The following is a 72,089-nucleotide window of genomic DNA, read 5'->3' as shown; positions in this document are numbered from 1 at the left end:
CTAATCATGAGCATCGATTTGAGCACCAGAGATGACACAATCGACCTCAACACTATGAGCTAGCGGTAAGTGATCAATCGTAAGCCTCTTTATGTTCTCAATTTTGAATTTTTTTGTTGATTTTTCAATTTTTTGGCACGTTGGAAGTTGGCTTTCTCATTTTGTTGTGCGAGATAGGATCCTATCTCGTACGAAAAACTATGGAAGTTTGTTTTGTCATTTGAGGCCATTAGTTTTTTCATTCTAACCCCACCCTTCTATCGTACGACAATATTCATAAAAGACCATTTTGTCATCCGAGGTCTAATAATTTGTCGTATGGGGATGTTTTGTCATACTATGCCCAATCTTGACTCATACGAGTTGCTTCCCTTCTGTGTTTTGTCGTTTGGGAAATAGTGAGCATTTTTGAAGGTTGAAACTTGAAATTTTGATTTTGCAATTGACGTAGTTGGATTTGCATGATGTTTTACTATTCTTGTAGGCTTATGTGGAATGTTTTCTGATGCTTTGTTGGTTGATTTTTGTAGGTTAGATTACCTCATGTGCTCTTCAGATGCATCTATCCACCCACCATGACATTAGTTTGACAATTATCCAAGGTTGAGCAGGCTCATATTGATTTGTGTGATTTGATCCACCTTCTTGGTTTACCAGATATCTGTGTGAATCACAGTATGCTCACAACATTGGTTGAGAAATTTCATTCAGAGAATAATACCTTCCATTTTCCAGTTGGGGAGATGACTATCATTCTCGAGGACGTATATAGGATCCCTCATTTCCCTTTTGTTGGGGATAAGGTAGATTATGATGCAGCACTGCTGCCTAGATTACAGGCGATCAGGCATGTCTTCCGGGATCCTGATATATTGACACATTCCATCAGTTGGGACATCATGATTAGCAGGTATAGTGAGGAGTTTCCTCTAGCTTGTGTTCTAGTAGGGTTTATCAGTTGTTTTATGATATCAGATATGGGACAATAGGGATTCCAATGTGGATGGGGCAAGATGCTAGAGAGATTGATGGAGACACCTCAGAGGCTTGGCTAGGGTTCTTGCATATTAGCCCACATGTATTGCGAGATGCATGAGATTATGTATAGGGAGGGCAAGAGCATGGCGGCAAGTGTTTTGATTTTATAGGTTTGGGCTTGGGAGCACCTCCCAGTTTGTTGACCGATTGTAGATGATAGCAGAGAGCCTGGGCAGTCGATTGTATATAGGTATGCAGGTTATGTTATGCAGCTCCATTTGGGCAAGACCGATTTTTGGCTACGAGAGCTGGATGACCTGATAGCCGTGGTATGGAGACCTTATAGGGGCTTAGAGCCATGGGATGACTAGCAGATAGTATGCAAGGATATTTTTGTTACGCGCCCACTTATTGGCAGATCGCAGACTGTGGTGGAGCAATTTGTAGTATCTCAAGTGATGAGGCAGTATGGCAGGTCTCAGGGGATCTCGCATGAGTACACATTATACGCAAGATATGCTGATGAGGAGAGGTAGGGATGGTCATCGAGGTTATCCTATGCCTTGACTATGCAGGAGCTGACTGGTTTATAGCATCTTAGATGGGATTACATGGATGATGTTGCGGATGCGGGGGTATTGCCCTAGTACAGGGATTGGTTCCAGTAGCATCCATTCCATAGATTCACAGATCCAACTAAGTAGGCTCCTCATATTGAGGAGATTGAGGATGATGCCCCCGCACAGGGACAGGGATAGAGAGCCGAGGCTCCAAGGTGGGCAAGTGGCAATCCTAGTGCTAGTAGCAGCAGGGTTCCAGCTAGGGTTGGACAACAGAGGGGTGAGTGCAGATCCCTAGGGAGTATACGCGTGAGATTGGGTGGAGCTGAGGAGGAGTGAGTAGTGCCGAGATAGGTTTGACAGTGGCGAGAGGAGCACGGTGGAGCTGGAGGTGGAGATGGGGCAGAGAGTAGAGGACTGATGCGGGACAGTCGATGAGAGCACGTCTAGCAGAGTTGCAATCATAGTTGACAGTGGCTCAGACTTAGTTGGCAGAGCGAGACTAACAGCTAGTAGAGTTTAGGGCTGAGAGATATCATCAAGTCGCAGAGATGAGAGCAAAGAGGAGGGCAGAGACCGATGCTTTATGGCAGCAGGTTTTGCACCAGACCAGTTGGGCGGCTTACTACATTGAGAGTTACAGTGTAGTAGTTCCTTTAGCATAACAGGTTGTCCCCTAATCACAGTACATGGCACGGTTGGAGTGAGCTCGGGAACCTCGTTAGGATCCTAGTCAGCCTGCTCCTCCTCCACCTGGCAATGAGGAAGAGGCTGAGAGCTAGATATTAATTTTGTAGCTCTATATATTTTTTTGTAGACACACCCATTTTTTTGTAGCCATACAATTCTTGGTCTGATGGGAGTTTGTATATGTCATTTGACATCACTTTGTACTCTAAGACTTTATATGATATATATAGATATATATATGAGATCGATTTGACTTCATTGTACTTGTGTTGATTCGATTATGAGATGCTTTCTATATGCTTTATACTACATGTATGCATTTCTTTCAGTATGGATGTATGTATTGCAAATGAATATGGATGGCTATTTTTCTTTCTTTTCATATGCAAATAAATGAATGTGAATGAGTAATGAGTAATGAAATTTTTTCATTTTTGTATACAATAAGATGAATGCAAATGAGTAATAATGAAGTGTATGAATCTATATAAAATGCTTATGTATGCAGCCAACATCTCAATACACAAGTACTCGATCGGAGAAATGATGAAGAAAAGACCACTTAGCTTAGCAATGATGATACTTCAAACCCCCATTCAAAAGATAGAGAGATTATTGTTATCATGCCGAAATCACTTTAAATGCATAAAATTTAGAATGAATGCAACCTAAACCTAGTCACTGGATTTGGAAAGCTTAATTTTCACCATTGAGCATTTTACAACCACAACAAGAAGATTAGAGTTCCTTTCTTTTCATTGCAATATTAATTATCTTGTCTGCAATGAGCCTTTTTTCGTTCATATCCTTGGACAGATTACGCATGGACCTGGATTATACAATAAATAAATTCCCTCAAAATAGACAAATAAATGATGGGAACCTCCTTGTAGTATTTAAATAAGCAGAGTCAAGGTATGTGTGGTGATTTCACCTTAATGTGAAGGCACTTTTCATAGACACCCAACTGATTAGATGTTTTTAAATGATTAGAATCATTCCTACAAGTATAAAACAAAGAAAATATTATGCCCCCAATCCTTGCTCCTGTTAGTCAAGATAGACTTCCTCAAGTTACCCAGAGGGATAATAATAGAAAACCAATATAAAAGATAACACACAAAGAAAATTTCCATGCATAGCTCAAACTGTTTAGTGATTGTTTTCACTTTTGTTGTTTTGTTTGTGTACTCAGTGATAAAAATCTTCAGTAGTCAAGAGACAGGTGACTGACTCGGAGTGGACGACTAGGTTTCACTGACATAAAGTTGACTTGGTTGATACTGCTTAGGACATGTAAATTTCTTAGCTGATTACCCTAAGACTAGGACAGTGATCGGTTTCAAGTCATGAGGGTTCCAACGAACCGGGATGTCACAAAAGTGACTAAAATATGTACAGGCAAAAACAAAGATGCATGAAAGCGAGAATGCCAACGTTGCATTGATAGATGGAGTGCTTGAGTACAAGAGGCACTTGTTTGCTAGGTTTTCACCTGCTTGGAAGAGATTTTTTTTTTTACCAAGATGCTTGTTTACCAGGTTTTCACCAAGACATTTTCTCTCTTTTTCCCCATTTTTTTTTTTAGATTTCTTCATAACTTTTTTTTATTTTAAAGATTTCTTCAGGACTTTTTCTGATTTTTAGGATTTCTTCAAGACGTTTTCTAATTTTTAGGATTTCTTCAAGACTTTTCTGATTTTTAGGATTTCTTCAGGACATTTTCTGATTTTTAGGATTTCTTCAGGACATTTTTAGCTGTATAGGCCGCTGGAGTAGAGAATATTTAGGTGAAGAATTTCTTCAGATGGATGGTGTTGATTGGTTCACAGAGCTGTTCTCCTTCTGATGTTGAGAGTTGATAGGCACCAAAGCCAAAAGCTGCAGTAACAATATAGGGACCCAGCCAGTTGGGTGCAAACTTCCCTTTGTTGTCTCGAAACTGTTGATTTTTAGGATTTTCTCTTAGAACTAGGTCACCAACTTGAAATTCTCTTGGTCATACCTTCTTTTTATATCCTTTGGACATTCTCTTTTGATACACTCTGAGATGATCAAACGCCACTTGCCAAAGCTCATCTAGCAATTCGAGCTCTTGCAATCTAGATATTCTATAGTCTTGATTAGTAACAAGACCTTGCAAAGAAACTCTTAGAGATGGTATTTCCACTTCAATAGGTAATACTGCTTCGGACCCATACACTAAATAAAAAGGTGTAGCCCCAGTAGGTGTTCTGATACTTGTTCTATAAGCCCACAAGGCAGGATTGAGCTGCAGATGCCAGTCCTTTCTAGATTTATTGACTTTCCTGTGTAAGATAGTCAACAGATTATTATTAGATGCTTCGACTTGTCCATTACCTTAAGGGTAGTACACAAATGACTAGTGTTGTTTTATTTTGAATTTTTCACAGATTTCATTTAGATCTTTGTTCTTGAACTATCCTCCATTGTCACTTATAATGGATGAAGGTATACCATACCTACAAATGATATAATTAAGAATAAATAGAGCTACTTGTTTGTCAGTTGCTTTGATGAGCGAAACCACTTCTACCCACTTAGTGAAGTACTCAGTGGCAGTGATAATAAATTTGTGTCTATTAGATGATGCAAGATATATTTTGTCAATTAGATCAAATGCCCACTGTTGAAAGGGCCAGTGTGTCACAAAGGGTATGAGATCCCTTGCTGGACCATGGATAAGGTGCCCATGCAGTTGGCACTTTTCACAGGTTTTAGCAAATTTTATAGCTTCTTTCTCAATGTCTAGCCAGTAGTAGCTAGCCCTTAGTAGTTTTCATGCTAAAGTTAGACCATTCGAATGGGATCCACAAACACCTTCATGAACCTCAGATAATGCGCATTGGGACTCCTCAGTTTCTAGACATCTAAGCAAAGTATTATCTAAACCTCGCCTGAATAGGTCGTTAGCAATGATGACGCACCATGATGCATTTCAGATTAGGTTCCTTTTTTCATTTCGGGAAAGATTAGCAGGGACAACTTGGTCTCCCAGGTAAGAGTAAATGTGGCTATAATGTGATGAGTCATGTCCAATAATAGAACAAACCATCTGGGACTCAGGAGAATAATAGGCAGGATAATGTAACTCTTCCACCAAGAATTCAAAGTGAAAATTAGATTCCTGTAGCTGTGGTATAGATGCCAAAGTGGACATTGCATCCACTGCTCTATTTGTTGTTCTAGGGATCTACTGAAATGATACGAAGGTAAAGTATTTCTTGAGATCATCCACCATTCTCTTATAAGGAATCAGTTTCTCATCTCTTGTTTGGTGTAGATCATTAATTTGGTTGATAATGAGTTGAGAATCTCCATAGATGTGTAATTCAATAATCTTCCACTCGATGGCCAGCTTGATCTCATTTACCAAAGCTTCATATTCTGCAATGTTGTTTGTGCAAGGGAAGAGAATCTTGTAAGCTTTTGGGATTTGAATATTTTTGGGGAGTAATAAAAAGTATTCTAGCACCATAACCATGTTGAGTGAAAGACCCATCAAAGAACATTTTCCATGATTGTTAAGTAAGGTGCATGATTGATTCATCTAGAAATTCTATATGCAGAGGTTGACTGCCTTCAAGTAGAGCATAAACAAGTTGGTCTGCAATAACCTATCCTTTGATGGCTTTACATTCCACATATTCAATATCAAATTCTGTAAGAACCATGACCCATTTGGCCAGTCTTCCTGTAAGCATTCCTTTATTGAGAAGATATTTGAGCAGATCAATCTTGGCTACCAGCTTAATAGAGTGTGCTAACATATAGTGCCTTAATTTTTGTGATGCAAAGAACAATTCTAAACATGCTTTCTCTATTATAGTGTAGTTCATTTCATAAGACACTAATGTTCTGCTAATGTAATACATAGCTTGTTCCTTTTTATTGTCATCTTGTTGTGCTAGAAGTGCCCCCATTGAAGTATCTGAAGCTGATATGTATAGAATCAATGGCTTACCTTCAATTAGTGGCATTAATATGGGTGGATTAGAAAGATATTCTTTGATTTGTTTTAAATGTTGTTCACAATATTTATCCTAGATGTATTGCAATCCTTTCATTAATACCTTTGTCAAGGGTTGAGCTTTGTTTTCTAGCTGAGATATAATGACTTACAAAGATTGATTCAGTTGATTGATCATTTTCTAACAACTAAAAATTCTTCTAAGATGTTCAACATGCATTTTGACACAAAAAATAATAATAAACATCATCACATCACATGTTCATAATCATAATAAAGTTTTCATCAACCATTATGCATCACAACATCAAATCACTACATGATATCACATTCATATTGCATTCATCATCACAATAAGGAAACATTAGACCATTAATTTCACCATCAAAATCTCATCAAGAATGCATATCATATATATCATATAGAAATGTGTCAAAAAACATCATATCTACAACAATAAAATCAATATCCAATCTCTCAACCTATACTGCCTCTATCAGTAGGTGCATCTCAACTAGCTCCAACCTATCTCGACAATCCTCTAGATGGACCCATCACTCCCCCACTAGTAGTTTGTCAAGAGGTAGATCGACTCGATCTTCTCCTCATGAAAACACTAAAACTAGGTTCCCTCTAACCCTTAGGGATAGCTCTCTCATAAACCTACTGATAATAAATAGCCTCCTGTGCAGCAACAAAATATATATCTACCTAGCTACGTGCCTCCGTGACTGGCCCAAATAACTGATCATATGCATCCATAGTGATTTGAGTCCTCCTAACTACCTCATCCCTCTCCCTCTATAATTGATCTCTCTCTATAGATACTCGATCCCTCTCTATGGTCAACTCCTCCGTCGCATGTTGATACTGATCCCTATCCTCCATCCGCCACTGCCGCAAAGTAGCAACCAACTCCTCTAAACTCCTAACCTGATCTCTTAATCCTTCCTCATCTCCTCTCTCCACACCTACAAACTTTGTAGCCTGGGGCATGTCCACATCATAACCATGATCCTTGCCCTCATATCCATTGTTTCCTCGACAACCCAGATCCTGACTCATCACTCTCATTAGAACTGCTCATGGATGCAGTCTCTCCACAAATATCCACATCCTCCCTATCACTATCCACCTACCTTGCAACCATAGCTATCAAACCTCTACCTCCTCCATCCCTACCTCCTCTACCTATGCCTCCTCCATCCCTACCTCCTCCACCCCTATCCTCTCCACCTCTCCCTCTGGGACCCCTGCCATGTCTAATCTGGCGAGCACCAATCGGAACCGTTGGATCTATCAAAGGTATAGGCCTATGCTATATCCACCATACACTATATTGTGCTATGGACCCTAGATCTACAACACCAAGATGCCATCCCCACAAAACATGAGAAAGAGCATCAAAATCAGCAATAGAAACATGAGGCTGTATACAAGCACCCCAATCACCAACCTCTTGAGTAGTGTGAGCAAAATAAGTTGTCACGTCTGGAATACCCTATACTTCCCCGAACTATCTGAGCACATGAACAGGAAGATGCATATCAATAACCATGTGGCTACCAACATCTCGACCAATAAGATATATCTACTGTTGACAAAAGGAAGATTTTGAGCATCATCACTCCACCCAGGACAAGTAAGATAAGGTCTCCATGAGAAGCATTATAAGATATCAATCTGATGACGCTAATACAAGATGTTACCCAATGCCCTATGCCTCACACTAATAGTATATCCATAAGCATATGGCTGCTCTGGCTCTAAATCAATATGTAACGCAGGACGAAAGATAACTATGTCCTCCTAAGCCCATGTCTGAAGAAAAGTAATAGCACATCCAACTAATGTCTGCTGCAAGTAAACAACCCCATGCATCTGATGATACAAAGTGGCAAGAAGATAAGGACCCCAAGAAAACACACATATGTCAATAATTATATCATGTATGACACTTCCCCATCCAACAGAAAAACCATGGGTGTGTCTATCAGGAATCAATAGTCCAACAACAATACAAGCAAGCACAATAGTGAGATCATCATAATAAAAATCATCCCAATGAATATCATAATGACCACGGACATGTAGATCCTACTCCTCACACTCGAACAATGTACACAAAGAAGAAATACCATCATCATTATTAAAAGTAACTCGCCTAATAGATATCAGAATGTGTAAAATATGCCACATCCTCAAGTGTGATAGATGCATCACTAGTCGGCAGATGAAAAGAACATGTCTCTAAATGCCACCACTTAATCAAAGCGGTAATCATAGCCTTGTTGGCTATAACCTCAGGTAAATGCGCTATATAATATAACCAACATGGCGTAACAAAATGGTATCCTCTGCATCCAACTCATGACGTCGATCAAGACTATCTAGCCCTGTCTACCTAGCAAGAAGTACTGGATAATGCGCCTGCATTTGGAAAATATAAAAATGAATCAACTACATCATCAAAACTATCAGGATGCATAAATAAGAAGAAAAAAGGCCTTTATTTATTAATTGTGATTCAATATTACCAATTGCGAAGTAAAATAAAAAAATGCGACATACTTATGTCAAATGCAATCCAAAATGTCCAATTGCGATCCAATGTTAACAAATGCGATACAAAATTAACCAATGTGGCATAAAAATATCAAATGCGACATTATTAAATCAATTGCGACATGATTAAGTCAATTGCAGCAATATCGATACTCAATTGTGACATGATTGAAAAATGACACACCAAAAAATGGTTAATTTTTTTTGCAAAATACAGACAAAAACAAGCAAAAAATCAGGAAACTCACCATGCCACCAGTGTCAGGAGGTCTCTGATAAGATCAAACTCACTCAGATAAATGCAGCCTCACTCTATGACCTGCCATTTCGCTCCAGGGACGCTAGAAGCTCTAATATATTTAAGAAATTCTTTCAAAACAAAAAAATGCATATGAGCTCAAATTCATACCACTCCTCAATTTATAAGCTCAAAAATTAGGGTTTCTTAACATAAACACCCATGGAGCCCTCCAACTTGAAAGTATTTTTAGACATATCAGACGAGATTGAAACTCTTTCAAACTTCATATTATCACTACCGAGCATATTTCTTAAAAACTGGTCTTCGATCAAAAAATTTTCAACCACTTTTTCTGAGGGGGCATTATACCCTAGCGTCACCGAGGCATACTGGGGTAGTTTTTCTATTCATTTTCTTTGAAACAACATTGTTTTGACATTGTCTCAAAGAGGGGCAAATGTAGACACCTAAAAATGTCTCATTAACTCTACACTAATTATTCATCTATTTAATTAAGTAATTCTTGAACCATTTGATTAAACTACCTATTCCTTCTAATCATCTCCCTTCAACACTTCTAATTATTCTATTTCTATTCTCAAATCATTTTAATCCGTTTACCATATCTCAATTATTAATTAAATATCAATTATTTAATTAATTATGACCTATTCCTTAGTTAAATAATCTTTATTATTTAATTAATTCTATCTCCTAAGTTTAAATAATTTCATTTAAATTATTTAAATTAATTAGATTATTCCTCCAATTCCCCAAATTATAATTCCAATTAATTTCGTCTAATTTTATTTCACATTTCCCCAAATTCGAATTTCATATCATTTCATTTCTTCCAAATTCACATTTTCCCCAAATCTGAATTTTAGTTAATTTTACGTGCATTTCAGCATTCGAATGACCAAATTCAAATCCAAATTCAAAATACAAAAGAAATTCAATTTCAAATTCCTACAACACATGCTAAAATCAGAACTGATTGATCAAATCAGTTAACTCAGTTAACTCATCAGTCATCTTTTTAAACATAAAATCAATCCAGTCTTCTAATCAATCAATTTAGTCATCTCCCTAGTCTATTCAGAACTCACTAATCAATCAAGTGAGTTAACTAATCCATCTATTCAGTTCACTCTTTAATCAATCCAGTTGACTACTCAATCAAATGAGTTAACAAATCAATCAATTGAGTTCACTAATCAATCAATTTTAGTTGTCTATAAATCAACACTTGAGTTCTATTTCTCACCCGCTTTGTGTTGAAAATCTATAAATCAATCTCTCTTCTCAATTCAATCTAGAATCACAAAATTAGAGTCTTCAAAGTATTTGCATGCAAGAAATTGGTGCAATACCTGAGAGCCATCAACCACGCAAACTGGAGTAGAACAATGGAAGCAAAGATGCAGAATGAGGGAGTTTCTATTTTAATGCAATTCTCATTTTCTGTATTGATTTTCATTGATTAAGTTTGATGTTTGTTAATTAGTTGAGAATTGGTGATTCATTCTTATTTTCTAATTAGCTTAATACATTCATGAAATTTAGGCATAGAAACACTTACCATAACATTCAGACAACAATCCGGTTTAGATGAATTGAAAGAATAACATCTCTAAATGCTTGATGATAGTTTTGGTTAAACACAATTGTCTGCCCTGCAACACTCTCTACTCAACACTTCACACTAAAAGATAAATTTGTTTGTTTGCACATAAACTACTCTTTGATAATGCAGACACAAGACCCATATGCCAATTACATGAATATAACACCTATTTATACAAACCATCAACCTTGACTACAAGGTCGACTCAACCCTTAACACCTAATTACAAAATTACATCATATGATACATAGATCATCCATCAGACCAAGAAAATATCATGAAAAAATAGCATGGACACAAATCAACTCCACTGAACATGCAATACCATCAAAATTATCACCAAGATCATTTGCAACATGCTACACCACCAAAAATGTCGTATAACATGAAGAATATCACCGGACCCATAAGATCTTCAATAACATGCACAATGATCAATGCAAACCACCAAAAAAATTAGGACACAATTAAGAAACACCAACAAGCATATTCGAACCATCTGCAATAGCTATACCAACACCACTTAATCAAATCTCCATTGGTCAACACGTTGATGCTCAAGAACACTCAATAACAACAACTGGGACTAGAAAGATAACTTGCAGAGCATAAAATCACAAACCATCTAATTGAAGATACACACAAATATCCCAAACATTCACCCAAATCCACAACACAAGATATAATCATTCAAGAGCACAACGGATCAAACACCAGAACACTGCAACACTGAAAACTGAAAAACAATCCTCAAACTGGAATTCATAACCCGATCAAATCACAACATGTCATCATGAAACAAAAACCAAGTCAAGTATCTCTAGTTTATTTAGTATATCAAATAGATAAACCAACCAGAGCAATTCTCTACAATCACCGGGGCACCAAAATAACTCTTTGCAACACCGAAACACAGGAATATATTGACATATCCTAGCAGCAACAATATCCAACAATATCCCCCTTTGGTATTGAAGGAAACATATGAATATGGAAAATAATCAATGCAAAGAAAGAAATTAACACCAACAATCTCCCCCTAAGATCATACACACAAAGCTTCCAAGATAAGGTAGTTTTTCACATGCTTCTCTCCCCCTTTCACAACAATGCCAAAGACACAAAAATGATGCAGCTCTCCCTCTAAGAAGGACAATCTCTCCCCCTTAGGTAAAATCACACACTGACTACTCTAGTGGAGAAGTAGCACCAACTCATCAATCTAGATAAGAAGATAAGATTATGAAGTCCACCGAACTGATGCATCTCAATGCATCTAGTTCTCATCAAGAGGGGAACAGACCCATAACTTGTCTCTCAAATATACAAATTTATCAGTAGGAAAAGGCTTAGTAAAAATATCTGCAATCTAATCCTTTGTAGATACATAATCCAATTTGACTTCTTCCTCACTTTCTCCCTCAAGAAATGATAATTAATTGATATATGCTTTGTTTTAGAATGCAATACCAGATTCTTGGAAATATTAATGGCACTTGATTTATCACAATATGTAACAGTAGGCTCATCATACACAACTCTAATGTCCTTCAACATCTGCTTCATCCAAACTAAGTTTGAGTATAGTTGCTAGCAGTAGCAATGTATTCATCTTATTCATTAGATAGAGATTCCATCTAGCTTCTTACTCACCCATGAAACCAACTTCTTTCCCAAAAAGAATGCACCATTGAAGGTACTCTTCTGGTCATCTACATCACCTACCTAGTCAACATCAGTTTAAGCACATCAAATGAAATCATCTTTCTTCAGATACCACAAACCATAATCAACTATCCCCTTCAAGTATCTGTAAATCCTCTTCAGAGCAGTAACATGACTCTCTTTAGGATTAGCTTGAAATCTTGCACAAAGACAAACAACATGTAGAATATCTAGTCTAGTCTAAGTCAAGTATAATAGTCCACCAACCATAGATCTATACAAGGCCTGATTAACTTTTGGAGATTCATCTTGCTTAGTCAACTTGCATCTAGTCACCATAGGAGCTCCAATAGCTTTGGAGTCATCTAACCCAAACTTCTTCAATATTTCCTTCACATACTTAGATTGAGAAATGAAAACGCCTTTAATAGTTTGTGTAATCTGCAATCCTAAGAAGAATTTCATCTCACCTATCAGAGATATCTCAAACTCTTTTTGCATATCATCAGCAAACCTCATATTGAAATCATCATCTCCTCCAAAAATAATATCATTAACAAAAACTTCAACAATCAAGATGTTATCATTATCAACCTTAAAGTATAAATGACTGTTAGTAGTACCCTTATAAAATCTCAACTTCATGAAATACTTGTCCAATCTATCATACCGGGCTCTAGGGGCTTGTTTAAGTCCATACAATGCTTTCTTAAATTTGCATACCATGTCTCCTTCATCTGATAATGGTAACCCAACCAGTTGCTCAATGTAGACTTCCACTTCCAAATCTCCATTCAAAATGGCCTTGACTTCACATCCATCTAATATACTTGGAAATTCTTATAAGCAACATATACAAGAAGTAATCTAACAACTTCAATTCTATCTACTAGAGAAAAATTCTCCTCATAATCAATTCCTTTCATTTGTGAAGATTCTTTACATACCATTCTTGCTTTGTTTCTAACCACTTCACTGACTTCATTCAATTTATTTCTGAATACCTATTTTGTACCAATCACATTCTTATATTTTGGCCTCAAAACAAGTTCCCATGTTTTATTCTTCTCAATCTAATTAAACTCTTCTTCCATAGTTTTTATCAAATTCTCATCCTTACAAGATTAAACAACATATTCAGATTCAATCTTGGAAATCAGGCATATCTCATCAACAACAATTGTTCTCCTAGTCATCACACCTTTATTTTTATCACCAATAATCTAATTTTTTGAATGATTTAATTTCACATACCTCAGCGTCTTCTGATTATTTTGATTCTCGGGTTCTTGAAATTTTTCACTGATAGTAGCAATATCTAGATTAACTATCTCTACCAGAGCATTCTGCTTCAGGTTCTCAATCTACACTTTCTTTGAAATGATATATTTATCATCAAACTCATATCTGCATGCTTTGATCTACTTTCCATGACATTCATCAACCTTCACAGTTGCACTTTCCACTATCTTCTTCAATCTCTTATTGTAATACTGGTAGGCCTTTCTCTTGGTAGAATAGCCCAAGAAGATTCCTTCATCACATCTTGCATCAAACTTTCCTATATCCTCATCTCTTTTGACATAATATTTGCTTCCAAAAAATCTGAAATATCTAACTGTAGGAACATGACCAAACAATAACTCATTAGGAGTCTTACCAGAATCACCTTTTATATGCACCCAGTTGAATGAGTATACAATAGTGCTAATAGCTTCTCTCCAAAAGGTCTTTTCAACATCTCCTTCAATCAACATAGTCCTCACAACATCCAAAATAGTTATGTTATTCTTTTCAACAACTCCATTCTGTTGAGGGGTTCTAGGAGCAAATAAATATCTTCTATTTCCATTCCTTTCACAAAATGAATCAAACTCACCAGATGTGAATTATCCTCCTCTATCAGATATCAAATATTTCAGCTTCAATCTTGGCTTTGTCTCCACCTTAACTTTGAATATCTTGAATTTCTCTAGTGCTTCTGATTTATCCCTTAGAAAAGTAACCCACATCATTCTAGAGTAGTCATCAATCAACAACATGAAATACCCTATCACCCTACACACTTCTCACTTTTGTAGGACAACACAAATCGATATGCACAAGATCTAATAATCCATTAGATGTATACTGCTTACTCTTAAATAAAATGCTTGTTTTCTTTCCCAACTGACATTCTTTACGTACCAAATTAGAAGGTTTCACAATTTTAGGAAAATCTCTAATAGCTTGATTAGAACTTATCTTAATCATGCAATCAAAATTAACATCACACATCCTTCTATGCCACAACCAACTTTCATCTATGTGAGCAATCAAAAAAAATTTCTCACAGGCATTCAAGTGAAAGATATTACCTTTAGTCTTAGTTCCAGATGCAATCTCTATACCAGAGGCATTCAAAATCTTCCACTTACCATTCTTGAATTACAAATCATATCCCTTATCAACCATCTGTCCAACACTCAAAACATTATGCTTCAAACCTTCAACATATAAGACATCATCAACATTATGCTTACCATAAAATAGATAGAACCTCTACCACTAATTACATAATATTTATTATCACCAAATCTTTGTATTCCACCATCATACTTTTGCATATTCAAAAATTTACTTTTATCACCTATCATATGATGTGAACAATTGATGTCAATTATGCATTCATCTTTCTCTTCAATCTTAGTAGCCAAAGCTTTCTCTTCAACAATGCAGCTTGTAGAATACATTGGTACCAGATCATCTTCCTTGATAGCAATAAATATAAATTCATCTTCTGAATTTACTAATTCTTCATCTGTCACACTTGCATCAACAACATATAATATTTCTTCTGATATTTGTACTTTTGGTTAGGCTTATAGGGATTATCATACTTATCATTCCTCTCATATCTATCATTCTTATCAAATTTATCATGCTTATCATATCTTGACATTCTTTCAGGACACCTAGAGGAAAAATGTCCTATCTTATTACAAGAGAAAAATTTCAAAGGTAACTTTCCATCATACTTACCGACTCCCTTAGGCAATCTCTGAGCAATAAGTGCTTCAAGTTCTTCCAACTCTCTTTCTTGTTCTTTCACCTCTTTCATTTATTTTTCATATTTGGAAACCCTAGATGAACTTTCTCCTAGATCATACTTCTTCTTCCTGGATATAGAGGCTTTAAATGCATTCTCAGACTTACCATGTGATTCTCCAAATTCACTCAACTCAAAAGAAGCAAGTTTACCAACCAACATGTCTCTTGTCACAGTGGTCACAGTCTAGATCTCATGAATAGAAGAAACTTTAGACTTGTAAGTAGGAGGCAAAGATCTCAACACTTTAGCAACAATCTCATCTTCTTTAAGAGCCGCCAACATATTTGATGTTCATGACAATTTCATTTACTTTAGCCATAAAGGTTGATATGTTCTGATCATGTCCCATCTTCAGCATTTCATACTTTCCTTTCAAACTTTGCAGCTTAGCAACTTTGACATGTTTATCTCCCTCATACAAGGTCTCTACTCTCTAACATCTCCCAGATCTCATGTGGAGTCTAAAGTTCCATCACATTAGTCCTCTTTGAATCGGTCAGGTCACTCAATAATGCTTCCTTAGCTCTTAAGTTATGTTCAACATCTATGATCTCATTCTTTGTAATCTTCCAATAATCTTCTCCAAGACACTTCAAATGACACTCCATCTGATCCTTCCATACAATATAATTGCTTTCATCAAATCTTGGACTCTCTTTCTTGAAAACATAGGTTTCCATCTTGGATCTCGTCAAGTGGTCAAGCTTCTTCTAGAGGATCTAGCTTTGATACCAATTCTTGGCAACAACAATAAAGGAAAACTGAGAGGGGGGGTGAATCAGTTTTCACCGGATTAAACAATTTAAGCACAACTTCAAATTTGATTAATTGCAGCAAGAACAATAATAAGAACAATAACAACAACACACATAACACCAAGATTTTGATGTGGAAAACCGAGTTAAGGGGAAATCCATGGTGGGAACCTACCAACAATAAGATGATACTCTGTAGTAGTATGTGAAAATATTAAAATGGGGAATGCACACTGCTTAGAGCTCACTGCTAAAAAAATAATAACCCAGAAGGATACAACCCTCAGCGAAGGTTCACTACCTTACATAACATTCAGACAACAATCCAGTTTAGATGAACTAAATGAATAGCATCTCCAAATGCCTGATGATAGTTCCGGTTAAGCCCTACAACACACTCTGCTCAACAGTTCACACTAAAAGATAAATTCATTTATTTGTACATACACCACTCTCTAATATTGTAGACACAACACCCATACACCAATTAAATGAATATAACACCTATTTATACAAATTATCAACCTTAACTACAAGATCGACTCAACCCTTAACACCTAATTACAAAATTACATCACACGATACATAGATCAACCACCGGACCAATACAATGTCATGACAACATAGCATGGACCGAAATCAACTCCATCGAACATACAACACCACTAGAAATCTCACCAAGATCATCTGCAACATGGTACACCACTAAAAATGTCACATAACATGAAGAATATCACCAGACCCATAAAATATTCAACAACATGCACAATGATCAATGGAGACCACCAAAACAAATATGACACGATTAGGAAACACCAACAAGCATGTTAGAACCATCCATAATAGCTGCACCAATACCATTTAATCAAATCTCCAATGGTCAACACATTGATACTCAAGAACAAGTTCAACAACAATAACTAGGACAAGAAAGATAACTTGAGAAGCACCAAATCATGAACCATTTGAATTGAAGATACACACGAATGTCCCAAACATTTTCCCAAATCCATAACTCAAGATATAATCATTTCGAAGCACAATGGATCAAACACCAGAATACTGCAACATTGAACACTAAAAATTCAATCCTCATACCAGAATCCATAACCCAATCAAATAACCACATATCATCATGAAACCAACACTAAGTGAATTATCTCTAGTTGATTCAACATATCAAATAGATAAACCAAGCGGATCAACTCTCTGCAATCAGCAGGACACAAACATAACTCTCTGCAACATTGGAACACAGGAATATGATGACATCAATGACAACAACATATCCTAGTAGTAGCCATATCCAAGATGAGAGTTTCTTGAAAAGATTTTCTTTTTTTTTGTTCTTGGTATTGTTCTCGTTGCAAATCTTCTTTGAGATGTCATGCTTTATCTTCTTCCAAGATAGAGGTTGTTTGTCTAATCTTGTCCCAACAATTCGTTATTCTCTAAGATAAAACATGCAATTTAGAAATTATGTCTTCTTGCTCATCATGGAAACCTAAATCAATTTGAAGTATAGGGGCTTCTTCCTCTTCTTGACCAAGGAGAACCATCTTGATTCATTTTCAAGGACATGAATTATAAAATTTTCAAAAGATTATGATAGGTGTTGTTAGCTACATGTTGTACTTTTGTGTGTAGGCCAAAATATGCATGTCATATATCATAAGTGTGATGTACTTGTCGGGTTCATTGAATAGCTATTCTACTTGTTCGATATTTTGAAAGCATTTGTTTAATTTCTTACATTCCACTCTTTGATGATATCCTAAAAACCTAGACTTCACTCTATGAGGAATTGTGCTTTTTTATTAATTTTTCAAGATATGAGACAAACCATAAAATAAGGATGCAAGACACTTAAAACTATATAAAGAAAGGCTCAAATCCTATCAATGTTGTGGAGAAGGTGGTTGAAAGGCTTGGATTCTCTCTTGTTCTCTTTGTTGTTGTTGTTCTCTTTCTTGCTCTAAAAATTATCTTCTTATAGAATCTTCAAGATGTTGGGCTCTTTACTCTTCTTCTTCTATGAAAAAGATAGTACATATGTATTTAGCATAACTAGTTTTGGTTGTCCATGAAAGGTTGTTTAATCTAGTGAGAACATCCTATTGGTCATTTTCAAATCCTAGGTTGGGTTGGAGAATAGGGGTAACATTCTCACTAGGGAGAACCATCTTGGATCATATTTGAAATTGAAGCACTTATATTTAAGCTATGTGAGATTACAATTGTAATGAAAGAGTGAACTGACCTCCTAATTAGATCTAGATGAAGATTGTGAACTAAAATTGAAAGTTCATTAATCTCTAATTACATCTAAGATGAAGATTGTAACTAAAATTGGAACTCAATTAACCACTAATTAGGATCTAAGTGAATATTGTAATTGACATTGAAAGTTCATTAACCCCTAATTAGGATCTAAGTGAAGTTTGTAACTGAAATTGAAATTTCAATAACCCTTAATTAGGATCTAACTAAAGATTGTAATTGAAATTGAAATTTTATTGAACCCTAATTAGGATCTAAGTGAAGATTGTAACTAAAATTTAAACTCAATAAATATGCATGCACACATTAGGTCTATCAAATTTGCAAGTACAAACCTAGGTAATTAATGAAATTTTTTCATGTGATGCATCAGATTTTGCAAAACCTTGCATATCAAAAGTCAATGATGAAAATGGATAAATCTTACCAACCACACAATTTATTGGACCAAATACATAGGTTTAATGACCAACTCTGTAGTTCTATGAACCAACTGTGCAATTCTATATGCCAACTATGTAGAGCTATGAACTAACTGCACATTTCTAGACACCAAGTGTGCAAGTTGGACCTCCAAGAGTTCAAAAAGTACAAAATTTGATTTTTGATTGAAAATTTCTTATTGGGTACCTAGAATTGACCAGAAACTCAAAGAGATGTCAAATTAGATGCATGTTTCACATCGGGTTCACTAGATGTGGATCAGGAAAATGAGGTTAGATGAGAAAATCAAACCATGAAAGAACCAAACTATGCTAATCACAAACTTAAATTATCATGTTAATCTATCCTAATCTGACTAACAAAACTATGGAAAGAAAACATGAATTAAAATTAACACAAAGTATCATTTTTGATGTTTCTTTTATAAAGCTTCAATGCTTTTCCTTTCATCTACAATTTCGATATGTTGCTCTCATTGTGCTGATGCAAATACAAATTGAAATCAAGGACATGATAGTTGAGATTAACAGAAGTATGCGATTATGCAGATTAAATGGACAAAACATGCATGAATATTTCAATAAAAATAATGATGAAAAGGGTAGATTATGGGTAGAAAATTAAATTGAACAAGAGTGCCTAAAGTTAGTTTATTTGACAAAGAAAGAGCTCTGAATTTACAAAAATCTTAGAATTCAACAGACGGATAGGATTGGAAAGATTTTTGGTTAGATGGGTACACCTGATTAAGTGCACGATAGGGCTTCCATTCAAAGAAGGATGAAGATGTTGAAGATAAAGCAGGGGAAACGAAAAAAAGTCAATTTTTGAATGTGCATATCTCATTTTTCAATTAAAAAATTAAAATCAAAGAGATATTACCTAAAGGATTGATTTTTGAAAATCAAATAATATTATTCATTTCCAAATTCAAAAGTTAGGAGGATATTATGAGAAGATTTAATAATTTGAAATTATTAAAAATCTCTACATAAGAGGATGAAGCAAAAGAATAAAAAAGTAACAAAAAGTAGGAAATATCCTCACATGAGAAGATAAATAGAGATTAATTATCTCCTCATGAAAAGCATATAAAGATGAATTAATAAATTATTAATTATCTTTATTTGGGAGGAAGATAAATATGATAAATTAATAAATATGATCAAAAACAACAAACAACAAATTTTACCTATGCTTAAATTGATGTGACTGCTTAACAAGTTGTTCCAAACAAATTCTTAAATGAAATTAAAATGGGTTCCTAAAGTGAGCGATGAAATAAAAATTAACTAGAAACCTTATGGTTTCAATAAAATTCATAGGCGATAGAATAAGAATATTACTTACGTAAAAAATACAATAACACCTATTATCAAGCGGAACAATTAATTTAAAAATCAATATTAAATTCACTCAAATGTCCCTTTTATTTTAGTTGTGTTTTATAGTATTTAATTAGATCAACTTCTTCTAAAAAGACATTAATATAATTACTTGATTCAATATCAGTTATTTAACTAATATCAAGTTTCCTCCATCATGTTATTACACCCTTCCTTTAAAACTTAATTACATCTTGCATCTATTAATTCAACATTAATACAATTTCAATGTATTAATATTATCTAATTGAATAAATAAAATTAAAGTGCCGAGCATCATTATGATAATTAAATTATCTGATAAAAGACTCCACTTGGGTTAACAAGGTTTGCAAGATTTAATCCATTAAATTATTTTAGAGCAAATATATTAGGCCACTACAATATCCTCTTAAATTAAATATTTAATAACCTATATTAAATTCTTCCATTTAATTATAAATATCATTAAAATTTCTAAAAAATATTTATACAACTTAAATCAAGTAGTGATACGTTAATCCTCAAAACATTAATATAAATATTCAAGATATACATTACCTCTTATTTTAAAATAAATCATTAAACTTAGCAAAAATTTTCATCAATAAACCCTTTTAATTAAACTACTCGAAAAGAGTATATTACTTCTCTATAACTAAACAATTCCCAAATTAATAAATATTAATATTCAATGATAGACATTTAAAATTACCTCTTAGACTAAATTTTAATCTCCATACTATTTAAACTTTTCACTAAAAACATTTACCCAAATATAAAACAATTCATTACATTTTCCATTACATTTCCAAACTAGCCTACTAAACTAAATAATAACTTAAGTTAAATGAATAATTCCATTTCAAATTCTTAGAGGGACATTTTCCCTCCTCTTTTCTCATTATTTTATAATTTACCTTTTTAAAACCCTAACTAGAGTTGTTTCCTTTTACTTAACCCTTATCTCATTCCTTCCAATAACTAACCCTAACCCGTATTTGGGTTAGGGCTTCTTTTCTTATCAAACCTATATTTTTTTTGGTGCTTGACAAGTGTGTGTGTGTATGTGGTGGCTTCCATGGCGGAGGAGGTGAGCAAGGGGATAGTGCTATCGAAGGCCACAATGATTTAACAAAGGGACCGCAGCGAGGTTGGGGAGGGCAGCCGCTGTGGTACCCCACAGGGAGAGGCCACCGTCCATTGTGGCTCACCACAGTGGCGGCTGTCGGCCACTGTGGGTTACCATAGTGGTGGCCACCGCTACTGGGGTCACCCGTAGTGGCAGGTTCTACCCCGCCCACTACGGACGGCCCACAGCGAGTGGTGTCCACTCACCGTGGCACCCACAAGGGGGGTGACGATGGCCCCAATCCAGCGGGGTAGGGTTTCTTGGCCCTCCCCCATCAGTTTGAAAGTTAAATATTTTATTATTTTGTTATTTTATTTTTTTAAATATGTAAAAGGATATATATGTGTGTGTGTGTGTGTGTGTGTGTGTGTGTGTGTTCTTATTTTTATAAATGCAGGGATTTTATATTGATTGTCAAATAAATAAAAAGAAACAATAATATCTATTAACTATATAGTTCACTTTTCCAAAGTTTAAACTATTAAAAATATATATGCCTATGTTTGATTTTTTTTTTTTTTAAAATATAAAGGCATATACAACTTTATCCTTTTTTTTTTGAAAGGGCATAGGAACTAAATCTTTTCTTTTATATAGCAACGGATATATTTATTTTCTTCTTATTAAAACAGTCAGTTAGAATTAAAAAACAATAGTTAATTTGTTTATATATATAAATATATATAGATCTTCTTTTAAAAAAAAAATAAATCTAGAGCAGGTTTTAATCAATAATTCAGAATGGGATATATTTTATTTTCTTTCAATATCATGAAGTTATTCTCCTTTCGAAAAAAAAAAAAAACTAGATTTATTTTCTACGTTTACAAAATGGAAAGATAAGCAGAAATTAATTTATTACAGCTGCAACTAATAATGTCTAAATTCATTTAAACAATAAACAGATATGATGTATTTTCAAAAATAACTCTTAAAATATCTATTTATGCTTTCTTTGGGTTTAAATTATAAATGTAAATCAATATTTCATTTCTTATTTTAAAAGACTACTTTATTAACATTTAGATTTACACTTCTTTTTGCACAACAACACTACTAGCCTCTAACTATATCTATTTCCTTTCAAAAGCTTAATAAGGCATAGATAAATTTCTTCCCTAATCTAATGCAACAAGAAAGTATCAATAAAAACTATCTCAAAAACTATAAGGAAGTAACTCTATGTTTTTATTCCTTTCTTTGCAAGAATATGCTCAAATGAATTTGCATCTTTATTTCATCATAAAACTAAGATAAATAGTATATTCAATACATTTTATAACTTTTACAGTAGATAGATATCAAACTTAGCCTCTCGTTTCTACTAAATGAGGGCTTCCCAAAAATATACATTTTGCAACTAAATACAATGAAAGTAGGATAAACTCATAGCCTTATTTTCTTTCCTTCTCTTTCCAAGCAATCCTGCAATACAAACTTTATGGCTATGACCATGGAGAGCTCACCTCCCAGCCCAGGCTTACTAGAAGCCACCCTCGAGCTTGGAGAACCAAGCCCTAGATAGGTTACACTCAAGCAATCATAAACAAGAGAGGGAAACACTCAACAAACACTTTCCCAACCAAGGCTAAACTTTATCACAAAATGTGATGTTTTTTTACAAGGGTGGAAGTGGACCAAATACCTTGAGGAGACTGCAAGAAAGGTAGATCACAAGCCATCTCATGGCATCCAAAAATACAACATAAGTCCATTAACCTCACATCCTTATGCCCCCCAAAGGCATATGTGCCATACTTTCTCCCCTTATGACCCCCAAATGCATAAACAAGGCTATGCAACAAGGGTCACATAAACAAACCCTTGAGATCACTCTCATAATGAGAGCCTCTCACTCTAAGGCTGTCAAACTCCTTCCACCCTCAAGACCATCCTACTCTCCCAAGAGTAGAAGACCTTGGTTACTCCCAAATCACAAGAGAAATGCATAAAAGGAATAAAAGAAAGATCACATATTATTTTCACAAAGGAAGGAAAACAAGAAGACAACATTTACATACAACCAATCTTTTAAACATAAGTATGCAACATGAAAGGAAGAAGATGAACCAACCTTCAATCTACCCAAAGGTTTGCTAGATCTATATTGAGGATGAGCAATCCAATTCCACAATACTTTCTTTTCTTTCTAACACTTAGCCAAAATTCTCTTCAAACTATTCTTTTCAAAATTGCAAGATCTCCAAAGATGGAGAGTGGGTGATTAACTCAGTAAGTCCCTAATCCTTGCCTAAGAAGGTCTCTCTCACTCTTCCCAATCCCTTGGATAGAGTGAGGGTTCCCATTGGTTGGTCTTCCCAACCTCTTACAGGTTACTAAAACTAGAAAGAGAAAAGGCAAGAGAAAGTGGGGAAGAGAAACTGACACAAGAAATGAAGGTTATTTAACCTAGGAGGGACCTTCCAAGTTGGATTTTCGCTCATCTTGGGAAAACCAACTTTGGAGGTGACTAAACAGTCACATGGGAGTAGTCACATGCCTAAAAATACCCCTAACCCATAGGTATACCCTATGGACCTTAGGATTAACCCTTAAACTACCCCTAGGAGTCCATTTGACCCCTTAGAAATCCTTTTGAAGTTAACCTTCGGGTCAAACCTGAGTTGACCACTCCCAAGACTTTCTACCCAAGGAAAATTTGGGACCACACCCAAATATTTGAAAAAAAGGCTTTGGTTGAAACAATCTCCCTCCAAGAGCCAAGTCAAAATCAAAGCACTATTCAGCACATGTGTCAAGTGACACAATAAAATACATTACATAATTACACATGGAAATTGTTTCTTGTTGGATTTAAACAAATCAATAAATAAAATTTAACACACATGCATCATTTACTATTACGAATAAAATATGATACATATGGGGTGTTGTCTCTCCAAATAGACAACCCCTGGTTTTACGAACGTACATAGGTCTAGGTTTGGTTCTCCATAATGTTTCCATGGTCACATGGATAATTTTCCTGTGCATCTCGATTACACATTAGTAATTCCCAAATAATCACATATAAATTCAATCATATAGGAAGGAATACAAATCAATCACTCTGCATACAATTGCCATCATACAAATCAATTTACCATATATCCAATGCAATCCACATAAAGCAATTCACTGAATGACATTATCATGATCCCCATAAATTTCAACCATTCATAAGACATGCATCACTTTTCTATATTCATAATAAAATTCTGCAAATTCAGATATAGCTGCCATACATCAGATCAAGATTATCCAATCAACAGATCATTTAGGATTTCAAATTCAATCACATCAAAATGTACACCACAAGGTGAAATGATTATATAACTTGGTTCAATTACTTTTCTCACCAATCTATCTGTCTAACATAGCCCATCCTATTGAATTATAACATTTATTAATAGGGTCAACTATGGTCAACTAAGTTAATCAAAGCTTGATTGGGGAGGGGCCCTACAAATAAAATTTATTTATTTAATTAATGGACAAAGAGGACAAATAAATAAATTAAATTTATTTATTTAGGACTTAGAATAATTCTTAGTAAAAGGGAGTTTAATTAATTAGTTAATTAATTAAATAAATCTAAGAGGCTAAATTAGTCAAACTGAAGTCTAGAAAACTCCAATTTGGTCAAATTAAGTCAAATTAGGTCAAATTGGGTCAACTTAGGGAGGATTGGAAGGAATTGGGAAAATTGGGAAAATTAGGTCAGTAAAGACCATGCGAACAATATGTTAAAAATAGGATATAAACACTGACCATTTTTTAGTGTCTACGCTATCCATAATGGTATTTGGGATCCAAAAATTATTTCCATTGGACTCCTAGAAGAACTAATGTAATTCAACGAGAACAAAATATTTGTTGGTGTCCACGTTCATATCGCACCCAACAAACTTAATTAAACTTAGGTGAACATATTTATTTTTTTGGATGTCGGTAGCAACTTCAACCGTTTCCACCATTTCAATTGCTCCTGTGTGGATCCCATGTTGATCTCACACTCCATCCTATTTCACATGCTCACTCCTGGTATAAATACATGATGTTATGAGTTGTAAATATATCATCTCATTTTCCATCAATGTAATTCATTATTTGATATAGTTTCTTGTGCTTGTGAGGATTTGGTGTGTAGGTCAGGCTCCTATCTGACCCTACAACCTCTTTCAAGCACTAAATTTTTCATCAGTTTGAGATCAGTTTCTTTTATGGAGGCATATTGCTCTCTTGGTGATTGTAGCTAATATAACCATTTTTTATCCTTACTGCTTATGGCTTTATCGAACATTGCCTTTGGCGATTTGTTTACATCTATGCAGTCCTCTCCCACCCACGAACTTCTCACACCCTTTCTTGCAAACTCATTTCTCATTGGCTGGCTCAAAGCAGTGATTAGTGTCCTTGGAGAAGCTCTATGGAGAGGCTCGATCCCTCACAAAGATCATGGTTCTCTATCCTATGAATAGTTGAAAGAGAGATTTCAAGAAAAGGGGAGATTCTTGAAATGGTTTCATGCCTAAGGAGATGTGTTCAAAGACCTGACATTTGAGGTGACACTTTGTTATTGCTTCTGCTCTAACAATTTTTATTTTATTTCTAACCACATCTCGTTGGCTGATTTGTTTTGTGCAGAATCAATTTATATTGTAATATGCAAATATTTTACCCTAAAATGATAAAGTTTCCCCAACAAATCAACACTACGGTTCACTAATTGGACAACAAGAATCATGGATGCAAATTGGTGGGACCGGTCGAATTGTCAGTTGAAGAAGGAATCGGGACTTTATTCCCACATTGCAAATGTGCATTGATCTTTGAATCTTTTCAAATAATTTTCTTATCGCTATTAATGTTGTTAATGATATTCATGTGGGTATAGTCAACCAACATTTATGCAGTGTTGTATGTCTTTCTTGCCATTTTAATGCCCTCATGAAGTTCGCTTGGTGATATGTTATATAGGTTAGTCTTTGACAAGACCAATGCAACTTCATGGATCTCTTGCTCCTTCTTGTTGTGCTCTCATGATTAGTGCATCTTGTGATATGGCAGACTTGTTGACTTAGCTATGGCCGATTGGTTTGGCGTTCTCACTTGGCAAAGAGTAGTGATGTGGAATAGCCGATTGGTTTGGCTTTCTCACCTGGCAAAGAGTGGTGATGTGGCACATCCTGCAACACCATGTTCAGTATACAGTTCCACTTAGAGTGGTGATGTGGTAGATTCCCCACCATGAAATGCTTTTTAGCCATTACAGATCATGTTATTTTTTTTTCATCATGCTTTAGTGGTCACATGGATCAATGAGGAGCTTGCAACAATTTTGAAAGTGCCTAAAATAGGCCCTTTTTCCACTCTTGCATAAATTTTGCATACAAATTCTTTCTTCAATGAAAAAGATATCCTCAAAAGGTTTCCTCGACAAGCTACTTTGTAAACAAGGTATTTTCTAAAATTTTTGCCATTTTATGAAAAATTTAGTAGCTTAAAGTTGCTAGTTGCCTTTGTTGTTTCTCTTGGCAAAGTTAGTGTTTGGGAATTGTAAAATTAGTTTGTATCGATTTTGGGGGTGTATCTAGCATATTAGTCCTTTGTGTACCCTTGTATAATATATCAGACCCTAGGATTGAATTGCTCACCTCGCACAACTATCAGACATGGAAGCTCAAGATGTTGTAATTGTTACAATCTCAAGGTATTTGGGAGTTGTTGGATGCTAACCAACCAAAATTCACAAAGCCATTTGAGGAGTTTTTTCATAGAAACAAAATAGATGAGGCAAAAGGACTCATTGGTCTTCATGTGTCAAATAATTTGTTGTTTCACATTGCTGAGTGTACACCATCTAAAAAAGTATGGGATAAGCTCACTGAGTTGTATGGTAAGGTCAACCAATTTGGGATCATGCAACTTGAAGCCAATATTACTTCTCTTATTCTAGATACATTTCCCTCTATTCAAGATTTCCTTGCACAATTCAAGTAAATTTTCTCTTAGTTGAAAGGTTGTGGTCACACTAAACAAGATAATGAATGTATTTTCTTGATCTTGTCTAAACCTAGAGGTCATTTCCAAGTGTTTTCCTCTACCTTCTATTCTACTATGAATGATATGGAGAAGACAATAAGATGCCTTATTTTGAGGTATTTTGTGATCGTTTGACTAGGGATTATCAGGGCATGTTAATTTAGATGGATCCTCATGTTAAGAGTCTTGCATTGATGGCTCAATCTCCTAAGGGTAAGAGTAAGTATAAGAAGAATCTCAAGGCAAATGTTTCTTCAAGTGGTGAGACTCCCTCCACACTTAAGGTGATGAATGATCGATAGAATAAACCTCCTCCTCCTCCTCCTCCTCCTTCTAAATCATTAGGGTCATCTTATAAGTAGAAGAAGAAAATGAAGAATTATTTCTTTCGTGGAAAGCCTAGGTATAATGATGCACAATATTTTGTGAGTCTAGTAGCATTGGAGAAAGCTATGAGGAAGCACAATCTTGCCATGCCTAAGTATTCTTCCTTGGGAAAACGGAAAGCTCTCTCAGCCAAGGCTTTGTCCTCTACAAGTTCTAGTTGGATTCTTAATTCTTGTGCTTCTCACCACATGACTTATACTGTGGATATTCTTGATACTATTTCTAATAGTCTTCACATATTATTATTGGGAACTCTTACCAAATTCTAGTTTTGGGGACATGATTAGTTCAGATGCAAGATGGTAGCATTTATGATGTTCTTCTTGTTCATAATATTTCAAAGAATCTCCTTTCCATATGACCAAATTTGAAATCATGGTGAGGAAGGCTCATTGAGTTCTCTCCTATTGAAGTGAATATTCAAGAGATGCAATATTCCGACAAGGTTATTGCTACAAGCATAGTTGATCACGCATCTCATTTGTATAGGTTTTGATGGATATGAGTCTTCATTAGGATCATCCCTTATTGCTCATGAGAATTTTGTGAGAAATCTTTGGCATGAACATTTTTGGTATCTGAGTCATAGATATCTTCAATAGATGAGCACACAAAATTTGGTGATTGGTTTACCTCACATCTCTTGTTTAGATGGATTTTTTCAAGGTTGTGTCCCTAGAAAACATCACACATATCCCTTTCCTTAAAGGGTATGGCCAAACATGCTTCAAGACCCCTTGAGTATCTGCATAGTGATCTCATCTCATTACCCACTCTTTCATTTTCAGGGGCTAAGTATGTGCTCACCTTTATTGATGACTTGTGTAGGTGCACATGGGTGTACTTTTTGAGGTACAAGGATGAGGTTCTACAATACTTCATGACCTTCCTTGCATTTGTGAAGAAGTGGTTAGGACATTCCCTTCAAAAGATTCACACAAATAACAAGGGAGAATATATCAATCTGGCATTCCAAAAATTCTTCTGTGCTCAAGAAATTCTTCATCAACACACAATGCCATACACTCCTTAATAGAATGGTGTGGCAGAGTGGAAGAATAGAATAGGTTATGGGAGCTGTCCAATTGTATGATTTAGTCTAGATACATGGGTCCAACATTTTGGGTAGAGGCCGTCAATTGTGCCAACTACATTTAAAATCATATGCCTCACAAGGCAATGCAGAATATGAATCCCAAGGTTTCTTTTTTCTGTCTTTGACAATGATGCATGAACATTCATTCCAAATGTTCAACACAAATAAATGGAGAAGAAGAGTCATTAGTTCATCTTTGTTGGTTATTGTGAGGATGTGAAGGGTTATCAATTGTTTGATCTTGTCACTTGAGAGGTACATTTTTCTCGTGATGTTTACTTTGATGAATCCTTCACTTCAAAGGATTCTCCATCACAGGCTTCTCCCTCTCTTCTTCCAAGTTCTTCTTCAGGAGATATTTTGCTTCCATAGGATGATGATGATGCTCCTAATGATGTTGTTCTAAAAGATGGTATTTCAATCTAGTTGTTGACAATACTTCATCTTCTCCTTCTCCTCCACCTACACCCAGTTGTCCTTTATGGGTTCATATGGTTGTCAAGGATGATAAATATTTCTCTTGCAAGTGATCCCATAACTAATCACTATACTTATTCTCAGACTTCAGGTATCAATCTTTTGAGTCATGCACTTTCTACCAATCCTTACAAGTTTTTAGAGGCTTCTTGTATTCCAGAATGGGATAGTGTTATGGCTAAGAAGTATTATTCTTTAATGAAGAATCATACTTGAAATTTGGTTCCTCTTTTAAAGGGAAGAAAGTTTGTTTGGTGCAAATGGGTGTATTGTACCAAATTTGGAGTTGATGGCTCTATTGATAAGTATAAGCTAATCTAGTGGTTAAGGGATTTTCTCAAGTTGGGGATATTGACCATTCTAAGACCTTTTCCCTCGTAGATAAGATGGATTCCATTTTCTATATACTTTCTATTATTGCATCTAAGATTTGGTTAGTGTATCAAATTGATGTGGAGAGTGCATTCTTCCATGATGATCTTCAAGAGGAGATATATATGGAGTAGCCACTAGGCTTTGTGTAGGACCCTTCACTTGTTTGTAGGCTTGGGAATTCATTGTATGATCTGAAATAAGCTCCTAGAACTTGATATGAGAAGATGGACATTTTTTAGCTTGCCTCTAGATTCACAAGATGTCACTCTAATCTTATAGTTTATACTCAAAGGCATGAGGATATCTTCTCGTTATTTTTCTTTATGCACATGACTTGATTCTTATAGGGATTTCTCCATCCATGATTGAGAATACTCAAAAATCTTTGATGGAGTATTTTGATATGACTGATCTTGGTTTGTTGCACTATTTTCTTGGTGTTCAATTCATAAATCTTTTGTTGGTATTTCTATTCTCTAGTAGAAGTATTGTCTTGATTTGCTTCAAAGATTTGGGATGGCTGATTGCAAGCCAACCCCTACTCCTTTTCAATCAAGTTTTGTGTTTTCTACCAATTGTACTACTCCATCAGTTAATGCCACCTCATTTCATCAATTGATTGACAATAGTTTGTACTTGACACATAGTCATCCTAATATTTCCTTTGTAGTTGGTCTTGTCTCTCATTCTCTCAAGATCTTCATGAGATTCATTAGAAAGAAGCAAAGCATATTTCACAGTACATTCAGGACACTACATAGTTTTGCATTCAATACACATCAAGTTCTACTGAGATTATGGGTTTCACTATCTCATTATGGGCTATTGATGTTGATGATTGAAGGTCTACCTTTGGCTTTGTTTTTGTCTTGGTCTTGCAAGAAGCAAACTACTATTGCATTATCATCAACTAAGGCTGAGTATCAACGAGCTGTCTTGTCTAGTTAGAAGGTTCTTTAACTTTGATGGTTGATGGTTGAGTATGGTTTTCCTACTGATCATATTGCTACTCTTTGGTGTGATAATCAGAGTGCCATACAAATGTCTCATAATCTAGTGGAATGTCAATGCACTTAGCATATTAGAATCCACATGCAGTTCATTCAACAACTCATTTAGGATGGTATCTTGTCATTGGAGTATTCGTCTACAGAGCAACAAGTTGTAGATATCGTCACTAAACCTTTGACATCTCCTCACTATCTTTAGTTGTGCTTGATGTAAGGGGTGTAGGAAGTAGTCCTTGGGGGGTTTGAGAAGTCCTCCTCCCTTCCTTTAAATTTTTGCTTTTCAACATTTTTTTGTTCCCTTTTTTGGAGAGGAGTTTTCTCTCACCGGTTTTTCTCCTTTTCTCCAAATGTAAGAGATTGTGTTTCATTGCATTTTAGTTGTACATGGATACCTAATCTGGCTTTGTTGTTGGGACCCATAAGGCATCTCTTATTGTATATTGCATTTTCATTTGCTGATTGCATCTCTTGTATATTTCTCCCTAAGTTGCACTTAAGGGGGGTATTGGTGTCCACATTCATATCATCCAAACAAATTTAATTAAACTTAGGTGAACATATTTAATGTTTTGGCTGTTGGTAGCTACTTCAACTACTTCCATCATTTCAGTTGTTACTGTTGCTCTTGTGTAGATCTTGTGTTGATCCCATGCTCTCTCCTATTTCACATGCTCATTCTTGTTATAAATGCAGGATGCTATGAGTTGTAAACATATCATCTCACAATGTAATTCATTATTTGGTAGAGTTTCTTGTTCTTGTGAGGATTTTGGTGTACAATATCATCCTAAAATAGGATGGATTAGCTCATCAATACGATATGAGTGGTTTAATGCCAATTTTTGAGAGTGGATTTTGATTTTGCCTTGTTCAAGTTGCTTGATAGTCATTGCCAATGTTCTACTATATGTTAACATGGATATGATAGAATAAAGATGGTAATGATGGAGAAGGAATGCCAACATGCATTCTAGGACAATGATAGGATTTATAGTAAGGACCTTCAGGTAATTTGTAGTATTGAAAGGGAATAGAATCAGTGAGAATTTAGATTTCCACACCTTTTTATAGGAATTTGATATATTGATGATATGGGGATATAATCACCTATATGACATATATCCATGGGTGACCAAGTAAGATTTTATATTGAAGTTCAAGGTCAAGAACATGAATAAAGTATAAGGTAGATTAATTCAAGGTCCTCTTAAAAGTAAGACTATTAGATGATCATGCATTAGAAAGACTGTTAAACATGCAAATTATTATTTATTGTGAATGCTTATATAATAGATTTGTTCTAAGGGCAAGTGGTTATTAATTGTGTTAAGGTAGGGGTGACTTTGGATCGATTGATGTTAGATCACACTCTCATTTGATGTTGAGAGATGTAGAAATTTCAGATCATTCCGAGAAACCCGGATTCAATCGAGCAAACAGAAATCCCATGTCCTTACGCTATTCTCATTACCAAAAGTCCAACACGGCTCTATCGGCTTAAAACCCCACATCCTTACGCTATTCTCATTAGCAAAAGTCCATACCGGCTCTCTCGGCTAAAACACCACATATGAAAGTTCTTGAATTCAAATATTTGAATATTTGAACTTTCCGTGTACGAGGGGATTATACATTACTATTTTGCAAAACGTGCATGTTATTCCTGTTGAACATTGAAAAATGCTCAGAATACCTGTTTATTTCATTATTTCGGATTGATCATCGTTATTTCATTGACATAGTTATTAATTTTGGTTAACTTCACGTGTGTCATGCTCACACCCAATTTGGATGAGATAGACAGTCTTTATCGACTTATAGGATGAAAATCTGGCACAATATTACGACTTCAACATTATTTCATTCACAAAGTCTTGATATCCAAAGTTTTCGATTGGAAGAGATATAAAATCACTATCGATGATTAAGATGTTTATTTATATTGAGCAAAGCCTCAAAAATCCACCACGATATTGTTGAAGAATAGTTTTTCCCATAAGGGCATCATGGCCTCCTCGTTACAATTTCCTCTTGAAGCCGATCTCCCTGTGATTGACATCTCACAATTTCCCCACGAAATTGAGGGAGAACGTCTTCAATATCATCCGGAGGTTGTCAAACTCGGAAAAGCTTGTGAAGAATGGGGATTTTTGAGGCTGGTGAAACATGGAGTTCCACTAGATCTTCTGCAAAAGGTTTTGTGTGTTAGCAAGGATTTGGTGTCGATGCCCATGGAGGTTAAAGACAGAGTCACAACTTCTAATCCGGTGGAGAGTTATGTTCGTGCTCCCGGCATTCCGACACCTTTTGAGACATTTTGCTTCCTTGGCATGCCCAATCCAGATTCAATACTTGAAACATCTCGAAAGATATGGCCCGAGGACGGAAATTCAAACTTCTGGTATGTTGTTTATTAGATGAAAAGCTGATATAATTTCAAATGAACCTCTGCCTTCTAATTGTCGGGATCGAGATGCTCTTTACTATTTATTTTTTAATCCCCTCTCTTCTAAGACAATTAGGTGAAGGGTATCGATAGTCATTTATGCTAATTTCGAGCATCTTGTGCTTGTGAAGATTTGGTGTGCAGGTCAGGCTCCTGAAAACACTCACAATATCATCCTAAAATAGGATGGATTAGCTCATCAATATGATATGAATAGTTTCATGTCAATTTTTGAGAGTGGATTTTGATTGTGCATAGTTTAAGTTGCTTGATAACCATTGCCAATGTTCTACTATATGTTAACCATATGGTAGAATATGTAGAATTTTGAACCTAACCTATCCTCTCTGAACCAACTGATTAGCAAACAATAACAACAAAAACAAGAAAACACCAATATCTTTATTGAAGCTTAATTAAAAAATTACATAGAGGTTGTATATATAAAGAATTTGCACTCTAGAAGAATAAATAATAACTGTAGTTCTAAATATATTCCTAGCTTTGCATGGAAAGCTACTAAGGCTCTCAAACTAAAAAAAAGCAAACTACTCCCTAAATTAAGAATACAATAAGTGCATGCACAACATGCTTTATTTACTAAAAACAAACTCATGCAAAAAGAAAAACTAAAAATAGTCCTAAGGATTTATGCATGCTGGAGTACATGCTTTATTTGCATGAATAAACAAAAAAATCCTATTAACTAAAAATAGCTTGTGCATGGTGATGAATGGATAGCTTCATGTCCAAACTGGAGTTGCATGGAGCTGCATGCTAGAGCAGCATCACTTATCAACATACTCCCCCTTGATGCTGAGAGGGCTGACAATCTTATCTCGTAGTGCTATAAACTAAGCTTTCGCAACCGCTTTGGTGAATATATCTGCTAGCTGATCCTAGGTATTGATGTGCTTTAATTCGACATCCTTCTTTTGCACCAAATCTCGTATGAAGTGATATTTCAAATCAAAATTCTTAGTTCTGCTGTGATGAACTGGATTCCTAGCTAACTTGATGGCACTCATATTGTCATAATAAATTACTGTAGGCTGAATTTGTTTTTCTCCAATTTCTTCCAAAACTTTTCTGAGCCAAAGGGCTTGTGTACCTGCTGAGGTAATTGCAACATACTCCGCTTCTGTAGATGAGAGGGCAACAATACTTTGTTTTTTTGAGCTCCAGGTAATTAAACCAGAACCAAAAGAAAAACAATTTCTAGATGTAGATTTACGGTCATCTATACTACCTCCCCAATCTGAATCACTAAAGCCTACAAGATTGAACTTTTCAGAAGAGTAGTAATGAATACCAAAACTTGAATTCCCTTTCACATACCTCAAAATGCTCTTGGCTGCCTTCATATGTATTTTAGATGGATTTGTCATATACCTTGAAACAAGTGAAACTGAATAAGCAATATCTAGCCTTGTGTGGGTTAGAAACATCAAGCTCCCCACAATACTTCTGTAAGTTGTCTCATCAACTAAATCAGCACCATCATCTCTACATAACAAATCTCCATGAGCACTTGGAGTGGAGGCAAGGTTACAATCAGTCATATTAAATTTCTTCAGCATATCCTGTGCATACTTTGTTTGACAAATGAAAATCTCATCCTTACTTTGATAAACCTCCATTCCTAGAAAATATTTCATTAGACCAAGATCTTTCATCTCAAATTCTTTCATCATAGCATCTTTGAATTCATCTTTCATCTTAGAACTACTACCATATACAAAAGATTATCAACATACAAACTTATGATGAGAATATCAGTACCTTCTTGTTTGTAGTATAGGGTAGGATCACTCTTACTTCTCTGGAAGCCATTCTCCTGAAAGTATCCATCAATCGTGGCATACCACGCTCTTAGTGCTTGCTTGAGGCCATATAAAGCCTTCTTCAACTTGTAGACATAATTATCTTTTCCTTCCACTTCAAAACCTTGTGGATGCTCCACATACACTTCCTCTTCTAAGTACCCATTCAAGAAGGCACTTTTCACGTCCATATGATGTATGCTCCACTTCTTTTGAGCTGCTAATGAAATCAGCATTCTTATGGTCTCTTGTCTTGCTACTGGTGCAAATGTCTCTTCATAATCAATTCCATACTTTTGTGTGAAGCCTTTAGCAACTAATCTTGCCTTGTGTCTTTCAACACTCCCATCACTGTTTAACTTAGTCTTGTAGACCCATTTGGTGCCAATCCTTTTTTTGTCATGTGGAAGTTTTGTTAACTCTCAAGTGTCATTCCTGTGAATGGAATCCATCTCTTTTTCCATGGCTTTCACCCAAACCTCATTAGTACATGCATCTTCAAAACATGATGGTTCAAAATCAGCCTTGGCTAATAAAGCAAAATTCACTGTTTCACCTACTGGGTTTTCTTCATGTACTTGATTTCCACTCCTCTGGTAGATATCACTCAATCTCCTTACTTTCCTTGTAGAACTTGGAGAAGAAGCTGGACTTGAACTTGGTACTAAAGAACTTGATGAAGGGTTGCTTGGTGGAGTTAAACCATTAGATATAGAAACATTAGTTGGTTGCTCATGATCAATATCAACAATTATATCATCATTCAAAATAGATTTTGGCTTCTCAACATGGCCTTTTTTATGACCATAAACTCCCCCTTCATCAAAAATCACATCTCTTGAGACAATAAGCTTGTTAGTGAGGGGATTATACAATCTATAAGCCTTTCTTTTCTCACTATACCCAATAAAAATACATGACTCACTCTTTGCATCTAACTTCTGTCTATTCTGATCGGGTACATGCACATAAGCGAAACAACCAAAAACTTTGAAATGATTAACATTAGGCCTTTTACCATACCAAGCTTCATAAGGAGTCATCTTTTCTAGTGCACTGGTGGGGCTACGGTTGAGGATGTACACCGCTGTAGCAACTCCATCTCCCCAATAAGAATTGCTCAATCCCTTGGTTTGTAACATGCACCTTGCCATTTCAACCATAGTACGATTCTTCCTTTCAGCTACTCCATTTTTTTGAGGTGTGTATGCAGTAGTAAGTTGCCTCTTGATGCCATTAACTTTGGAAAGCCTTTGAGCAAAACTCTCCTCCACGATCAGTCCTTAAACATTTGATCTTGCACCCTTTCTCATTTTCTACAAGGGCTTTAAACTTCTTGAATGTATCCAAGGCTTCATCTTTGGCCTTCAAAAAATATACCCAACAATTTCGTGAGTAATCATCAATAAAAGTGATGAAATATGATGACTTACCCAAACTCTTAGTCTGCATAGGACCACATATATCTGAATGAACAAGCTGAAGTGGGTGATGAGCCCTCCATGCATTGCCCTTTGGAAACTTTTCTCTTGCATGCTTTCCTTTAGCACAACCTTCACAAACCTCCTTGTGTTCCTCAACCTTGGACAAACCAGAAACTAATGCATGTGAGGTTAGAAACTTCAAACTATGAAAATTTAAATGCCCATACCTGAGATGCCATAACCAACTTGAATCCTCATAAGCCATATTTGCCAAATTGTTGTTATGTTCACCAAACCTCAAAGGGAACATCCTATTTCTTGTCATAGGAACAATAGTGATCACCCTATTATCCTTATTCTTATCATAGATAGTACAAGTCTTATTCTCTAAGACTACTTTATAATTTTTCTCACATAGCTGCCCAACACTTAGCAAATTGTGCTTCAATTGTGGAGTATAATAAATATCATGAATATTCTTTATACCTTCTTTTGTTTGGACCTCCATAGCTCCTTTGGCAGCAACCTCCAATGATTTATCATCACCAAGCTGGATCTTGGATTTGAAACTTCCATCCTTTGTTGAGAAAAACTTGTCATTCCCTGTCATATGGTTAGAGCATCCAGAATCTAGGTACCAAACATCTTTACTAGTGTTTTCACCCTTGGCATAAGATAAAAATAAGTGATCAGGAGGATTGTCACTACTTTCTTGAGCATAGTTAGCACTTTTACCTTCTTTCAATTTTGCATTCTCTTTCAAAGTGGCCATACCTATTACAGTGGTAACATTGAACATTTCTCTTATCAAATCTGCCTCTACCTCTTCCTCTGAAACCACCACTTCCTCTTGAGCCACCTTTTCCTCTGCCTCTTGAAGAATTTTGGCTTTGCCCTTTACCTTGGCCTTGATTGATTTTGGCACTATTGCTGCTTGCATCTTCATTTTTTGTGATTAGCAATTTAGAGGAGAATGCTTTCTCTACACCTTCAAAAGAATCTTTCAATCTTTCTTCATGAGACATCAGGGATCCAACTAGTTGATCAAACTGTAGTTTTGTCAAATCCTTGCTTTCTTCTATGATTATTGCTACATGATTCCATCTGGGTGTCAAAGATCTCAACACCTTTTTAATCAAAACTTCATTGCTTACAATTTCTCCAAGTGTAGCCATTTTATTGACTACATCTTTGACTCTGACACAATAATCACTTATACTTTCAGCTTCTTGCATCTTCAAATTCTCAAACTCTTGCTTCAATGTCTGAAGCTTGACCACTTTAACTTGATCACTACCCTGGTAAGCTTCTTGTAGAGTCTTCCAGGCATCTTTGGCAGTTGTTGCTCCTGATATTCTTGGAAATAAGCTCTTATCAAGAGCTATCTGAATGTGAAACAAAGCTTGAGCATTCTTTTTCCTTGCTTCCTTTCTTGCTGTTCTTTCATTGGCTGTAAGGGCATTCCAATCAGTTGGCTCTTCATAACCTGATTCAATAATCTCCCACAAATCTTTTCCAATCAAAAAGGTCAGCATCTTAATGCACCAATAATCATAATCATTCCCATCAAATTCTGGAACGGGCATATGGTTAGAATTCGACATGATTAACTTTGGCGAAATTCCAACAATAAAACTTTAACCCAAAACAATTTTACCTGCTCTGATACCACTTGTAGAATTTTGAACCTGACCTATCCTCTCTGAACCAACTGATTAGCAAACAATAACAACAAAAAGAAGAAAACACCAATATCTTTATTGAAGCTTAATTAAAAAATTACATAGAGGTTGTATATATAAAGAATTTGTAGTCTAGAAGAATAAATAATAACTACAGTTCTAAATATATTCCTAGCTTTGCATGGAAAGCTACTAAGGCTCTCAAACTAAAAAAAAGCAAACTACTCCCTAAATTAAGAATACAATAAGTGCATGCACAACATGCTTTATTTACTAAAAACAAACTCATGCAAAAAGCAAAACTAAAAATATTCCTAAGGATTCATGCATGCTGGAGTACATGCTTTATTTGCATGAATAAACAAAAAAAAACTATTAACTAAAAATAGCTTGTGCATGGTGATGAATGGATAGCTTCATGTCCAAACTGCAGTTGCATGGAGCTGCATGCTAAAGCAGCATCACTTATCAACAGAATACAGATTGTAATGATGGAGAAGGAATGACAACATCCATTCTAGGACAATGATAGGATTTATAGTAAGGACCTTCTAGTAATTGAATTTAATATTGATGATATGCAGATATAATTGACTATATGGCATATATCCATGGGTGACCAAGCAAGATGTTATATTGAAATTCAAGATCAAAAAAATCAGAAGATAGGTTTGTTTGGTAAGGTAGATAGATTCAAGGTCATCTTAAAAGTAAGAGGATTAGATGATCATGCTAAAACACTTTTTTTAACATTAGATAATTGTTAAACGTGCAAATGGTTAGTTATTGTGAATATGTTCATATAATAAATTTGTTAAAAGAACAAGTGGTTATTGATTTTGTGTTCATATAATAGATTTTGCAATTGATTGCGTGTTCATATGATAGATTTTGCAAGGTTGGGTTGACTTTGGCTGGATTGATGTTAGAAGACACTTTGGTTGTGTGTTGTAACCGACCATACAATGGGTTTTGGAAGGCAGATGTAACTACAATAGTGGTTTGACTTTAAGCACAAACCTATCAAATAAAGATCATAATCTGATTTGATGTTAAAAGATGTAGAAATTTCAGATCATTCCGACAAACCCATAACAACAGATTCAATCGATCAAACATAAATTCAATGTCCTTACGGTATTCTCATTAACAAAAGTCCTAAACTGCTCTATCTGCTTAAAACACCACATCCTTACGCTATTCTCATTAGCAAAAGTCAAAAACGGCTCTCTAGGCTTAAAACACCACATATGAAAATTCTTGTATTCAAATATTTGAAAATTTCAACTTTCCGTGAGCGAGGCGATAAACACATTGCTATTTTACAAAACGCGCTTGTTATTTCCTGTTGAACGCTGAAAAATGCTCATAATACCTGTTTATTTCTGTATTTCGGATTGATCATCGTTATTTCATTGCCATATTTATTAATTTTGGTTAATTTCACGAGTGTCCTTCTCACGTCCAATTTAGATGAGATATACAATCTTTATCAACTAATACGATGAAAAGTTCGCCACAATATTGTTGAGTTTTTTTCTTCCTGGGAAATCCGGCACAATATTACGACTTCAACATTATTTCTTTGACAAAGTCCACATTGGTATAAAAAAAAATTGCCTTTTGGACGAGATATAAAGTCAGTATCCACTATTAGGATGTCTATTTATATTTAGTTAAGCCTCAAAATCCCCCAGGATATTTTTTAAAAATAGTTTTTCCGCGGTAAGGGCATCATGACTTCCTCGTTACAATCTCCTCTTGAAACCGATCTCCCTGTGATTGACATCTCACAATTTGCCCAGGAAATTGAGGGAGATCATCTTCAATATCATCCGGAGGTTGTCAAACTCAGAAAGGCTTGTGAAGAATGGGGATTTTTCAGACTGGTGAATCATGGAGTTCCACAAGATCTTCTGCAAAAGGTTTTGTCTGTTAGCAAGGATTTGGTGTCAATGCCCATGGAGGTTAAAGACAGAGTCACAACTTCTACTCCGGCAGAGAGTTATGTCCGTGCTCCAGGCATTCCGACCACTTTTGAGACATTTTGCTTCCTTGACATGCCCAATCCAGATTCAATCCTTGAAATATCTCGAAAGATATGGCCTGAGGAAGGAAATGCAAACTTCTGGTATGTTGTTTATTAGCTCAAAAGCTAATATATTGATTTCAAATGAATCTTTTATATAAGTGCCTTCTAATTGTGGGGATTCAGATAATCTTTCTTTTTTTCTTTTTAATTAAATATAATTAGGGGAAGGGTATCAAGTAGTCATTATAGTTAATGTTGACCATCTTAAATTCTCAAGCAGTATAACATCAGATTTGATCTTTTTTGTTTTTTCATTTTGTACAGGACTTAAATGCTTATAGCTATTGTTTTGGCTTCTGGGTAGTTAACACCAATATTTTGGGATTCTTATGCAAGGATCAAAAAGTGGTCATGTTGAGTTGATGTCCCATACATATTTTCTATTGTCACATAAACGGTTCCACCACCACAAAATTCTACAATTGATCTAATACTTATGTAAAAATGCCCCAAAAATTATACACTATTGGTATAACTAAAATTATGCAATTGATCTAATTATTAACTGTTTTTTTTCCAACTATTAGATATACTAATGACTGACTATTAATCTACTAAATAATTTTCTAATCATTTTTTTTATAATTGAAATTCAATTTACAACAATTAGAACATGGATGGGTCCCTATCCTTACTGTTTAAAATTCTGGTACTATTCTCACTAATGATATAGTGGTGCTGTTATGTTACAGTGAAGCGATGGGTGCATTGAGTTTACATCTATCAGATCTTGCACAGAGGATAATTAAACTCATTCTGGCGAGTCTGGGTTTGGACGTTGAAACTTTCTGCCACTCTGATTTCGAGAAATGTATAGCCATCTTGCGGATAAACAGCTATTCATCTCATGGAAAATCTATTGGGGAGGTGGTTCTAACTCCTCACGCAGATCCGGGTTGCCTGACAATCCTTCACACTGATGAAAAGGAAGGGCTTGAGGTTCGAACAAAAGAAGGGAATTGGATCAACATAAAGCATTCTCCAAACTCCCTTATTGTCAATTTAGGGGACAGTCTTAAGGTGCAAATTAATCTTTTCTATTTTTGCTGTAATTGTAATTTATATGGTTCTAGTTGTGCAGTTGATAAGATTATTTGATTGCAGGTGTGGAGCAATGGTAAATACTGGAGTGCCGTTCATCGCGTCATTAGTAAAGGGTGGGAGAATCGTTTATCAGTTCCCTTTTTTTATAACTTTGCAGGTGACACCCAGATCTCGGCTCCAGAGGTTCTTGTGAGTGAAGATAATGCACGACGATACAAACCTTTTATTTTCTCTGAATTGCAATCTGAAATGCGGAAAGGACTCAGAAATTATAAAGCAGACGGAGAACAAGTCAAAGTGATGGAACGGTTAGCTGCCATATAACGTAGCTCTACTTATTCATCTTATACCATTGGAATTCTTCGTTACACCAAATTATGTTGAATTTACACTTTGTTTCTTGCGTTTATAGTTTTCTTGGGAAAATGGATGTTCTCGATCTGATTGACAATTAGAAATTGTGTTATAATACGTATCTTATATATATTTTTGTAATATATCTTGTAAATATTTTTTTAGTTCGTGTCAAAAGTAGATACTATTGCATTCATTTATTTTAATTTTTCAATTTGTTTAGTCAATTAATATATATAGTTGTCAATGGACCTTTGGTCTACGGGTGAAGTTGAATGGTTCCAAATGAATTCATCAAGGATCAAGTCTTCTCCGACATCATTAGGAATGAACCCTTGCTAACTTGCTAACTGTCCTACTCTCAAGTCTGAACGTCCATCAAAATAAAAATCTATAACAATTTATCTCCTTTTATATTGATTCCAGTAATGTAAAAATCAAATCATTGTCTATTTTTTAATATATTTTGCGAATCAAACTATCGCGTCACTGAATTAAATAGCTATTATTATATTAACTAGTTGTATTAGATGCTAGTAAAGTCTACGACCTGTAATTTTCACATCCCAGATGAATTTAATTACTGGATCAGGTGAGACGGACCGTCATAAATTACTACCTAGCCGACAAAGATTCTCTTTTCTCAGCAACATTCAACGACTTCGATATGCGCGGTTGAAATTGACGACCGTTAATTTGTGGTTTTGGCGTAATTGACCTAAACTTAACACCTGTATTTTTCATGTGTTATTTTCTAAACAGTTAACTATTTTTTTTTTAGCGAGTCCGATTAATTCCTTGTCTCTCATGCATTCCAAGATGGAAAGAGTCAAATTTGATTTCTAACCTCGACATTACATAAACTAATTTATTATTTCTAGACTTTGACCAACAATATCATTCTAGGAGTATAATGAAATAAGTAATAAAAATTTATAAAATATTTTTTAAATATATAATTTCTATTTTAAATTTTAAAAGAACATTTATAGTTTTAGCTATTTCATAGATTGCTTGCTCTTGCTAAATAAGCTTTTGCATAATAAATCTTTGTTTGTAATGATTTTGACATCATTTTGCTTTGAGTGAAAAAGAAAATCCAACCCTCTCATTCTAAAATACCTAAAAATTGTGTCAATAGAGAAATGATTCCCACACACACACACACACACACACACACACACACACACACACATATATATATATATATATATAAAGAGAAAGAGTTTTATTAACTTTATAATTCACACACAACAAGACATGTCATAAGAAGGAATCACAAGTTACTACTCCAAACATTCAAATCTCAATATATGGATTTAGAAGAATATATCTTAATACATATATTGTATGCACATGTTTCATATTCTTTACTTATTCTTTAATACTTTCATTCATGCCTACTCATTACTCATTTTTCATGTTTCCTATTCATAAGGTATTTTAACTATGCAAAATTTACTTTCTTTGTTGTTTAGTTATAGTCATGTGCACTCTTTTCTTATAATTGATTTATTTGAATGATTTACTCCATTATGATATTTAATAATTTATTTTTAGTACAATTAGATTTATTACATGTTACATTTGTATATATATATTTGTATTAATCTTTTTGTTTTGATGATATAAATTTAATTAAAATAAATGATAAATTAATAATTAAAAAGTATATTATAACATAAATATACATTGAAAATTATTTTTAAAAAATCACACTATTCAATAAATATATTGATAATAAATCTAAAATTATTTATTTTCTTATTTCATAATTTTTTTGTTAAATTAGTCTCCACACACTTGTATCCTAAAATCTACCACACATATAAGTTACACAAATCTATTCTATCTATTTCTCTCCATCTTCCTCTTCCCCTCTATCTTCATCTCTAATTTCATCTACTCAAACCAACCATCTTTAACTATTGCCAGGAACTTGACACATTTCCTCCCTTATTTAAATAAAAAAATGGGTGGTATGAATGCATAACTTTTAAAATTAAAGTTTAATGGTAGAGTTAAAAAAGATGGAAAATAAAATAACACAAAACTTTGCAAATATGTAGCAATTGTTTGGAGTATTGTAGGTGTTGGACATTGCTACTATTAGGATATGTTGTTGTCATTGATGTCAACATATTCCTGTGATTTATTGCTTTGGTGGATGTAAATTTGTTTATTGGGATCATTTTTTGTTGCATGGAGTATCTATAGTGTCATTATATCTTTTTGTACTGGTTTTGGTGATCCGAGAAGCTTAATTGATCATATCATATGACCCGGTTTGTAGTTTGGTTTTTCTGATCAATGCTTTGCAGAGTTCGGTATTTCCTCTGGTATATTTTGGTGTGATTAGATCTTGAGATGAGATTTTGGGAGAATATTCATATATATCTTCATTTCAGATGGTTCATGATTTGGTGCTCCACAATTTATCTTTCTTCATGACAGTTGATGTTGTTTGAGTGTTATTGAGTTTCATATGTTGATCAATAAATATTTGATAAGTGGTGTTGGTGCAATTGTTACATATGATTCTAACGTGCTTGCTAGTGTTTCCTAATTGTGTCCTATTTTTTTTTTATGATCCACATTGATCATTGTGCAAGGTTTTGGTAATTTTGTTGATTCGGCGATGTTCTTCGTGTTATGTAGTTTTCTTGGTGGTGTAGTGTGTTGCGATTGACCTTGGTGTGATTTTCGGTGGTGATGAGCATTTGGAAATTTGACTTAGGTCCATGTTATATCATTTATATCATTATATTGGTTTGGTGGTTGATCCTTGTATCGTGTGATGTAATTTTGTAATTGTGAGTTGGGGGTTTGGCCGACCTTGTTGTCAAGGTTGATGAATTATATAAATGGGTAGTATTGTCATGTAATTTAGGTATTGATGGTGTGTCTGTATTATCAAAGAGTGGTGTATGTGGTTCTTAAGAGAACTTATCCTTTAGTATGGTGTATTGAGTCAAGGTGTTGTAGATAAGACTAATGTGCTTAACCGGAACTGTCATCAGGCATTAGCATATGCTATTATTGTATTTCATTCCTTCTGAATTGTAGTCCGGATCTTGTTGTAAGTCAGTGAGACTTCCCTGAGGGTTATAGCCTTCCAGGTTATTTTATCTTGAATTGTGATCTCTAGGAAGTGTGCCTGAATGTTGGTGCATTCCCCATTGTAATTATTTTCACATACTACTGCAGAGTATCATCTTATAGTAGGTAGGTTCCCACCATCTTTTTTCCCTTAACCGGGATTTCCATGTCAAAATCTTGGTGTTGTGTGTTGTGGTATCAATTTACTTATCTTTGTTCTTGCTACAATTTATCAAATTTATATTTGTGATTAAGTTTGATAATCCAGTGAAAACTGATTGACCCCCCGCTCTCAATTTTCTTTCATTGTTTTTGCCAACAATTGGTATCAGAGCTAGATCCTCTGAAAGAATCTTAACTGCTTGAGGAGATCCAGGATGGCAACTGCAGGTGTTATATTTAAGAAGGAGAGTCCAAGATTTTATGGAAGTAATTATGCTATATTGAAGAACCTAATGGAGGTGCACTTGAGATGTCTTCCAGAGAAGATAACTGGAAGATTACAAAGGATGCATATTCTATTCCTCATAATGGATCGGTTATTGCTGCTGAGATCAAGGATGCTGGAAATAACATTACAGCTAAGGAAACATTACTGAGTGTCCCGACTGATTCAAAAATGACTAATGTAATGGCACTTCAGATTGCACATGAGATCTAGGAGAAGCTTGAGACCTTGTATGAATGAGATAAACAAGTCAAAGTTGATAAGTTGCAGAGTTTGAAAGGAAAGTATGAGATATTGAAGATGGGAGAAGATGAGAATATAAACGCCTTTATGGATAAGGTGAATGAACTTGTCCTAGGTATCAGATGTGTCGGTGGAACCCTTGAAGAAGATGAAATTATTGCTAAGGTGTTGATATCATTGCCTCTTGCTTACAAACATAAGGTAGCTACGATTGATGAGATCAAGAGTGTAACTACTGTGACAAGAGACATGCTAGTTGGAAAGATTGTTGCATTTGAACTGAGAGAATTTGGTGAATCACATGGAAGGTCTGAGATAATATTTAGAGCATTTGTATCAGGGAAGCATAAGTATAATCCTGATGAATGTAGAATATCAAGATATGAAAGAGAGAGAAGAGAGATTGAAGAGTAAGAAAGAGAATTGGATGAACTTGAAGCATTGATTGCTTGGAGGTTTCCTAAGGGAACTGGTAAGTATGATGGAAAATTGCCTCTGAAATGTTTCTCTTGCAATAAGATAGGACATTTTGCTTCTAGATGCCTGAAGAGAATGTCTAAAAATGATAGGCATGACAAATATTATAAACGTGATAGGAGTGATATATATGAGAAACATGAAATGTATGATAAGCCTTACAAGTCTAACTGGAAGTATAAGCATCAAAAGAACTGTTATTATGCAGCCGATGAAGGTGTTATAGATGAAGAATAAAAAAGAGATGAAGTTGTGTTTATTGCTATTAAAGAAGATGGACTAGTACCTATTGATTCCACAAGCTGCACTGTTGAAGGGAAATCTTTAGCTACTACAGTTGAAGAGAAGGATGAATGGGTGATTGACAATGGTTTTTCACATCATATGACTGGTGATAAAAAACAAATTTGTGAGTATAGAGAGGTATGATGGTGGAATAATAAGATTTGGAGATGACAAAGCCTGTGTGATCCATGGTAGAGGCTCTATTTCCTTTGATGGTAAGCATAACACTGATGATGTCTTGTATGTTGAAGGTTTGAAGAATAATCTTTTAAGTGTTGGAAAGATGGTTGACAAAGGTTATGATTTGCAATTCAAGAATGGAAAATGCAAGATCCTAAATGCCTCTGGTATAGAGATTGCATCTAGAACTAAGACTGAAGGTAATATCTTTCATTTGAATGCTGGTGAGAAAATTTTCTTGATTGTTCAATTGATGAAAGTTGGTTGTGGCATAAGAGAATGTGTCATGTTAATTTTGACTCAATGATTAAGATCAGTTCCACTCAAGCTGTTAAAGATCTACCTAAAATTGTTAAGCCTACTAATCTGGTATGTAAGGAATGTCAAATGGGTAAGAAAACAAGAATTTCTTTCAAGAGTAAGTAGTATACATCTAATGGATTGCTAGATCTTGTGTATATTGACCTATGTGGACCTACAAACATTAAAAGTGTGCATGGTGACAAATATTTCATGTTACTAATAGATGATTATTCTAGAATGATGTGGGTTGTCCTTTTGAAGGAGAAATAAAAAACATTGGACAAATTCAAGATATTCAAAGCAAAGGTTGAGATTGAGACATGATTGAAGGTGAAATATCTAAGATTTGACAGAGGAGGAGAATTTTGTTCCACTGAGTTAGATTCATTCTATGAGAAGCATGGGATTAGAAGATAATTATTTGCTCCTGGATAAGTGCATAAAGATGGTGGTCAAAAGGGGGGTATAAGTGGACACTTTTTTTCTGAAATCAAGTGAACCTGAACTTGGAGGCAAAATTTGAAAGTCACCCACTCAAGATATGAAGATAATCAAAGAACAAATATTGTAGTACTCTGAATCTAGTTTCCAAAACACTAAACTTTTTCAAAATTGGATAAGATTAAGGGGGTCAAATCCTTCGCGCACGAAAAACTGACCCTAATTTTTTCTAAAAAACATAACATAGTGTGTGACGTGCGCATCAAAAAAGTCATAGTTAGATTTAGTATTTTGACAAATCCTTTGGCAGAAAGATAGTTAAGAGTGAGCACTAGAAGATGTGTATTTTTTTGTAATTTTTTGTTGAGTATTTGTTTTTTTATGTTTTTTCCAATCGAGCACATCATGAAAATTAGGTACCTGTTCATGCACGGAGCATAAGTTGCACTAAACAAATCAAAAATACAATTTTTTTTTTTAAATTGTAAAGAATCAAGTGCACTACAATAATATATAAAGTTTTTTAAATTTGAATAAGTATATCAAAAGTTATTCAAAAAGTGGTGCACCTATGTCTGTGAGAACTATGGAGACACTAGTAAAAGAAATTCAATAATAATATGTTATTGTTGTTCAAATTGAAAAGAAATTATATGGTTAGAAAGCTCACAAGATGGGTGAAAATATGGTGGTAATTTTATAAATAACCACTTTATGAAGTGTAAACCTGATGATGACAAAGTCGATAAACCAAGTTGATAAAATAAAACACATCAAAAATGAGAGAAATGGAGGGAAATCAAACTTCCAATCCGTAGCTCTTTGTCATCCAGGCCTATTTCCAAGCCTAAATAGTCAAAAGCGTGTACGGGGTACTTATGATTTCAAAAGCGCATACGGGGTACTTATAGTGTAAGTAGCGCGTATGCGCTTGTTTCCCTATAAACAGTGCGTACGCACGTACGCGCTCGTTTTCCTATAAACAGTGCATACGCACGTAAGCACTCGTTTTCCTATAAACAGCGCGTACACGCTACCTTTACTATAAACAACACGTATGCACTATTGTATAATATGATATTCTATATATAATATGTATATATACATATAATATATGTAATATATAATGGGTGGGTGCAAGAAGTTGAGTCCCACTTTTGGGCAAAAAGTGGAAGTGTTTTCCCTATTTTTCAATTTTTTTGTTGATTGATGTCAAAATTTGGGGCACTTAGAGTTTGAATCTGAAAAAACTTTAGTAATAGAAAATGTAGTGCTCGGAGTCTAATTTTTAAATATGTAATTTCTTTCAATATTCACATGATAGAAACTTCTTTTTAGTAGGCATATTTAAAAACCACTTTTTCAAAATGCCTCGTTTCAGGACCATACCACAAATGTGTACTACCACCATATTTCGACGTAAATAAAAGAATCTTTGCAAATCCTTCTGGGAAAAGATACCTAATACACCAAATATTGATGAGAATATTTTTTCTTATTTTTTTATTGAATATATTTTTTTTAATTAATTTTTAATTGACTATAAAGTACATTTTCAAAACATCTGATGTACGACCACCATAATTTGATGAAAAATTCATATTTTTAATTTTTTTTTTAATCTTCAAAAGAATTGTATGTAGATTGATGTCATATAATTTATCTTAAAAAAAACCTAAAAATAAAAAAGTTATTAAAGTTTTACTAAACCTCACTATTTTACATTTAGGTACCACTTTTGATTAATAAATAATGCAAAAATAGTAAAAATAATCATATCACTATGAAATTTACATTTTTGAAATTAGTAAAGTGAGAAATCTAATGGGTTTTTGTTTCATCAAAAAATACGATCAGGAAGACCTTCAAAAATTTACGGCAAGGTAGAAATCTGGTATTCTAGTGCCTTAGCCATTTTTTTTGAGGTCCAAGCATAGGCTTGGTCCCACCAAGCCTAACCCAAAGCCAAAATCGAGGCATAGGTGTGTTTCCTGCTCCATCTTTTATGAAATGGGTGCGCGTTATTCAAAATTCAAAAAACGGGCACCCGTTTTGAAATTTATAGTACTTTAAGAAACGTGTGCCCGTTTTTAGAAACGTGTGCCCGCTTCTAAAAATCGTGCACCGTTTCTCTATGGCGTTCCGATCCTAAATGGGCACCCGTTTTTCAAAATGTGCACCCGTTTTATTTTTATGGGTCGGGGCTCCGAAGCTAAACGGGTGCCTGTTTCTTAAAAAACGAGCACTCATTTCTAGTGGCAAAATGTTTTGCTCGCAGACTTCCGCAAAATTGGGACCCAACTTCTTGCACCCACCCTAATATCTGTATAATATGAGATTGTATATATAATATGTTTATATACATATAATATATGTATATATATAATATATTAAACATATATATACACATGTAAGTGTATTGTTTCCCCCTCTCAAATGCATACAAGGTCTCTCTCTCTCTCTCTCTCTTACCCCTTCTCCCTTCCTCCATAGCCCATCCCTCTTTCTCTTCTTCTCTCCCTCCCTCCCTCCATACCCCACTACAACTGTGTCTCACTTCTATAGAAGTAAGTGAATTTATTTCTTGTCTGCAACTTCCTCTTTGATTTTTATCATGTATCCTCTCCTAAAAATATTGACTGATGGATTTTTGTGTGTATATTGAATAGGAGGAATAGGGTTTGAAATTGAACCATGGGTGTATTACCGTGACAAACAAGGAAACCTGTAGCAATATTCTTCTCGAATGTGTTTTTAATGAGCAAAGAAGATGTGGAAAATAGTGTCAACAAAGCAACATGATGAGTCAGAGTACCTGCAATATGTTTTTCAGAAGAAAACAATAGGTAGGAGGAGAAAGAGGGAGAGTAACATAGATGATGTCCTATAGAATGATAGTGGTGGGTATGCGAGAGTTCCCATGTTGTTACACAACGCCTGTCACCTACAGAAATTAAAGTTTGTTGTATGCATGGCAGTGGTAGTATATGATGATCATCAGTTGTCAAACAACTTGGAATGGTACATACCCATGAAAGAAATCAAGTGTGTAATTCCTATAGTCACAATTGAGATCACTCTTATAACCTTGCAAATTTAATAGCATCATATGTTTTAGAACTTAGGCAGTACTCTTAGCGTTAGATCAAGCTCTTACACTTTCTTTTTAGTGAAGCCTCGTTGTTTGTTCGCTTGGAGTCTCGTTGTATGATGTTCTATTCATAACTTTAAATTTAATATATCATTTTATTAGCCCACCATATGACCCCTTAGGTGTCATTAGAGGTCGTATTGTTTCCTAAGAGGTCATACGATATCCTGTGACCCCTTAAGACCCCTCCTCTTTCCCTCCCCCCTAATCTCCCCCCTCTCCCTCTCTCTCTCTCTCTCTCTCTCTCTCTCTCTCTCCCTCTCCCTCTCCCTCCCTCTCCCTCCCTCTCTCTCTCTCTCTCTCTCTCTCTCTCTCCGTCCCTCTCCCTTCCTCCATACCCCTTCTTCTCTCCCACCCCGCTCTTCTCTCTCTCTCTCTCCCTCCCTCTACCTCTCTCCTTCTCTCTACCTTCCTTCCCCCCTCTTCTCTCCCTCTCTCCCTCCCTCTACCTCTCCCTTCCCCCCCTCTTCTCTCCCTCTCTCCCTCTTTCTCCCTCTCCCCTCTCCTCTCCCTCCCTCCCTCTCCCTCCCTCTCCCTCCCTTCCCCCCTCTTCTCTCCCTCCCTCTCCCTCTCCCTCCTTCCCTCTCTCCCTCTCCCTTCCTCCATACCCCTTCTCTCCCCCCCTCTCTCTCTCTCTCTCTCCCTTCCTCCATACCCCTTCTTCTCTCCCACCCCCCCTCTTCTCTCCCTCTCTCCCTCCCTCTACCTCTCTCCCTCTCTCTACCTTACCTCCCCCATCTCTCTCTCTCTCTCTCTCTCTCTCTCTCTCTCTCTCTCTCTCTCTCTCTCTCTCTCTCTCTCTCTCTCTCCCCCTCCCTCCCTCCCTCTCCATCCCTCTCTCCTTCCATCTCTCCCTCTCCCTCCTTCCCTCTCTCCCTCTCCCTTCCTCCATACCCCTTCTTCTCTCCCACCCTCTCTCCCTCTCTCTACCTTCCCTCCCCCCTCTTCTCTCGCTCTCTCCCTCCCTCTACCTCTCCCTTCCCCCTCTGATCTCTCCCTCTCTCCCTCTCTCCCTCTCCTCTCCCTCCCTCTCCCTCCCCCCTCTCTCCTCTCCCTCCCCCTCTCTCTCCTCCCTCTCTCTCTCTCTCTCTCTCTCTCTCTCTCTCTCTCTCTCTCTCTCTCCCTCCCTCTACTTCTCTCCCCTCTCTCCCTTCCCCCCTCTTCTCTCCCTCTCTCTCCCTCTTCTCTCCCTCTCTCCCTCTCTCTCCCTCTCCCTCCTTCCCTCCTTCCCTCCTGCCCTCCTTCCCTCTCTCTCTCTCTCCCTCCCTCTATCTCTCTCCCTCTCTCTCCCTTTCCCCCTCTTCTCTCCCTCTCTCCCTCTCCCTCCTTCCCTCTCTCTACGTTCCCTCCCCCCTCTTGTCTCCCTCTCTCCCTCCCTCTACCTCTCCCTTCCCCCCCTCTTGTCTCCCTCTCTCCCTCTCTCTTCCTCTACTCTCCCTCCCTCCCTCTCCCTCCCCCTCCTCCCTCTCTCTTCTCTCCCTCTCTCTCTCCTCTCCCTCCCCCCGTCTCTCCCTCCTCTATCTCTCCGTCTCTCTCTCCCTTCCTCTACCTCTCTCTCTCTCCCCCTCCCTCTACCTCTCACCCTCTTTCTCCCTTCCCCCCTCTTCTCTCCCTCTCTCCCTCTCTCTCCCTTCTCCCCCTCTTCTCTCCCTCTCTCCCTTTCTCTCCCTCTTCTCTCCCTCCCTCTACCTCTCCCTCCCCCCCCTCTTCTCTCCCTTTCTCCCTCTCTCTCTCTCTCTCTTCTCTCCCTCCCTCTCCCTCCCCCTCTCTCTACTCTCCCCCTCTCTCTCCTCTCCCTCTCTCCATCCCTCTGGTGTAGGAGCACCTAGTTTCAAGATGTTCCATGAGGTCAAGAGTGATTTCATGAGTAATTTAAATATTTTTTGAGCTTATCAGGTCTATTTGAGTCATTGTAAATCATAATGTAAGGCTATGTAAGCCATTTTTCATAAATTATCCAAAAAGGTCCTCATGAGGTTGAAATGTTCCAAAATGTGTTAAAAGACCCAAATAAGGGTAATAAGGATGTAAAATGCATAAATGAGGAGTTATACATTGGTTAAAGGGTAGTTATGAGAGTTCCCAAGGATGGGAATCATTATTTAAATGATGTAATGTTGATCCAAACCAAAGAGAAAGAAGGAGTACATTTTGATTGAAATTGGGAATTCAAAAACCTTTGTTTTGCAGTCCTAAAACAGTTATCTTCTCTCTTTCCAGGCCTTGCACGGCCATGTAAGGCTTGGAAATGGTGTATAATTATTATGAAAAGTTAGGGCAATGAGTTAACTTTCTTTAGGCTTTGGTTTGGTGTTTTTTTATGAAGGAATGAATGAATTATGTTAGTTTTTGTAAAAACAGTTCGTAAACCCTCATTTATAGAGGTGTGTGGAAGGGTTTGACCATATTGCAACTTTTCACCATGGAAAAAATCTAAAACTTAGTTATTCTGAGAGTATATTAAAGGGGCTTTCATATGGATTTTATTTCATATCAAATGGATTTGTATTTTAGAAGATATTTGATGCCCTAGGCATACTGGGCATGCACATTTCTTGTTTTTTCTATGACAGTCAAAATGGTCTCGGTGTAGAGGGCATAAATCTCTAACAAGCCATTGGATCTTTACACTTTTTGAATATGTTTTAGAAAGAATAATTATCTATGTCTCCACCAGAGAGATTTTCAAACTAATGTCTCGTTTGGAAGATGTTAATAACAAAATGCAGGGTATCAAAACTGTCACAACTGGGATAGATTTGGAAGGTGATTAGAAGCATGAATTGGATGGACTCATGATTGATTGGTATTAGTTTTTATAGATATGTTGAAAGTTTTGTGATTAATTTAAGTTTATTGACTGAATGTTTGAGTTTATGGAATGTAAAGGTTGTAAGTATCTTTGATGAGATTGAGGAACCTATCATATTTGTTATTGATTCAATGATAAGGTATGTTGTTACATGAGAAATGCCTCTAAAATGTTGTTCAGATGATTGTATTAGCATGATCCTTGATGGTTGGTTGGTTTTACATGATGCTCTGCATCAAATTGGTATCAGAGCCTAGCTAAAGGTCTGGGTTTGGAAAGTTGTTTTGTGGATAGAACACTGAGGGAGGCAATCCACATAGTTGTTTTGTGTTTGTGTTGTGTTTGGTTGCAGGTGTTGGATCCACCTAACTGCAGTGGAACAGGTTGAGGAGAGAACTTGGTTGTGGCTGCCAAAAGACTAGGGAGAGAGGAAAAAGAGACTCCTAGGTGAGGCAAAGGAAGTGTGAGTTTGTGTGGATGCCTGAGGAACACCTTGAGTTGCAGCCATTGGATACTCCATGGATGTGAGTAGTTGAGAGGATGATTACCTTTTTGAAGTTGGTAGCAGCAGCATGAGGATAATGAGAAAATGATGAAAGGAAGAGGTAGAGATAAAGATGAAGATAAAGACAAAGTTTCAGTCCAAGATACAAAATTTTCTTGCAGGTTGTTTCCAAGGGACTTGGAAAGATTTCAAGGTCAGCAGTATGGTGCAGGAGCACCTAGTTTCAAGAGGTTCCATGAGGTCAAGAGTGATTTCATGAGTAATTTAAATAATTTTTGAGCTTATAAGGTCTATTTGAGTCATGGTAAATCATAATGTAAGGCTATGTAAGCCATTTTTCATAAATTATCCAAAAAGGTCCTCATGAGGTTGAAATGTTCCAAAATGTGTTAAAAGACCCAAATAAGGGTAATAAGGATGTAAAATGCATAAATGAGGAGTTCTAAATTGGTTAAAGGGTAGTTATGAGAGTTCCCAAGGATGGGAATCACTATTTAAATGATGTAATGTTGATCCAAACCGAAGAGAAAGAAGGAGTACATTTTAATTGAAATTGGGAATTGAAAAACCTTTGTTTTGCAGTCCTAAAACAGTTATCTTCTTTCTTTCCAGGCCTTGCATGGCCATGTAAGGCCTAGAAATGGTGTATAATTATTATGAAAAGTTAGGGCAATGAGTTAAATTTCTTTTGGCTTTGGTTTTGTGTTTTTTTATGAAGGAATGAATGAGTTATGTTAGTTTTTGTAAAAATAGTTTGTAAACCCTCATTTACAGAGGTGTGTGAAAGGGTTTGACCATATTTCAACTTTTAACCATGGAAAAAATATAAATCTTAGTTATTATGAGAGTAGATTAAAGGGTCTTTCATATGGATTTTATTTCATATCAAATGGAGGTATTTTGGAAGATATTTGATGCCCTAGGTGGACTGGGCATGCACATTTCTTGATTTTTCTATGACAGTCAAAACGGTCTCGGTGCAGAGGGCATAAATATCTAAGGAACCATTGGATCTTTACAATGTTTGAATATGTTTTAGAAAGAATAATTATCTATGTCTCCTCCGAAGAGATTTTAAAACTAATTTTGGTTCGGAAGATGTTAATAATAGAATGCAGGGTATCAAAACTGTCACAACTGGGACAGATTTGGAAGGTGATTAGAAGCATGAATTGGATGGACACATGATTGATTGGTATGATTTTTTATGGATATGTTGAATTTTTTTTGATTAATTGAAGGTTATTGATTTAATGTTTGAGTTTATGGAATGTAAAGGTTGTAAGTATCTTTGATGAGATTGAGAAACCTATCATATTTGTTATTGATTCAATGATAAGGTATGTTGTTACATGAGAAATGCCTCTAAAATGTTGTTCAAATGATTGGATCAGCATGATCCTTGATGGTTGGTTGGTTTTACATGATGCTCTGCATCACCCTCCCTCCTCTATCTCTTTCTCTCTCTCCCTTCCTCTACCTCTCTCTCTCTCTCTCTCCCCCTCCCTCTACCTCTCACCCTCTCTCTCCCTTCCCCCTCTTCTCTCCCTCTCTCCCTCTCCCTCTCCCTCCTTCCCTCCTTCCCTCTCTCCCTCTCTCTCTCCCTCTCCTCTCTCTCCCTTCCCTCCTTCTTCTCTCCCTCTCTCCCTCTCTCTCCCTCTCCCTCCTTCCCTCCTTCCCTCTCTCCCTCTCCCTTCCTCCATACCCCTTCTTCTCTCCCACCCTCCCTCTTCTCTCTCTCTCTCTCTCTCTCACACACACACACACACACACACACACAAACACACACATACACACATAATAGCACATACGAGGTAATGAAACTATTAGTTCCCTACCCTGCCATAACTTTTTTAAGGCTTAGTAGCGCGTACACAGTACTTATTACTCATAAGCGTGTATGGGGTACTATTCTCATTATTCGTTACCCTGCGATAACATTTTTTAGTCTTAGTAGCACGTACATGCTACTTATTAGCCCAGAATGGGAAAAAGAATACCTTTGGGCTTGTCAACATTTTATGGTCTAACAACACGTATGCAGTTTATAGACATAGTTTTAGTTGCCCAAGAGCCTCAACGGCCTCAAAAAGAATTTTTTGAGGTCGTTGAAGGCCCCATTGGAACTATGTCTACACTTCTATCACTGTTGTATACATAAAAGTAAGTGATTTTTTTTGTTTTTGCATGATTTCAAATGATTGAATTGTTGTTTTTATTAGTTTTTTGTTTTTGCATGGTTTCAAATGATTGAATTGTGATTGTTTAATAGTTTGATTCCAAAAAGTAGTGATAAGAAGCATATTTATGGTTATTTATTTATTTTTGAACTTTTCTTTATATATATATGTAATATGATTCTATTTAGGTCAATTGATATCAACCATGGGAAAGAACAAGCGAGGAACGATGGAACAATGAGAGGCTCAAAAGGAAAGGCAAAGGCAACGTATGAAGAAATTGCGTGACATAAGAACAATGGGAGAAGAAGGTATGTCATCCTCAACATCTCAATTCGATTTACCAAACGAATATAATGCACCTAATGCAATTGAAGAAGAAACATTTGATAATTTACCATTTGAACCTAATGCAATTGAAGAAGATACTGCATTGAATAATCAATTAAATGATGAACATATTACACCTTCTCTACTTGATGAGTTGAATGTACATAATGCACCGATGTTAGCACCTCCTAGAATCTTTCATAGGAAACCAAAGTATGTAATTGACATTGATGAGAATATATTGAAGTCAATGCCCAATAAAATGAATGAACTAACTTGTAGGAGAATGGTTAAAAGAATATGGAAAAACTATTTAAAAAACTTAAATCAAACCACAAGATGTCAATTAATTGTTCAAATGATTAAAAATTTGAATTTTAGAGAGACAATGAAAATTCTAGGCCTAAGATCATCTGAAAGTAACAGTGAAAGAACTATTGTCAGAAATCTATTTGATGCATATTAATCTATTGGTTCAAAATCACGTAGTAAAGATTCTAATGCTACTCGACGTGTCATTACATCAACCATAATGAGCAAAAAAATAAAAAAATATCATTTGAGAAGCAAAACAAGTAAGTCATTAAACGTTAGTAGAACAACATCAAGTAAAGCATTAAAGAGGCAAGAACAAATAGAGGAACCTAACAATAATTCTCTTTGGGCATTCTCGGGTAGACTACCACGCAAAGACAAGGTTGTTGTTGATGCACTAAAAACATTAATTGAAATTTTTTGGCATGACAACACAAGAGTATCACCCAACCAAAGAGATGTTGTTAGAAGGTGAATTGGGTCTAAAAATTGCGAGCCACATGCGAAACACTATTTGGATGTGACTCAAACTAAATTTTATGAAAGATTCCTTCAAAAGTTTCCTCAAATAAAAATTTCTCAAAGATTTTTTGAAATGGCAAAACCTTTTTATATTAAGATTAATCATGTACGCACCACGTGTTGTTGTAGGATTCATATTAAATTTTCCATGCATTATGATATTTTTCATCATATTTGTTCTACTTTGCACATTAACGATGTTTTACAAGAATGTAATAGACAAGCACCTCCTAAGTTGGTAAGAGAATTTATTTCAAGTGTGCTATGTAATAGACATGATGGTTGCATTTATTATAAGATGCCTTGTTTGGAAGGTTCTTGTGCTTTATGTGGTGGTTTGCAACGTTTACCAAGATGCGTACATTTGGAGAGCACACATGAAATTGGTACAAAACTAGTTTCTTTCGGAAAATACAAGATAGTGACATATGGAGTTAAAGATGGAAAAGATTTGAAGAGATGTGAGCTAGTGAAAAATGATATATGTGTAGCTCAATTTATGAAAATGTTTCAAGAGAAACTAGTTTATGAGTACATAATTCATACACATAGAGCTCAATGGTTAGATGAGCAATTCAAGTTATGTAAGGACACATTTCCTCTTGGCACCATTGCCTCTATCATTGATTTTGCTGAAAATTATACACTACAACCTCAAAATGAACTGCAATCCATGTATTATCACTCTACACAAGTTTCTATTTTTGTATACATAGCATTCATGCATGCAGATGATAGCATAGAGGAGGATAAAAAAGGTTGTAAGAGAGTATCACTTCTACATAAGTGATGATCGTACTCATTCATCAGAGTTTGTAAAAGGATGCTTTAAAGTTTTCTATGATAGTTTAAGGGAAAGGAACATACGATACAATTGACACTTAATATGGTAGATAATTGCACCGCACAATTCAAGAATGCAAGGATGTTTTATTGGTTGACAAGGATGCATGTGACAAGCGGTGTACAACATTTTTGGAATTTCATTGAGGCTAGACATGGTAAGGGAGAGCAGAATGGTGTAGGAGCATGTGTGAAAAGAGCCCTAGCTAGGGAAGAATTGAAGTACAAAGGTGGTGCTGAGTTGGTAGATGCAGAAACAATTGTGCGATGGTGTAAGTCTATGATGGGTCCAGGTAATCCAGGTATGCCATTGGTTCATAGATATTTTTGGTTGATCACTGAATCTAACATTGAAAACTATCTAGATTGTTGTACAATTGCAGGATCAAGTGACATGCACTCATTTATGAGTTCAAATTCAAGTTCATTGGTAATTTATATGAGGCAGATGGTATGTTTTTTTCTCTTCATGCATGTATTGTTTGTGGGAAGAATGTGAATCAAAAGAGTGGGTTGATAAATTGTCTTGTAGACCATTGGTTCTTATTGATTCATATCAAATTCCCAAAGCACTACAATTGAGCTAGATGGAGACATCAGTGTATTTTGACCATGTATCCGACCTAGTGGATTTAGTTGATTTTTTGAGTTAATTTTTTGCAAGTATTCTTTTTGGTTCATTTTGTTGTACATCATACTTTATTTTTGGTATTAATTAACACTTTATAAAATACAGGTCATGTGTATGCAGTTGTTGCAGAAGAGAACAATGTAGAAGGAACAAATTACTATTTGTGTTGTTGTGTTGAGCCTAAAAGAAAATTGACAACCACAATCATTGACAAAGAGGGTATTGAGTACCCAACAGGGTCTGTTGTCGTGACAGGAACATGGCTTCAGAGATACCCTATTAAGAATTATGATGTTTGGTTGTTCGAGGACTTTGAAACACACAGACATATTCTTCATTTCTCTAACCTTGTTGTTGCAACAAATATTCATTTGATGAAGTATCGTGTTAGACCTCATAACAAGATTTTATGGAAAGTTCGTGAATTTGACCACGAGGCAATACTTGACACAATACAGGTTAAAGCCAATCTTGAAGGCTCACTTGATTGATTCTATGGTTCAGAGTAGAATGATTTTGAGAATTTTGTATAAATCATCAACGAATTGTTCTATATTCATTTTTTTGTATATATAAATGCCCATGAGCTGATTTTTACATGTTTAGGGGCATAATTTTGCATATTTAAGTGGCAATGAGCTGATTTGTACATATGTACATGCCAAATTTTGTATATTAAAATGACAATGAGCTGAATCGCACATATTGTAATGCCAAATTTTGTATAAAAGCCCATGAGATGATTTGTATATTAAAATGGCGATGAGCTGAATCGCACATATTGTAATGCCAAATTTTGTATTAAAGCCCATGAGATGATTTGTAAGACAATTTTTTTATAATCAAATAGCCAAGAGTTGATTTGACCATATTTAGAGGCAAATTTTTGAATAATATGTGACAATGTTTTGTGACTATTTTGTGTGTCAATGTTTTGTGACTATGTTTTGAGTATATGTGATGTGTCCCTGGTCAATCATGAGCATTCTTGATTCTTGTATAATCATGGATAATTATTTGAGTCATTATTGGGTCATAGGGGTCATAGATTGAGACTAGATACAATTTGAGGAAAAATTGTCATTGTTGTCAAAAAAATTATCAAAAAAGTTGTCAAGCAACTTCTACATTGCATCAGTAGGGTATGACTCTCAAAGTTTTGGTGCTTTAGGATGCACGACAGGGGCATGCCTAGCATAAAACTGCCCACCTGGATGCACTCATGACATCGGTTTGTGCATACGATGAACCAAATCAATTCTAGCCAATCTTGCAACTTTTCCTTGCAAGCAACTGACGGTTTTTGGAGCAGGCAAAAAAATGCTACTAATTGAAAATGACTCTGAGTTGTTGAAAATTGAGATAGGACATTGTAGAGGAGCCTCACGAAACCCTATAGGATCAAACATATCGACCGTATGTGTCTTGGATTGGAAGAAACAGTCCGTCAAATTTTGACAATTTTTTGGACTTAGGGCACTTGAGAGATCGCACCGGTAGGGTATGACTCTCAACATTCTGGTGCTTTGGGATGCATGATAGGGGCATGCCTAGCGTAAAATTTCCCATCTAGATGCACTCACGACATCGGTTTATGCATACGCTGAACCGAATAAATTCTAGCCAATCTTGTAACTTTTCCTTGCAAGCAATTGACGATTTTTGGAGAAGGCAAAAAAATTCTACTAATTGAAAATGGCTCCTACTTGTCAAAAACTGAGATAGGACATTGTAGAGGAGCCTCATGTGACCTCACAAGATCAAATAGATTTATTGTATGTGTCCTGGATTGGAAGAAACAGTCCGTCAAATTTTGATAATTTTTTGGACTTAGGGCACCTGAGAGATCACATCGGAAGGGTATGACTCTCGACGTTCTGGTGCTTTGGGATGTACGATAGGGGCATTCCTAGCATAAATCTTCCCACTCGGACATGCTCATGATGTCGATTTGTGCATACGACAAAGAAAATCAATTCTAACCAATCTTGCAACTTTTCCTTGCAAGCAACTGACGGTTTTTGGAGCAAGCGAAAAAATGCTACTAATTGAAAATGGCTCTGAGCTGTTGAAAACCAAGATAGGCCATTGTAGAGGAGCCTCACATGACCCCACGGGAGCAAACATATCAACCGTATGTGTCCTGGATTGGAAGAAATAGTCCATCAAATTTTGACAATTTTTTGGACTTAGGGCACTTGAGAGATCGCACCGATAGGGTATGACTCTCGACATTCTGGTGCTTTGGGATGCATGAAAGGGGCATGCCTAGCATAAACCTACCCACCCAAACACACTCACAACATTGGTTTGTGCACATGACGAACACAATTTGACCATTGTGAGCGTGAGGGTGGTCTCGTACCAAACACATTGTTGTTTATATTCACATTGTCAATTTTTGTTGTTTATATTCATATTGTTAATTACATATGCAAATATTCATTTAAATTTATAAAAGGGCAGCCACCAAATACAACGAATACACAATAATGAATTGAATACAAGGAGTTTTGTAGGGTTAATTCAACATTTTAGAAATTTTATCAAATCGTATTCCACGATTGCAATGTTTTATATCATATATTTTTGTTGTTTATATTCATATTGTTGATTACATATGCAAATATTCATTTAAATTTATAAAAGGACAACCATAAAATACAACAAATACAAAATAACGAACTCATTACACATTTATTGGATAATATCGATATTTATATATATTAAAATATGCATGTCTGCCAAGTCAATACAAGTATTACAAAAATGTGGTATATGCCATGTCCAAATCAATGTACAATAAAAATGTAGAATATATCTACATGTATTGGTCATTCTATGACCAAAACTAACACTATATGATCCTAAAATTGTGGTGGATCATCAAAATCAAGCCTCTTCGGTGCAGTACGCGGCTCTGTAGATGGCTGCAAAACCACAATTCAAAAGCCAAGTTAGAATTCTTTTGTAGAAAATAGTTCATAATTAACAACATAACTATGCATTTAACTTTAATTCCTTTGCAATTGAAATGTAGATTACCTCATCGGCTGATCCAGGAGCTAATGTCTTCGTTCTCCTCTCCTTGTCACTCTTAGGAGTTTTCTTGAAGACATACTTAAATGGATCAATGTTATGGTTGTACCGCGAAGGAGTCTATTGTAGATTAAATGTACAATTAATACAATGTACTAACATAAATATATCAAAAACACTTAAAAGCTATAATATAGAGAACAATGACGTACCTGTGCCTGAGATGCTTCTCCAATGGACCGAGGATGGCTCACCATTGATGTAGAAACTATCGTTATCATCTATACAAAAAATGTACAAAGATTAAATACAATTAATACAATGATAAGTATTGAAGGTTAAAAATAATTAATTTTACATATCAAACAAAAGTGTACCGGATCCTGAGATGCTTCTTCAGTACAAGGAGGAGGGTTTGCCATTGACGAAATAGGTATGGATATTTCCTGTATGAAAAAATTATAAGATTTTAATATATCACAAGTTCACATGTACGCATGCATATAATCATGAAATCAAGAAAGTAAAGTAGAGATACATACCTCCGCCCTCTCTTGATCCGCGGGTGAATTAAGTGCATTCAACATATCCACAAAGCTCAATGGCTGCTGCACATGTAAAATAGACAAAAAAAACTAATCAATCTACAAACCCCAACTAATACTTGATTTCAACATTTTCAAATAATTGTACAACTAAAAATGTGTTCAATTACCTTCTTCACACGTTTTGGTGTCTTTGAGGAATTCTTTTTTTTAGGACGAGCCCTAGATGTGGGGGTACCCTAAAAACACAAAATAAACATGAGATATTAGTACAGATAATAAATTAAACACAATTTTAAAAATCTAAAATGAAATGACTTGCATATTCCATCAAAACAATACATAAAAAGAGTTGTACAAAATATGATACCGTATAGCCTTGTAGGCCAAAATCGATACCTGAGAGTGTGATGTCATCAATCTGGGACATTTCGTCCCCTGTCAACACCTACAAACCAGAAATTGGACCAAGCATTAAAGATAATTATTATATCTTGTCTTTTTTTGAATTCAAAGTGTACTATTCTATTTTAACATGTTACAAAATTTATACCTCAGGCATCGAAGTTGCAGCTATAGTAACTGGGGGAGGTGTATGGGATACTGCTGCTGCATCCTAAAATGCATATTATTTGTCTCAATTTAAATCGATGTATAAATGAAAATTCATTTATGTAATTACAAATTTAAAGTGACTGATAAATAAAATGTTATGAATTCAAATCAACACACCTGTGTCTGTGGCTCATGGGCAAACACCATGTCCATCAACTCATCTGTCAGCATGACATCCTCAACTGTGTGAGCCTAACATCTACAACCACAAATCATGCACAGATGCTATGAGTATCCATCTGCATCGGCTGCATCATCTATCCCTGAGCATATCCCCGAGCAACTGACATACATATGCTCGATGGGATCTCTGTCGCCCTCTAACGGCTCATCAGCCAATACAATAGGGTGTGCTAATGACGTCCCATGTTGGATGATGGCACCAGTCAATGTTGTGGCCGCCTGAAGAGTCTGTAGCTCCATCGACTCTTTTAGATCTAATGGGACAACCTGATGCACCTTGGGTTTGGGTGCTAGGGGGCAGTGACTCTCCGTGGCTAATTGCCTATGGGCTCCAGGTCTATTTTGGGCAGAGCCACCACCTCTACCATGAAACTCTCTCACGTCAAAATAGTTTGGCCGCACATTGAGCACAAACTCACAATATATTTTTCTCAAAAAATATAATGGCACCTCATAATTATTACAAGGTGGATCATCAAAGACCATCCACCACCTCTGCCAAAAAAGACTCTTCATCTGCACATTGGTACACCAATGTATGGGAAACCTGTTTGCATTAAGAGGTAATGACTGACTAGTTTTGGGATCAACAAAAAAGGGTACATATTTGTTGTTTAGAAATATTTTTGTTTTTTACTCCATCGTATGATAGCCCATTGGCATAGAATTGATGACACCTATCCCTAAAGCTTACCCATTTGGTAATTTCTGTGGAAACAACTATGGCACCACTAGCTAATGTTTCTAGGCTAGTGGCGAGGGATTGATGATGGTCAAGTTGAGAAGTTTTCAATTTTACAATCAGTCTATTGATTTTAGATGTATTTTGTCCTAACTGATTAATTAATTCTTCCTGTGTTTCGGTTGTGCGGTCAAAAGGAGGAATCGGGGGTTGTTATTGTGTGTTTTCAAGAGGTGCATTTGGTTGTTCTTGTGGATTTTCAGGAGGTGCATTTGGTTGTTCTTGTTTTGGATTAGAAGAATCTGGTTTTTGAAACAAAAAATAAAAAAACCTAATCAAAATTAATGAAATTAAATTCAAAATGTAAAACAAATTGCATAAATTGGAAAGAAAGACAAAAATAAACAAAAACTAACCTTGATCAATAGCCTAGAGGACAAATCTAGCACCCCGTTCGCGGTTTAGGAGAGGAAATGGGGAAAAAACGAAGTTAAAAATGCGATTTATGGGTAAATGAGACCTAGTTTTTTTTTTAAAACTTTTTTACCAGGCACTACGTACGCGGTTTTATTTAGATTATTAGTGTGTATGCGCTCATTTTCCTATGAGTAGCACGTACGCACTCATTTTCCTAGGTGTAGCGTGTATGCGCTCATTTTCCTAAAAGCAGCGCGTACGCGCTACCTTTTCTAGGCTTGGGAAGAATAAACCTAAGCGCGTACGTGAGAATTTAAAATTTTAAAACCGCGTACGCGCTTCTTGTTTTTCCAAGTTTTTTTTGGGTGGTGTCCACTTTTCTGACCACCATCTTTGTGCACACGCCCTCCTAGAACCCCACAACACAATAGAGTTGTTGAAAGGAAGAAGATACCTATCTTGGATGCTATAAGGACTATTCTAATTGAAGAGAATATTTTGAAGATCTATTAGAAAGAAGTTGTTAGCACTGTTGTTTACACATTCAACCGAGTGCATATAAAAGGTGATACCAGTAAGACTCCTTATGAGCTATGGTTTGGTCATGTTCCTACCATGAGATATTTTAATTTTTTTGCAAGAAAGTGTTATATCAAGAGAGATGAGGATATAGGAAAGTTTGATGCAATAAGTGATGAAGGAATTTCCCTAGGATATTCAACAAAGAGAAAAGCCTATCGGTGCTAGAATAAGAGACTAAGAAAGATAGTGGAAAGTACAAATGTGAAATTTGATGAGAATTGTGGAAAATAAGTAAGAGAATGTGGATATGATGATGGTCAACATGTTGTTCTAACACCTATTCAGACCGAAGAATTGAAGTAGAATGATCTAGTAAAGATAGTTAACCCAGATATTGCTGCTGCCAGTAGAGAGGTGCAGGAACCTATAATAATAATAATAATCAGAAGAATTTGAGGTATGTAAGATTGAATCATTTTGAAAATTAGATTATTGGTGATAAAAATAAAGGTGTGATGAATAGGAGAAGGCTAGCTGTTGAAGAGGTATGTTTGATTTCTAAAGTTGAACCTAAAGATGTGGTTGAGGCTTGCAAAGATGAAAAATGGATAAGGGCTATGTAAGAAGAATTGAATCAGATTGAAAAGAATAACACATGGGAACTTGTTACTAGACCTAAGGATAAGAATATGATTGGTACTAAATGGGTATTCAAGAACAAATTGAATGAAGCCAGTGAAGTTGTCAAAAATAAAGCAATACTAGTATGCAAAGGATATTCAAAGAAGGAAAGGATTGATTATGAGAAGACTTTTTATTTGGTAGCTAGACTGTTGCTTGTATATGCTACATATAAAGATTTCAAGGTATATCAGATGGATGTCAAGTCAAATTTTCTGAATGGTGATCTTGAGGAAGAAGTCTACATTGAGCAACCTGATAGATTCTCATTATCAGATGATGGAGAAATGGTATGCAAACTGAAGAAAGATCTTTATGGATTGAAACAAGCCCTTAGAGCCTGGTATGCTAAATTGGATAAGTACTTGTTGAAATTAGGATTTAACAAAGGTACTATTGATATTAATCTGTATTTCAAAATTGAGAATGATAACATCTTGATTGTTGAATTTTTTGTTGACGACATTATCTTTGGAGGACATGATAACTTGAGTACGAAGTTTGTTGGTGATATGCAGAAATAGTTTGAGATGTCTATTATAGGAGAGATGAAATTTTTCTCAAGTTTGTAGATTTCATAGACTAGAAAAGGTATTTTTATATCTCAAACTAAATATGTGAAGGAATTGCTGAATTAGTTTGGGTTAGAAGACTCTAAACCGGTTGGAACTCCTATGGTGACTGGCTGAAAATTATCTAAAAATGATGAATCTCTGAAAGCTAATTAGACTTTATAAAAATCTATGGTTGGTGGACTGCTATACTTGACTCATACTAGACCGAACATTATGCATGTTGTGTGCATGGTTGCTAGATATCAAGTTGATTCGAAAGAGAGCCATGTCACTATTGTAAAGATGATATTGAGATACTTGAAAGGAAATGTGGATTATGGTTTATGGTATCCGAGGAATGATGATTTCATGCTATGTGCTTACACTGATGTTGATTGGTCTAGTGATGTTGATGATCTGAAGAGTACATCCGGAGGTGCATTCTTCTTGGGTAAGAAATTGGTTTCATGGGCTAGTAAGAAACAAGACTCAGTTTCCTTATCCACTATTGAAGCTGAGTACATTGTTGTTGTGAGTAACTGCACTCAAGTAGTTTGGATGAAGAAAATTTTGAAGGATATCAAAGTTGTCTATGATGAGCCTGCTGTCATATATTGTGATAATTCCAACTTGTTATTAATATGTCAAAGAATTTGGTACAAAATTCAAAGACTAAACATGTATAAATCAAATATCATTTCTTGAGAGAAAAAGTCAGTGAAGAGGAAGTGAAGCTGGAGTATGTATCTATAAAGGAACAAATTGTTGATATTTTCATTAAGCCTTTTCTTATATACACATTTATTTATTTGAGAGATAAGTTAGAGGTATCCACCCCTCTCGATGGGAACTAGATGCATCGAGTGGCATCAATCTGATGGACTTCACAATCTTATCCTTTTATCCAGATTGATGAGTTGGTGCTCCTACTCTGTTGGAGTAGTCAGTGTGTTTAAGGGGGAGAGAATCATGTTTTGTTTATCTAAGGGGGAGAGTAAGTTTGGTTTTCTACTTTGAGAATCTTTGGCATTGTTGTCAAAGGGGGAGAGAAGCATGTGAAAAACTGTTTTATTTGCTTGATCTTAGGGGGAGTCTGTTGGAGAAATTTTCTTTCTTTGCATTGACTATTTTTCACATTCATATGTTGCCATCAATTCCAAAGGGGGAGATTGTTGGACATTGTTGCTGCTAGGATATGTTGCTGTCATTGATGTCAACATATTCCTATGATTTATTGCTCCAGTGGATGTAGATTTATTTATTGGAATAATGGTTTATTGTATGGAGTATTTAAATAGTGTCATTATATCTTTCTGTACCAGTTTTAATGATTTGGGAAGCTTAATTGATCATATCATATGTCTGGTTTGCAGTTTGGTTTTTCTGATCAGTGCTTTGCAGAGTTTGGTATTTCCTTTGATACATTCTGCTGTGATCATGAGCTGAGATTTTGGGAGATTATTTTGGATGTTCATGTGTGTCTTCATTTCAGATGGCTCATGATTTGGTGCTCCACAAGTTATATTTTTTTGTGATAGTTTCTATTGTTTGAGTGTTCTTGAGTTTCAGATGTTGATAGATGAAGATTTGATAAGTGGTGTTGGTGCAATTGTTATAGATGATTCTAACATTCTTTCTGGTGTTTTCTAATTGTGTCCTATTTTTTTTGATGATCCACATTGATTGTTGTGCAATTTTTTGGTAATTTTGCTGATCCGATGATGTTCTTCGTGGTATGCAATTTTCTTGGTGGTGTAGCGTGTTGTAGTTGATCTTGGCGAGATTTATGGTGGTGATGAGCATTTGGAAATTTGATTTAGATCCCTGTTATGTCATGCATATCATTATATTGGTCCAGTGGTCGATCTTTGTATTGTGTGATGTAATTTTATAATTGTGAGTTGAGGGTTTGGCCGACCTTGTTGTCAAGGTTGATTAATTGTATAAATAGGTGGTATAGTCATGTAATTTAAGTATCGGTGGCATGTTTGCATTATCAGAGAGTGGTGTATGTGGTGCTTAAGAAAACTTATCTTTCATTATGGTGTATTGAGTCAAGGTAAATTGTAGAGAAGACAAATGTAGTTAACTAGAACTGCTATCGTGCATTATCAGATGCTATTATTGCAATTCATTCCTTTTGGATTGTAGTCTGAATCTTGTTGTAAGTCAGTGAGACTTCCCTGAGGGTTGTAAGCTCTAGGAAATGTGGTTGAATGCTAGTGCATTCCCTGCTATAATAATTTTCACATACTGCTGTAGAGTATCATCTTATTGTGGGTAGGTTCCCACCATGGTTTTTCCCTTAACCGGGTTTTCCACATCAAAATCTTGGTGTTGTGTGTTGTTGTATCAATTTTCTTATCTTTGTTGTTGTTGCAGTTTATCGGATTTATATTTGTGATTAGGTTTGATAATCCGGTGAAAACTAATTCACCCCCGCCCCCCTTCTCAGTTTTCTTTCATTGTTGTTTCCAATAGTAGGACTTTATTTAAAAAAAAAAGTGAACTAACTTCCTATCTGACTATTTCTTAAAGAGATTAATAAAAAAATTATTTTCTTGATTCCTACAAAGTCAGAGGCAAATCGTATATCTGATTTTAGGCCTATTTGTCTCTATAATATGCTTTACAATTTTTTTCTAAAATTCTTGTCAATCATATCAAGCTCTTTCTTAATAAAATTATCCATGGCAACCATAAAGGATTTGTTCCAGGGTGTTAAATCTCTGATGCAGCTTTGGTGGTCCATAAAACTCTTCATTCTATGGAGAATAGTAAAATGCAATGTATGCTGCTACAATTAGATATCTCAAAAGCCTATGATATAGTTTCATAACCTTTTATCTCCTTGGTTTTAAGAAATTTTGGATTTAGAGGGAAATTATTGAAGCTTATTGAATCTTGTGTTAAATTCCCCTCTTATTCAGTGATGGTGAATGGTTCTTCAAATTTTGTTTTTTTCCTCCTCTAGAGGTTTCAGACAAGGTGATCATCTATCCTCTTACTTGTTCATTATGTTGGTTGATGTTCTTGGTTGTAATGTTCATAAGCTTGTGCTTCAATTTATTCTTAAAGTTATTAAAGCCTCCTTTGGCCCCTTCATCATTTCCCACCAACAATTTGTTGATGATACTCTTTTACTTGTTGAAGCTTCAGTGGTGGAGTCTAAAGGATGGTTTTCCTTACCTTTAGATTATGCTTGTGCATCTGGGGAAAAAAAAAATCTAGATAAGAGCACTATATTTTTATGAACCTTCCTAATGATATCCAAGTCCGCATTGCTAGAATTTTGAATTGTCAGATCACTTGCCTCCTATATTCTTATTTAGGTTTTCCTTTGATTGTTGGGAAGGTGTTAGATTTAGTATAAATCAGTGTTTTAGAAAGGGCTCAGAGAAAACTAGGTTGTTGGAAGGGTGATCTTCTTAGTAATACGAGTAAGCTTCAATTCCTAAAAGCCTCTCTCTAAAGCTCTTTTGTCTATGTTCTTTCCCTCTTTCATATCCCGATGTCTTGGGCCAGGAAATTAGACTAGATCCAAAGGAGGTTCTTTTGGTCGAGTGTAGAATTGATGAATAGGATGTCCCTTCTCAACTGGGGTAAAGTGCACTATAATAAGAGATCTGGTGGCCTTAGTGTTTTTGATTCCCACTTTTTGAACTACGTTATTATGGCTAAAATTGGTTGTAGGCTTCTGTCTAAAAATATGGACTAGACACTTATTATGAACTTCAAGTTTCTTCACATAAGGGATAATTTGTCCTTTTTATGCTTTGTCAATCTTCCAAGGGGATCTCATGTTTGGAATAATTTGATAAAAGCTAAAGACACCATTTTGAAAGGTTTTTCAGTGAAAATTTGTTAATGATCGAAGGGTGAGATTCTTAAAAGATCTATGGGCTTCCTTTGTTGCTTTAGAGTTCCACCTTATCTACTTTTCCATTGCAGGTATTCTGATGGCTAGACTTGGTATTCTAGTGAGTGATTACTAGATCCATGGCTCTTCCCTACCCAAATAGAATTTTCTTTAGTCTGATTTTGTTCCTCCTTTAAGAATGGTAGCTATGGAACTTCTCAAAATTATTACAAGGTGGAACCTCAAAATTATTACAAGGTGGTTTGTTAAAGACCATCCACCACCTATTCTAAAAATTATTCTTCATCTGCACATTGGTACACCAATGTATGGGAAACCTCATTGCATTACGAGGTAAGGACTCACCAGTTCTAGGATCAACAAAAAGAGCACATATTTTTGGTTTACTTATGTTTTTTATTTTTCATTGCATCATATGATAACCCATCAACATAAAAAGTGTGACACCTATTCCTATAGTTTCCCCATTTTGTAATCTCACTCAAAACTGTAGTGGCACCACTAGCCAATGTTTTTAGGCTAGTGGCAAGGGATAAATGATGCTCAAGCTCACATGTTTTCAATCTAAAAATTAGTGTAGTTAGACTGATTAAGCAATTCCTCCTGTGTAGCTGTCATATGATCTAAAGGAGGAGCTGAAGGTATTTGTTGTGGGTTTTGAGGCACATCTTGTTGTGGTTCTGGATTTCTCAGAATTTGAAATTGGTAACAAAATATTAAAAAAACTAATCAAAATCAACAAATTTAAATTGAAAACGTAAATAAAATTTATCAAATACGCTAGAAAAACAAAAAAAATCATAACTAACCTCTTTCCATGGCAATTTGGTGTGAAGAAATCGATCCCGTGCACAATTTGGAGGGTAAAAACACTTCTAATATCATTCTTGGCCACGAGGTAAAAAAAATATAATCGACAGTTTTAAAAAACAATTTATTAGTAGGGACCGCATACGCGGTCCTTTAGGAACTAAGATCATGTACGAGGTTATAGTTCCTAAAGGACCACGTACGTGGTCTTATTTCTAAAAGTACCCCGTATGCGATTTCAGTCCTTTAGGCTCGGCCACAATGAAGCTAACTGCATACAGGGTATTTTGAAATTTTAAAACCGAGAACACAGTTTCTGTTTTTTCAAGCTTTTTTGGTGTGTGTCCACTTTTTTGCACACCATCTTGCTGCACACACCCTTTGGAGAAGCTAGCAAGGATGAATGTTGGATGGAATCAATGCAAGTGGAATTGAATTGCATAAAAAATAATTAGACATTGTCCAATTTGTACCTAGACTAGTGAACAAGAATGTGATAGGAACAAAGTAGGTGTTCCGGGGTAAGCTAAATGAAGATGGAAAAACCACAAGGAACAAGGCAAGATGAGTTTGTAAAGTCTACTAACATGTTGAAGGTATAGAATTTGATGAGATGTTTTCTCTAGTAGCTCGGATGGAAGTTATAAGGATGTTTCTTGCATTTGTTTCATATAAGAAAATTAAGGTGTATCAAATGGATGTCAAGGTAGCATTCTTGAATGGAAAACTTGAAGAAAATGTGTATATTTAACAACCGGATGGGTTTAAGTTGTTAAAAGATCCAAATATGGTGTGTAGACTCAAAAACACACTCTATGGAGTCAAGCAAGCTCTTAGAGCTTGGTATACACGGTTGGATAGATATTTGTTACTGTAGACACCTAAAATTGTCCAGTCTAATTAAATAAATATTTTATTTATTTAATTATCTAAGCCTAATTCTTCTATTAATTAAATAAATCTTTATTTATTTAATTAATTCATTTATCCTCTTCTAGCCTTATTTCTCATTTAAATAAATACATTTATTTATTTAAATTATCCTTTTCCTAAATTAAATAAATATTCTTATTTATTTAATTATACTACTTCTTCTATTAATTAATTAAATCTTTATTTATTTAATTAATTCATTAGCCTTTTCTACCCATGACACATGTCATTCATCTCTTAATTCATACACTACCTACCCCTCTCATTATTTTATTATTTCTTTTACCTACCCTCTAATCATAGCTGACCTCCTTTTACACCTCTCAATCTTATCCCTCCATTTCATATAGTGTCTTCTATATAAGGGGATGCCTCCTTCATTATCAAACCCTAATCATTCTATGCATTCTAATCATTCATCCTAATAATTCATGCTAATAATCTTTTATGCAATTGACTACACTACAATCCTACTTGCAACCACATTCCGTTCTTTGTTGAGCTCTTGTGCACATAAAATCTGAGAGCAAATATATCAAGCAAGATCAATGGAGATAGGAAGAATGGAGATCAAAACCCTATTGGACATGTGATGGTATAATCTTTGTGATTTCATGTGATTTGCATTGTCTTAGGTAATCTTCATATGTTATGGTGGATCTTTGTTGATTGTTAGGCTAGGGTTTTGTGGTTGAATTCATTTAGCCTTTCAATATTGTTATTATTGTTATCCATTTTCACCATACACATTTTGGCACGCTCGGTGGGACATGGATTTTTCTTAGATCTATGTTTTTTGCAGATTTTTCTAACCCTATATTGCTA

General features: G+C 35.5%; 1 protein-coding gene across 1 annotated transcript; it reads left to right on the top strand.

Annotated features, from left to right (window-relative positions):
* The first annotated feature begins 39,849 nt into the window (after positions 1–39,849).
* Positions 39,850–41,714, top strand: LOC131057239 (jasmonate-induced oxygenase 4-like). The gene is made up of 3 exons (XM_057991425.2): positions 39,850–40,279; positions 40,933–41,260; positions 41,345–41,714. The coding sequence occupies exons 1-3, from the start codon at positions 39,885–39,887 to the stop codon at positions 41,606–41,608; spliced, it is 987 nt and encodes a 328-aa protein (XP_057847408.2). The 5' UTR covers positions 39,850–39,884; the 3' UTR covers positions 41,609–41,714.
* The last annotated feature ends 30,375 nt before the right edge of the window (positions 41,715–72,089 follow it).

This window comes from Cryptomeria japonica, chromosome 8 (genome assembly GCF_030272615.1).
Source record: "Cryptomeria japonica chromosome 8, Sugi_1.0, whole genome shotgun sequence".
NCBI lineage: Eukaryota > Viridiplantae > Streptophyta > Pinopsida > Cupressales > Cupressaceae > Cryptomeria > Cryptomeria japonica.
The sequence above is the reverse complement of the archived record's forward strand: the minus strand, read 5'-3'. Positions and strand labels throughout refer to the sequence as shown.

What these genes read in the sequence shown, in the direction of transcription:
- LOC131057239 (XM_057991425.2), top strand. Translation starts at nt 39,885, where the DNA reads ATGACTTCCTCGTTACAATCTCCTCTTGAAACCGATCTCCCTGTGATT. An exon ending in GAAGGAAATGCAAACTTCTG is followed by an intron (nt 40,280 to 40,932) that starts GTATGTTGTTTA and finishes GTTATGTTACAG; the next exon opens with TGAAGCGATGGGTGCATTGA. An exon ending in ATTTAGGGGACAGTCTTAAG is followed by an intron (nt 41,261 to 41,344) that starts GTGCAAATTAAT and finishes ATTTGATTGCAG; the next exon opens with GTGTGGAGCAATGGTAAATA.